This window comes from Eublepharis macularius, chromosome 7, assembly GCF_028583425.1.
Source record: "Eublepharis macularius isolate TG4126 chromosome 7, MPM_Emac_v1.0, whole genome shotgun sequence".
Classification (NCBI taxonomy): domain Eukaryota; kingdom Metazoa; phylum Chordata; class Lepidosauria; order Squamata; family Eublepharidae; genus Eublepharis; species Eublepharis macularius.
The window spans coordinates 144,176,957-144,234,562 of record NC_072796.1 but is presented as its reverse complement, the minus strand read 5'-3'; the positions used below and the strand labels follow the sequence as shown (position 1 = coordinate 144,234,562).

The window sequence follows — 57,606 nt, the reverse complement described above, 5'->3', positions numbered from 1 at the left end:
GGCCACAGACCCTTCCTAAATACTTGTGTAAGAAGTGGCCGTGTGCGGCGGGTCCAGGCCTAGCCAGGCCTTGCATGCCAAGGGGCCCCTGTGCTATCAGAGGGTTGTGACGGGGGAGCATCAGCCTGCTAGGGGCTGGGGAGTGGGAGGTGAAGCCAGCCTGGTACGGCCCCTCTCCAGGCCGAGGGGCCTTAATCCACGTTGGGCCTTCCTCCCTGCCTCCCTTTGTTGGCCTGCGAGGGCTTTTCCGCCACCATCTTCCTGCCAGTGTCAGAGGGGCTGGCTGGAAGGCGAAGCTCAGTGAGGCACAGGGCAAGGCCTCCGGGCACAAGGGCGACGAGGGGCCCGAAAGAAGAGCAAGAACCGGGCTCCCGCTTGCCTGGGTCTGTGGCTCAGAGGTCTGACTCTGCAGCAAGGGCTCCAGTCTCCTCTCCTGCTCTGACCCATGAGGGGCCTTCCTGCTGCTGGGCTAGCCCCCAGACCACTCCCTACGCATGGAGAGGGGCCACTGCAGTATGTCCCGAGCGGGTGTCCAGCCCTTGACAGCTCCTGCCGCAGCCACTGGGGTTTTCTCTGGATCTGAACAGCCATTTGAAACCGCTCTCTACCAGGACAATGCCTGAGACTTACAGCCAAGCTACAAGTGACGCCTGACACAGGTTGGACACTTGCCAGCTTCCCTCAAGTTTTGATGGGAAATGTAGGCGTCCTGGTTTTGCAGCTTGGCTCTCCATTACAGCTGCAAGACCAGGATGCCTACATTTCCCATCAAAACTTGAGGGAAGCTGACAAGTGTCCAACCTGTGTCAGGTGTCACTTGTAGCTTGGCTCTGAGCTGATAGATAGAGCAGGGATTCTTCAAGCGGAGGTCAGCCATCTGTACAGGGACTGAGCAGTTTAACTTCCCGTGATTCTTTGCCTGGTGCATTAAGGGAAGTTAGTTTTCAGTATTGTTCAGTTTTCCCCTCAGCTTTTTAAGCAACCTGTGTGTTCTGTCTGGTGTTGGAAAGACATTTAATTCGCTACTTTTTCATTTAGCATGGAAGGGACCATTGCCTCACCTCCTTCCCAGAATTGCATCCTGATACCAGCTCCATCCAGTGCCCGAATCTTTCATGACCGTAGCCATTCCAAACAGCATCAGACAAAGAGCCTCAAGATCACGGCCTAAAACATCTACCCACTCCCTTTTTTTGTCTTTTAACCCCCAGTTAATGAAGAGTGCTGGATCATTTGAGAGATTGCACACTGGGCCGGGTCCAGCCAGATTCCGCCCCCAGTCTTGCCCAATTCCCCTCCTTCTATGGCCCAGTTAAAGGGCTGGCTGGATCCAACCCAGAGCTTTGGGCCATTTTGCTTGGTCTCGGTAACATGGCTTTGTTTAGGGGTGGGGGGGTATTTAGACCAGTACGACTATCAGGAACCTCTGAAGAACACAACCCAGCTCCCCCATTCCATACCAGTGAGAGGCAATCAACGTGGGTTGGAACTGATAGCTGTTCCCCGTCTGCCATATCCAGAGGGTAGAGCTTATTTCCCAGAATTCCATGCTCTTGTCAGGAAACTAACCTAGTAGGTAAGAACTTATTTGAGAAACTAGTGAGCTGGGTGAAAGGGAAGAAAGTTGCCCCCCACCCCTAATATAGTACCTTTAGGGATGCAGATTCCTTCGCAACTCTGGCTGGGCAAGTGGAACCACTGGTTTATTTGTGTCCATCTTTAAAAAATATAGAGGCAAACAGATCTGTCAGACAGCAAACCCAACTGCAGTGCAATGGGAGAATTCTGTAAACGTTTAAAGGGTTTTTTATTGTTGTTGCTGAGTTTACCAAAGAGTCTCTGCCAAGGGGATGTGGGCAAGGCTGGCGCTTTTACCAGCCACGTAACCCAAAACGCCCTCAGAACAGAATGGAAGGAGAAACAGTTGAGCATCAGTTCCTTCACTGTGCTGGCTTATTCATTCACTGTGCAGGCTGAAGAAAGAAAGTGCAACAGAAAAAGAGGCCATGGTTTCCCTTGATTTTGCTCCTGGCAAGACCCCACAAGCTACAGTTCAAGGGCATCTGCTCGGCAAGAGGAAGTAGTGCCAATAAATAGATGGGCGTGGAAATCAAGTGTTCACTCCAGAAGCACGGTCATGTGTGTGGTACAGCGGCCAGTTCTTCCACTAGAAGGGGGGAAGTGCCTCCAGATGATCAGGGGGTGGGGCGGGCGGAGGTCACCGAAAGGGGCTGCTTTCTCTGGGTTGCTTTCAGTGCAAGTCGCCATTGCCCTGCTGAGACGTGCGGTGTCACTTTTACTAGCCTTGGGCTCCATCACACCCTCGAGTTGGAACTGAAGGCAGGAAGGCCTGCCAAGCAAGGGAGCAATGGCTGAGCAAACTTTGTCACAGACGGATAATGCGGCATAGAGGCTAAATCTTTGAAAGAAGACAGAGTCCAGTCGGAGAATGGAGAGAAAACAAGAGGGCTACAGACCAATTGTAATACAGACGCTCTCAGAAGAGACGACCAGGAAACTGCTTCCCGAATGTAAGAGAAGCCACTTCAGGATTAGGACCGAGTTATTCTGGGCTTTAATGGACGCAGGGGAAGAAGCTGCTGGTGACCGGGTCTGTGAAGACGGAGTGAGCCCCCAGGTGCCAAAGTTCCATCCTTAGGGGTGAGCCCCTTTATCTGTCCAAGATAATGCCCCCCCTTTGCTGGGGATTCTCCTCTTTACACCTGCCTTCTTGCATTCAGCGTCTTCAATCATGGTGCTGATCACGCTTACCATATCTTGGATGGGTAATGCCCCTCCTCTGTACAGCTCGAGAAGTTCTTGCCTTTGGTCCTGAGGGACGTATTTGGAGAAGAGGAGATCCAGGACACACACCTTTTGCCCCTTAAATTCTCCACTAGTCACATGGACCATTGTAGTCCTCAAAGATTTTTTCAACTGCTGCTGCTCTGCGTGGGAATCATCTCTTTTCTCTGAGACACCCAAAGCGTCTCTGCCGGGCCGTGAGGACTGATCCCAGTTATGTCTTTCAGCTTCTGTGATGATATTGGTGAGTGTGCTGATCAGTTCCTCAAGAGAGAGGATCTTCTCCTTGAATTTGGTTAGAAGCTCCTGTCTCTTGTCTTCTAAGATGTATCGGGAGAATAGAAGATCCCAGCAAGATACCATCTGCCCTTGGAAATCACCAACTGGCACCACAACACTCTCAGACCGTAAAATGTTTTCCATAGAGACAGAGAGACCGAAACAAACATTTGGACTTTTGGTTAATGATCTTGTCTCTTGATTTTGATTTGATATCCACTCAACTTTTTTTGTATTCTCCTCCTCTGTTCTGTTTACGATGCCGGTGACCACGGTTCCCATCTGGTCGATGGTGAGAATGCCAGTCCTGTACAGGTGCAGGAGCTCCTTCCTCTTCTCTGAAGGGACGTACTTGGAATGGAGCAGATCCCACACGGAGACCTTCCGCCCACGGAATTCACCAGTGGTTATTTCAACCTTCCGGGCTTTCAAGGCCTCTTCTGTTTCTCCCCCTTCTGGTTTGTCAGCATCCTTTTCTTCCTCCCCCTCCAGAGATGCCATGGCATGTGTTTCTGGAGTCCTGGGATGTGCGCTCCCACTGGTCATAGTTTCAGCGAAGAGGGACGCGAGGATTTCTGTGAGCTCCTCAAGACATAGCCCGCCATTTCGGTATTTTCTCAGAAGCTCTTCCCTTTTATATTCCGGTATATGCTGAGAGAAAAGTAGATCCCACGCGGAAGCTTCCTGGCCTTGAAACACACCTACATGTCGCAGCACCTTGTGATTCCTCAGTGGGCCTTCCCAGACATCTGAGTGCAAGACAGGCGGCGATCCAGTCTTCCTTTCCTCTCCTGTTCTTTTGCTGAGGATGGTGGTGACAATGGCTTCCAACTGATCAATTGTGAGTGTGCCAGACTTGAAGAGTTCCAAGAGATCCTTCCTTGTCTCTTCAGGGATGGATTCACAATGGCACACATCCCAAAGGGAAACCTGTGCATCAGGTAACTCATCAAAACATCCCTTTATCATCCGGGATTTTAAGGCATTCTCGATGTCAACTTGGCCCTCTGATGGAGAAGCCATTAATGTATCCAAGGACGGAGCATCTCCCCTTAGACTCTCCCCCACTGGTGAGTTTTCAGTTTGTGTAATAACAGTGGTGATGCTGCTTCTAATGCTTTCTTTAATGCTTACTGCTGGTGCACCATGTCTGTGTACTACCTCTTCTGTCCTGATATTGGAGACAAACTTAGAAAAGAAAGGATCCCACACGGAAGACTTCTGGTCTTGGATCTCACGGATAGTTACATCAATATTCTCCAGGCGTGAAGTATGTTGCAGAAGGTCATAGTATGATGACTGTATACTGTCCCCCTCTGATGAAACTGAATCATATTGGGCCCTGGAGAAAGCTTCTTCCGTTTTCTCCTCCTCTGTTCTGTTTATGATGCCGGTGACCACGGTTTCCATCTGGTCGATGGTGAGAATGCCAGTCCTGTACAGGTGCAGGAGCTCCTTCCTCTTCTCTGCGGGGATGTACTTGGAATGGAGCAGATCCCACACGGAGACCTTCCGTCCACGGAATTCACCAGTGGTTATTTCAACCTTCCGGGCCTTCAAAGCCTTTTCCATTTCTCCCCCTTCCGCTGTGTCAGCATCCCGTTCTTCCTCCTCCTCCAAAGATCCCATGGAGCGTGCATGCGTTTCTGGGGCCCTGGGATGTGCGCTCCCTCTGGTCGTGGTCTCAGCGAAGAGGGACGTGAGGATTTCTGTGAGCTTCTCCAAGGTCAGCATGCCGTTTTGGAAGCTGCTCAGAAGTTCTTCCCCTTGGCCCTCCGGGACGTACTGGGAGAAGAGGGCATCCCACAGCGATAGCTGTTGGCCTTGCAACCCGCCAGGGGAGACTTGGATGTGATGAGACCGCAAGGACGTTTCCCAGGTTTCTGGTTCTGAGGGGGAAACGCCGCGGGCTTCCTCACGTGCTTCCATCTCTTGGTCTGGGCTTCTCACTTTGATGTCAAGTTTCCTACTTGTGGCTTCTTTTTTTGTGACGAGGGTGGTGAGGACACTTATCAGCTTGTCCACCGGTAGCAACCCCCTCCTGTACAGCTCCAGCAATTCTGTCCTCTTTTCCTCAGAGATGTAATCAGAGAAGAGCAGATCCCACACAAAAACTCGCTGACCGTGGTGCTCTCCGGCAGGCATAGTGGTGGTGGTGGTCTTCAAGGTCTTCTGCCAGGCTTCCTCCGGGTGTGGATGGCTAGAATCATGCTTCAGAGATTCCCGCTTGGGTGGACTGGGAGCTCGTTGGGGAGACTCGGTGTGTCTGGTATTCCTTTCCTCGATCTCGGTGACGATGGTGATGAGTATTTTGGTGATCTCCTGCAGGGTGATTGTGCCAGCTTTGTACTGCCTTAGTAGTTCCTGTCTCTTGTGCGGAGGGATGTATCTGGAGAAGAGCAGGTCCCAGACGGAGACCTCCTGGCCCTGGAAGATCCCCACGTCAACCGTGGTCTTGGCCGACTGCAAAGACTTCCGTGTGTTCTCACTGAGGGCGAAGAATAAGGAGCCCTTTTCCATCAACGGAAGCATCAACAAGCCGGTATCCGGATCAGGAACACATCTGAGCAGAAGTTGCATATATGTGAGGTTTTCATGAGTGTTGGGATCGAAGAAGCCCTTGGTGTCATCCGTAGGATCCGAGAGGATCTGGTTCATTTCCTCATCAAAGTAGCCCCGCTTGTACGCAACCTCCACAGGGAGGCGGTGACTGTGCACGGGGTCGATGATGCCTCCTGTGGCAATCTGGGCCTCCAGCAGGCGGATGCCGTGGTCTTTGACAATGAGGCCTTTGTTCATGGCCTGGAAGAGGGAGATTTTGTTCCCTGTGTAGGGGTCATTGTACCCGGTCACGGCCCTCTCTGCGGAGAGAAGCTTCTCCTGCAGCTCGGCACCCACCAGTCCGGCTGAGACGGCGTCATCCACAGAGAGTTTCTCGTTCTTCAGCGGGTCAATGATGAAGCCGGTGGCGGCCTGTGCCTCCAGCAGCACCAAGGCAGTGCCTGGCCTCAGGATGCCCTTCCACATGGCTTCGTAGATGGTCATCTTGTGTGTCTTGGACGGGTCTGACTTGGGGGGCACAAGCACCCCGGCAATGCAGCTGGTGCCTTCCAAGTACCTCTTCACCGAATCCATTTCTGTGATCTCCTCTACAGTCTTGGTGCCCCGTGTGAGGTCAGACAACGTGTCCTGATCAATGATTTCAGAGCTGAAGAGTTCCGAGGCAGTCACTTGCCTTCTGAGTCCCAGAAACTTCAGCGTGTTGCTCTTCTCTTCTGTTTCTTCAATCAGTGTGGTGATTATTCGGATAAGCTCCTCGCTGGTCACAGCCCCTGATCGATACATCTCCAGGAGCTCTTGCCGTTTCTGTAGGGTCACATATTTGGAGAAGAGAAGATCCCAGACGGAACGCTTGCTGCCTCCGAATTCACCCACAGGCATGTCGACGGTCATCATCCGTAAGGCCTGTTCCAGCTCTCCATCCTGTGGAGCTGGGATACTTCTATCTGCCTGGGACAGAGCCGTCTCCCTGGACAGAGTGCTTGTTGCATCGTGAACATGGCTTCCCTTTCTCCCTGCGAGGGTGGAGGCCACTGTGGCGATCATATCTTGAATGCTCAGGATTCCTGACTGGTACATTGTTAAGAGCTCCTCTCTTTGGCTCTCGGAAATGTATTGAGAGAACAGGAGATCCCACAGGGAGGCTTCCTGGCCTTGGAATTCCCCGACATGCAGCTCCACGGTGTGATTCCGTAGGGATTCTTCCCAGGACGACGGAGAGTGTGAGTGGGAGGCTGCTTCTTCCGTTTTCTCCTCCTCTGTTCTGTTTATGATGCCGGTGACCACGGTTTCCATCTGGTCGATGGTGAGAATGCCAGTCCTGTACAGGTGCAGGAGCTCCTTCCTCTTCTCTGCGGGGATGTACTCGGAATGGAGCAGATCCCACACGGAGACCTTCCGTCCACGGAATTCACCAGCGGTTATTTCAACCTTCCGGGCCTTCAAAGCCTTTTCCATTTCTCCCCCTTCCGCTGTGTCAGCATCCCGTTCTTCCTCCTCCTCCAAAGATCCCATGGAACGTGCAGGCGTTTCTGGGGCCCTGGGATGTGTGCTCTCTCTGGTCGTGGTCTCAGCGAAGAGGGACGTGAGGATTTCTGTGAGCTTCTCCAAGGTCAGCGTGCCGTTTTGGAAGCTGCTCAGAAGTTCTTCCCCTTGGCCCTCTGGGACGTACTGGGAGAAGAGGGCATCCCACAGCGATAGTTGTTGGCCTTGCAACCCGCCAGGGGAGACTTGGATGTGATGAGACCGCAAGGACGTTTCCCAGGTTTCTGGTTCTGAGGGGGAAATGCCACGGGCTTCCTCAAGGGCTTCCATCTCTTGGTCTGGGCTTCTCACTTTGATGTCAAGTTTCCTACTTGTGGCTTCTTTTTTTGTGACGAGGGTGGTGAGGACACTTATCAGCTTGTCCACCGGTAGCAACCCCCTCCTGTACAGCTCCAGCAATTCTGTCCTCTTTTCCTCAGAGATGTAATCAGAGAAGAGCAGATCCCACACAAAAACTCGCTGACCGTGGTGCTCTCCGGCAGGCATAGTGGTGGTGGTGGTCTTCAAGGTCTTCTGCCAGGCTTCCTCCGGGTGTGGATGGCTAGAATCATGCTTCAGAGATTCCCGCTTGGGTGGACTGGGAGCTCGTTGGGGAGACTCGGTGTGTCTGGTATTCCTTTCCTCGATCTCGGTGACGATGGTGATGAGTATTTTGGTGATTTCCTGCAGGGTGATTGTGCCAGCTTTGTACTGCCTTAGTAGTTCCTGTCTCTTGTGCGGAGGGATGTATCTGGAGAAGAGGAGGTCCCAGACAGAGACCTCCTGGCCCTGGAAGATCCCCACGTCAACCGTGGTCTTGGCCGACTGCAAAGACTTCCGTGTGTTCTCACTGAGGGCGAAGAATAAGGAGCCCTTTTCCATCAACGGAAGCATCAACAAGCCGGTATCCGGATCAGGAACACATCTGAGCAGAAGTTGCATATATGTGAGGTTTTCATGAGTGTTGGGATCGAAGAAGCCCTTGGTGTCATCCGTAGGATCCGAGAGGATCTGGTTCATTTCCTCATCAAAGTAGCCCCGCTTGTACGCAACCTCCACAGGGAGGCGGTGACTGTGCACGGGGTCGATGATGCCTCCTGTGGCAATCTGGGCCTCCAGCAGGCGGATGCCGTGGTCTTTGACAATGAGGCCTTTGTTCATGGCCTGGAAGAGGGAGATTTGGTTCCCTGTGTAGGGGTCATTGTACCCGGTCACGGCCCTCTCTGCGGAGAGAAGCTTCTCCTGCAGCTCGGCACCCACCAGTCCGGCTGTGACGGCGTCATCCACAGAGAGTTTCTCATTCTTCAGCGGGTCAATGATGAAGCCGGTGGCGGCCTGTGCCTCCAACAGCACCAAGGCAGTGCCTGGCCTCAGGATGCCCTTCCACATGGCTTCATAGATGGTCATCTTGTGTGTCTTGGACGGGTCTGACTTGGGGGGCACAAGCACCCCGGCAATGCAGCTGGTGCCTTCCAAGTACCTCTTCACCGAATCCATTTCTGTGATCTCCTCTACAGTCTTGGTGCCCCGTGTGAGGTCAGACAACGTGTCCTGATCAATGATTTCAGAGCTGAAGAGTTCCGAGGCAGTCACTTGCCTTCTGAGTCCCGGAAACTTCAGCGTGTTGCTCTTCTCTTCTGTTTCTTCAATCAGTGTGGTGATTATTCGGATAAGCTCCTCGCTGGTCACAGCCCCTGATCGATACATCTCCAGGAGCTCTTGCCGTTTCTGTAGGGTCACATATTTGGAGAAGAGAAGCTCCCAGACGGAACGCTTGCTGCCTCCGAATTCACCCACGGGCACGTCGATGGTCATCATCCGTAAGGCCTGTTCCAGCTCTCCATCCTGTGGAGCTGGGATACTTCTATCTGCCTGGGACAGAGCCGTCTCCCTGGACAGAGTGCTTGTTGCGTCGTGAACATGGCTTCCCTTTCTCCCTGCGAGGGTGGAGGCCACTGTGGCGATCATATCTTGAATGCTCAGGATTCCTGACTGGTACATTGTTAAGAGCTCCTCTCTTTGGCTCTCGGAAATGTATTGAGAGAAGAGGAGATCCCACAGGGAGGCTTCCTGGCCTTGGAATTCCCCGACATGCAGCTCCACGGTGTGATTCCGTAGGGATTCTTCCCAGGACGACGGAGAGTGTGAGTGGGAGGCTGCTTCTTCCGTTTTCTCCTCCTCTGTTCTGTTTATGATGCCGGTGACCACGGTTTCCATCTGGTCGATGGTGAGAATGCCAGTCCTGTACAGGTGCAGGAGCTCCTTCCTCTTCTCTGCGGGGATGTACTCGGAATGGAGCAGATCCCACACGGAGACCTTCCGTCCACGGAATTCACCAGCGGTTATTTCAACCTTCCGGGCCTTCAAAGCCTTTTCCATTTCTCCCCCTTCCGCTGTGTCAGCATCCCGTTCTTCCTCCTCCTCCAAAGATCCCATGGAACGTGCAGGCGTTTCTGGGGCCCTGGGATGTGTGCTCTCTCTGGTCGTGGTCTCAGCGAAGAGGGACGTGAGGACTTCTGTGAGCTTCTCCAAGGTCAGCGTGCCATTTTGGAAGCTGCTCAGAAGTTCTTCCCCTTGGCCCTCTGGGACGTACTGGGAGAAGAGGGCATCCCACAGCGATAGTTGTTGGCCTTGCAACCCGCCAGGGGAGACTTGGATGTGATGAGACCGCAAGGACATTTCCCAGGTTTCTGGTTCTGAGGGGGAAATGCCACGGGCTTCCTCACGGGCTTCCATCTCTTGGTCTGGGCTTCTCACTTTGATGTCAAGTTTCCTACTTGTGGCTTCTTTTTTTGTGACGAGGGTGGTGAGGACACTTATCAGCTTGTCCACCGGTAGCAACCCCCTCCTGTACAGCTCCAGCAATTCTGTCCTCTTTTCCTCAGAGATGTAATCAGAGAAGAGCAGATCCCACACAAAAACTCGCTGACCGTGGTGCTCTCCGGCAGGCATAGTGGTGGTGGTGGTCTTCAAGGTCTTCTGCCAGGCTTCCTCTGGGTGTGGATGGCTAGAATCATGCTTCAGAGATTCCCGCTTGGGTGGACTGGGAGCTCGTTGGGGAGACTCGGTGTGTCTGGTATTCCTTTCCTCGATCTCGGTGACGATGGTGATGAGTATTTTGGTGATCTCCTGCAGGGTGATTGTGCCAGCTTTGTACTGCCTTAGTAGTTCCTGTCTCTTGTGCGGAGGGATGTATCTGGAGAAGAGGAGGTCCCAGACGGAGACCTCCTGGCCCTGGAAGATCCCCACGTCAACCGTGGTCTTGGCCGACTGCAAAGACTTCCGTGTGTTCTCACTGAGGGCGAAGAATAAGGAGCCCTTTTCCATCAACGGAAGCATCAACAAGCCGGTATCCGGATCAGGAACACATCTGAGCAGAAGTTGCATATATGTGAGGTTTTCATGAGTGTTGGGATCGAAGAAGCCCTTGGTGTCATCCGTAGGATCCGAGAGGATCTGGTTCATTTCCTCATCAAAGTAGCCCCGCTTGTACGCAACCTCCACAGGGAGGCGGTGACTGTGCACGGGGTCGATGATGCCTCCTGTGGCAATCTGGGCCTCCAGCAGGCGGATGCCGTGGTCTTTGACAATGAGGCCTTTGTTCATGGCCTGGAAGAGGGAGATTTGGTTCCCTGTGTAGGGGTCATTGTACCCGGTCACGGCCCTCTCTGCGGAGAGAAGCTTCTCCTGCAGCTCGGCACCCACCAGTCCGGCTGTGACGGCGTCATCCACAGAGAGTTTCTCATTCTTCAGCGGGTCAATGATGAAGCCGGTGGCGGCCTGTGCCTCCAGCAGCACCAAGGCAGTGCCTGGCCTCAGGATGCCCTTCCACATGGCTTCATAGATGGTCATCTTGTGTGTCTTGGACGGGTCTGACTTGGGGGGCACAAGCACCCCGGCAATGCAGCTGGTGCCTTCCAAGTACCTCTTCACCGAATCCATTTCTGTGATCTCCTCTACAGTCTTGGTGCCCCGTGTGAGGTCAGACAACGTGTCCTGATCAATGATTTCAGAGCTGAAGAGTTCCGAGGCAGTCACTTGCCTTCTGAGTCCCAGAAACTTCAGCGTGTTACTCTTCTCTTCTGTTTCTTCAATCAGTGTGGTGATTATTCGGATAAGCTCCTCGCTGGTCACAGCCCCTGATCGATACATCTCCAGGAGCTCTTGCCGTTTCTGTAGGGTCACATATTTGGAGAAGAGAAGATCCCAGACGGAACGCTTGCTGCCTCCGAATTCACCCACAGGCATGTCGACGGTCATCATCCGTAAGGCCTGTTCCAGCTCTCCATCCTGTGGAGCTGGGATACTTCTATCTGCCTGGGACAGAGCCGTCTCCCTGGACAGAGTGCTTGTTGCGTCGTGAACATGGCTTCCCTTTCTCCCTGCGAGGGTGGAGGCCACTGTGGCGATCATATCTTGAATGCTCAGGATTCCTGACTGGTACATTGTTAAGAGCTCCTCTCTTTGGCTCTCGGAAATGTATTGAGAGAAGAGGAGATCCCACAGGGAGGCTTCCTGGCCTTGGAATTCCCCGACATGCAGCTCCACGGTGTGATTCTGTAGGGATTCTTCCCAGGACGACGGAGAGTGTGAGTGGGAGGCTGCTTCTTCCGTTTTCTCCTCCTCTATTCTGTTTATGATGCCGGTGACCACGGTTTCCATCTGGTCGATGGTGAGAATGCCAGTCCTGTACAGGTGCAGGAGCTCCTTCCTCTTCTCTGCGGGGATGTACTTGGAATGGAGCAGATCCCACACGGAGACCTTCCGTCCACGGAATTCACCAGCGGTTATTTCAACCTTCCGGGCCTTCAAAGCCTTTTCCATTTCTCCCCCTTCCGCTGTGTCAGCATCCCGTTCTTCGTCCTCATCCAAAGATCCCATGGAACGTGCAGGCGTTTCTGGGGCCCTCGGATGTGCGCTCCCTCTGGTCGTGGTCTCAGCGAAGAGGGACGTGAGGACTTCTGTGAGCTTCTCCAAGGTCAGCGTGCCGTTTTGGAAGCTGCTCAGAAGTTCTTCCCCTTGGCCCTCCGGGACGTACTGGGAGAAGAGGGCATCCCACAGCGATAGCTGTTGGCCTTGCAACCCGCCAGGGGAGACTTGGATGTGATGAGACCGCAAGGACGTTTCCCAGGTTTCTGGTTCTGAGGGGGAAATGCCACGGGCTTCCTCACGGGCTTCCATCTCTTGGTCTGGGCTTCTCACTTTGATGTCAAGTTTCCTACTTGTGGCTTCTTTTTTTGTGATGAGGGTGGTGAGGACATTTATCAGCTTGTCCACCGGTAGCAACCCCCTCCTGTACAGCTCCAGCAATTCTGTCCTCTTTTCCTCAGAGATGTAATCAGAGAAGAGCAGATCCCACACAAAAACTCGCTGACCGTGGTGCTCTCCGACAGGCATAGTGGTGGTGGTGGTCTTCAAGGTCTTCTGCCAGGCTTCCTCCGGGTGTGGATGGCTAGAATCATGCTTCAGAGATTTCTGCTTGGGTGGACTGGGAGCTCGTTGGGGAGACTCGGTGTGTCTGGTATTCCTTTCCTCGATCTCGGTGACGATGGTGATGAGTATTTTGGTGATCTCCTGCAGGGTGATTGTGCCAGCTTTGTACTGCCTTAGTAGTTCCTGTCTCTTGTGCGGAGGGATGTATCTGGAGAAGAGCAGGTCCCAGACGGAGACCTCCTGGCCCTGGAAGATCCCCACGTCAACCGTGGTCTTGGCCGACTGCAAAGACTTCCGTGTGTTCTCACTGAGGGCGAAGAATAAGGATCCCTTTTCCATCAACGGAAGCATCAACAAGCCGGTATCCGGATCAGGAACACATCTGAGCAGAAGTTGCATATATGTGAGGTTTTCATGAGTGTTGGGATCGAAGAAGCCCTTGGTGTCATCCGTAGGATCCGAGAGGATCTGGTTCATTTCCTCATCAAAGTAGCCCCGCTTGTACGCAACCTCCACGGGAAGGCGGTGACTGTGCACGGGGTCGATGATGCCTCCTGTGGCAATCTGGGCCTCCAGCAGGCGGATGCCGTGGTCTTTGACAATGAGGCCTTTGTTCATGGCTTGGAAGAGGGAGATTTGGTTCCCTGTGTAGGGGTCATTGTACCCGGTCACGGCCCTCTCTGCGGAGAGAAGCTTCTCCTGCAGCTCGGCACCCACCAGTCCGGCTGAGACGGCGTCATCCACAGAGAGTTTCTCGTTCTTCAGCGGGTCAATGATGAAGCCGGTGGCGGCCTGTGCCTCCAGCAGCACCAAGGCAGTGCCTGGCCTCAGGATGCCCTTCCACATGGCTTCGTAGATGGTCATCTTGTGTGTCTTGGACGGGTCTGACTTGGGGGGCACAAGCACCCCGGCAATGCAGCTGGTGCCTTCCAAGTACCTCTTCACCGAATCCATTTCTGTGATCTCCTCTACAGTCTTGGTGCCCCGTGTGAGGTCAGACAATGTGTCCTGATCAATGATTTCAGAGCTGAAGAGTTCCGAGGCAGTCACTTGCCTTCTGAGTCCCGGAAACTTCAGCGTGTTGCTCTTCTCTTCTGTTTCTTCAATCAGTGTGGTGATTATTCGGATAAGCTCCTCGCTGGTCACAACCGCTGATCGATACATCTCCAGGAGCTCTTGCCGTTTCTGTAGGGTCACATATTTGGAGAAGAGAAGCTCCCAGACGGAACGCTTGCTGCCTCCGAATTCACCCACAGGCACATCGATGGTCATCATCCGTAAGGCCTGTTCCAGCTCTCCATCCTGTGGAGCTGGGATACTTCTATCTGCCTGGGACAGAGCCGTCTCCCTGGACAGAGTGCTTGTTGCGTCTTGAACATGGCTTCCCTTTCTCCCTGCGAGGGTGGAGGCCACTGTGGCGATCATATCTTGAATGCTCAGGATTCCTGACTGGTACATTGTTAAGAGCTCCTCTCTTTGGCTCTCGGAAATGTATTGAGAGAAGAGGAGATCCCACAGGGAGGCTTCCTGGCCTTGGAATTCCCCGACATGCAGCTCCACGGTGTGATTCCGTAGGGATTCTTCCCAGGACGACGGAGAGTGTGAGTGGGAGGCTGCTTCTTCCGTTTTCTCCTCCTCTGTTCTGTTTATGATGCCGGTGACCACGGTTTCCATCTGGTCGATGGTGAGAATGCCAGTCCTGTACAGGTGCAGGAGCTCCTTCCTCTTCTCTGCGGGGATGTACTTGGAATGGAGCAGATCCCACACAGAGACCTTCCGTCCACGGAATTCACCAGCGGTTATTTCAACCTTCCGGGCCTTCAACGCCTTTTCCATTTCTCCCCCTTCCGCTGTGTCAGCATCCCGTTCTTCCTCCTCCTCCAAAGATCCCATGGAACGTGCAGGCGTTTCTGGGGCCCTGGGATGTGTGCTCTCTCTGGTCGTGGTCTCAGCGAAGAGGGACGTGAGGATTTCTGTGAGCTTCTCCAAGGTCAGCGTGCCGTTTTGGAAGCTGCTCAGAAGTTCTTCCCCTTGGCCCTCTGGGACGTACTGGGAGAAGAGGGCATCCCACAGCGATAGCTGTTGGCCTTGCAACCCGCCAGGGGAGACTTGGATGTGATGAGACCGCAAGGACGTTTCCCAGGTTTCTGGTTCTGAGGGCGAAATGCCACATGCTTCCTCACGTGCTTCCATCTCTTGGTCTGGGTTTTTCACTTTGATGTCAAGTTTCCTACTTGTGGCTTCTTTTTTTGTGACGAGGGTGGTGAGGACATTTATCAGCTTGTCCACCGGTAGCAACCCCCTCCTGTACAGCTCCAGCAATTCTGTCCTCTTTTCCTCAGAGATGTAATCAGAGAAGAGCAGATCCCACACAAAAACTCGCTGACCGTGGTGCTCTCCGGCAGGCATAGTGGTGGTGGTGGTCTTCAAGGTCTTCTGCCAGGCTTCCTCCGGGTGTGGATGGCTAGAATCATGCTTCAGAGATTCCCGCTTGGGTGGACTGGGAGCTCGTTGGGGAGACTCGGTGTGTCTGGTATTCCTTTCCTCGATCTCGGTGACGATGGTGATGAGTATTTTGGTGATCTCCTGCAGGGTGATTGTGCCAACTTTGTACTGCCTTAGTAGTTCCTGTCTCTTGTGCGGAGGGATGTATTTGGAGAAGAGGAGGTCCCAGACGGAGACCTCCTGGCCCTGGAAGATCCCCATGTCAACCGTGGTCTTGGCCGACTGCAAAGACTTCCGTGTGTTCTCACTGAGGGCGAAGAATAAGGATCCCTTTTCCATCAACGGAAGCATCAACAAGCCGGTATCCGGATCAGGAACACATCTGAGCAGAAGTTGCATATATGTGAGGTTTTCATGAGTGTTGGGATCGAAGAAGCCCTTGGTGTCATCCGTAGGATCCGAGAGGATCTGGTTCATTTCCTCATCAAAGTAGCCCCGCTTGTACGCAACCTCCACAGGGAGGCGGTGACTGTGCACGGGGTCGATGATGCCTCCTGTGGCAATCTGGGCCTCCAGCAGGCGGATGCCGTGGTCTTTGACAATGAGGCCTTTGTTCATGGCCTGGAAGAGGGAGATTTTGTTCCCTGTGTAGGGGTCATTGTACCCGGTCACGGCCCTCTCTGCGGAGAGAAGCTTCTCCTGCAGCTCGGCACCCACCAGTCCGGCTGAGATGGCATCATCCACAGAGAGTTTCTCGTTCTTCAGCGGGTCAATGATGAAGCCGGTGGCGGCCTGTGCCTCCAGCAGCACCAAGGCAGTGCCTGGCCTCAGGATGCCCTTCCACATGGCTCCGTAGATGGTCATCTTGTGTGTCTTGGACGGGTCTGACTTGGGGGGCACAAGCACCCCGGCAATGCAGCTGGTGCCTTCCAGGTATCTCTTCACCAAATCCATGTTCGCCACTTCTTCAACCGTCTTCCTTCCCTCTTCCAGTTTTTTCATTGTGTCCTTACTTATTATGTCAGCTTTGAATAATTCTGATGCTGTAACATGTTGCCGCAAACCTTGGAACCAAATATCTGTTCTATTTCTTTCCTTTGTCTCTATGATACTCAGAATTTCGTTTGTTATGTGTTGCAGAATAACTGAAGAGTCCTGCTTGTATTTTTTCAGCAATTCTTTTCTCTTTTCTTCATCAATATAATCTGAACAAAGAAGCTCCCAGAGAGACAGAGTTTGCCCTGCATATTTCCCAATCTTTATATTCACTTTGGAGGAAGACAAAGTATTTTTTATTGCTTCATCTACATAGAAATATTTGCTTTTGTTGAGCATCTGTAGGTGATACATCCCTGTTCCTTTGTCTTTGATGCATCTCTGCAGGAGCTGAGCATAGGTAATCCTTTCATGTGTGTTGGGGTCCACGAATCCTTTGAAGCCGTATTCTGGATCAGAAAGCAGAAGCAGGGTGTCGTCGTCCAAACAGCCACGCTTGTAAGCTACCTCCACAGGGATGCGGTGGCCACATTCAGGGTCAATGATACCACCTGTGGCAATCTGGGCTTCCAGCAGCCTCAGAGCCTGGGCTTTCTCAACTATGTTCTTCTTCATAGCCTGGAAGAGTGGAAGCTTGTTCCCTGTGGCAGGGTCAGTGTATCCGGTAACGGCTTTCTCTGCAAAAAGAAGCTGCTCACGAATCTCATTACCCACAGTTCCAGCAGAGACTGCTTGGTCCACAGAGAACCTTTTCTTCTTCCGTGGGTCAGTGATGAAACCAGTGGCTGCCTGTGCCTCTAGTAACACGAGAGCGTGTTCTGAGGAGAGAAGCCCTGTCTTCATGGCTTCATAGAGAGTCATCTTTTCCTTTTTGGATGGCACAGAGATCCCTGCTATGCAGCCTGTTCCCTCCAGGTATCGTCTCACAGATTCATTCTGGATAAGCTGGTGAAGAGCATGAGCCCCATGATGGAGTCTGTCCAGTGTTTTCTTGTCTATTATCTCTGAATTGAAGAGGTCTGCAGCTGACACCTCCCCTCTTAGGCCCTTAAACTTTAGTTTCTGGGCTGTCTGTTCAGTTTCCTCTATTATCGTGGTGATGATGCTGATAAGATTCTCTAATGTCAGCATTTCGCACTTGTACTGTCTTACCAAGTCTTTCTTTCTCTGTTCGTGGATGTACGGGGAACAGAGGAGGTCCCAGATGGAGACAGTCTGGCCTCTGTACCTCCCTATGTGCATCTGGATCAATTGTGCTTGCAGAAATTGTTTTGTTGTCTCATCAATGTAGAAGTACCTTTCCCCCCTTTTAACTATTTGCAGCATATACAGCCCAGTTTTGGGATCTTGGATGCATCGTTCTAGTAGCTGGAGGTAAGTCAGGTTCTCGTGTGTGTTTGGGTCAAAGAAGCCCTTGGTGTCATCTGTGGGGTCTGAGAGGACTTGGTTCATCTGTTCATCAAAGTAGCCCCTCTTGTAAGCTACCTCCACAGGGATACGGTGACTGTGCACCGGGTCGATGATGCCCCCTGTGGCAATCTGGGCCTCCAGCAGGCGGATGCCGTGGCTTCTCACAATGAGCTCTTGGTTCATAGCTTCAAAAAGGGAGATCTGTTTTCTTGTGTAGGGGTCTGTGTATCCGGTCACGGCTCTTTCTGCGCTCAGCAGCTTCTCATAAATTTCTCTACCAATCAATCCTGTGGACATCCCTTCGTCTACTGAAAGTTTCTTGTTTTTCACTGGGTCAATGAGAAACCCTGTGGCAGCCTGTGCCTCCAGAAGCACCAGGGCTGTTCCTGGTCTCAGAAGGCCCCGACTCATGGCCTGGTAGATGCTCATCTTTTCGTGGGTTGGCTGTGTAAGGACTCCAGCTATGAAGTTGCAGCCCTCTAGGAACTGCCTGACTGAATCCATCTCCGTGACTTCCTGGACAGTTTTTGTTCCCTGGTGAAGCTCGTCCAGAGTCTCCTTGCTTATGAGCTCTGCCTGGAAAAGGTCGCTGGCTGACACCTGCTTGCGCAGACCCTTGAAGGTGAACCTCTTGCCTTGAGCTTCAGTGTCTCCAATGATCGTGGTGATGATCGTGACGATTTCTCGAAGTGCCTCAGCATTCTCCTTTTTGTATGCCATCAGCAGCTCTCTCCGCTTGCTCTTGGAGATGTACTCAGAGTTCAGTAGATCCCAGATAGAAACTGCTTGCCCTTTAAACCGTCCTGTGTTGATACAGATGGTTTCTGATTTCAGCACCTCTATAATTTGCTTGTCCCCATAGACAGCAGCGTCTTCTGAGAGAGGAAGCAGAAACTGACCTGTTTCGGGGTCCTGGCGGCATCTGTCCTTCAGCTGCTGGTAAGTCAGGCTCTCCTGGGTGTTGGGGTCACAGAAGACATGGGAGTCCTCAGAGGGCTGAGAAACAGCCGTGTGCATTTCTTCGTCATAGAAACCGTGCTTGTAGGCAGCATGGAGAGGAAGGTGATGGTGGTGGGTGGGATCGATGACCCCTCCCGTGGCCAGCTGAGCCTCCAGCAAGGGGATGCCAGCAGCAGCAGGGACCAGCTCCTTCTTGATGGCCTGGCCCACGGAGATGGTCCTTCCGGAATAAGGGTCTCTATAGCCAGTCAGTGCCCTCTCCGCCTGCAACAGCTGCTCTGTAAGTTCTTTACCCACAACACCAGCTTTGATGGCCTCCTCGACTCCCAGCCTCTGGTTTGATCCCAGGTCCATGATGGAACCGGTTGCTGCCTGGGCTTCCAGAAGCCTTGCCCCCATGCTTGGCAGGAGGAAGTTCTTCTGCATTGCTTGGTATATGCCCATTTTCTCTTTGGAGGCTTGAACGTAAACTCCAGCAATGCTCCCAGTACCCTGCAAATATTTCTTTACACCCTCCATCTCGGACACTTCTTCAGCCGTCTTGGTGCCCTGCACTAGCTCTGTGAATGTCTTCTCTGAAATGATGCCGTTGTCCAGGAGCCAGACAGCAGGCACTGCTCCTCTCAAGCCTCGGAAGGTGACCTGGGTTTGAACCTTCATTTCTGTTTCCTTAATGAGTCCTAAAACAAGGCTGATCAATTGCTGGAGTGATATTGCCTCCGACCTAAACTTCTCAGAGAAATCTCTTCTCTGCTCTTCGGTGAAGTAGCCGGAGTTCAGGAGCTCCCAGAGAGTCAGTCCCTTTTCCTTCACTAGGGTATCCCTGAACAGACGTTCGATTTGCTCATCTGTGTAGACAAGAGAGGCTGTTTGTGACAGAGGCAGCAAGCGGAAGCCTGACCCCTTGTCCTCTTGACACCGACCGATCAGCTGGCTGTAGGTCACGTTCTCTTGGCTGTCAAGAGTGCTAAAAGTTTTGATGTCATCACCTGAGTTTGCAAGTATGTTGCTGAGGTTCTCATCTAAGTAGCCTTTTTTCTGGGCAAATTCTACTGGGACGTAGTGGCCCCTGTGAGGATCAATTACTCCCCCAGTGGACAGCTGAGCATCTAACAGCCGCACGGCCTGCTTCTCATCCACCAGGCCCTTTTTCATGGCTTGGAAGAGTGAGATCTTCTTGCCTGTGAAAGGGTCTTTGTAGCCAGTGACAGCTTCTTCTGCACGCTGTAGCTTGTCGTAGAGCTCTGGACCAACGAGGCCACCCCTCACAGCCTCATCGAGGCAGAGTTTCTGGCTCTTCACCGGATCAACGATGAACCCAGTGGCTGCCTGCGCCTCGAGCAAGGGTAGCACCACACCTGGCAGCACAATGTTCCTCTTCATGGCTTCATAGAGGCCCACTTTCTCATTGGAGGGCTGCAGCACAATCCCCCCAATGCTGCCAGTGCCATAGAGGTATTTCCTCACGGAATCCATGCGCAGCACCTCTTCTGGGCTCACTGCTCCCTCCAGCAACCTTTCAAAAAGGTCCCGGTCAAGGATACCAGATTCCACCAGGTGATAGGCCGTGACATGGCCCCTCATGGCTGGGAATTTTATGCGGGCCCATTTCTTCATCTCCTCCTCCAGCATGAGTCGGATTTGTTCGAGGGTGACCATGTGCAGGCGGTAGTGATTGAATATTTCCCGTCTCCTTCCCTCACTGAAGTACTCGGAGTTCAGCAGATCCCAAATGGACACCCTTTGCCCTTGGAAGCGCCCGTATTTTACAAAGAGCCACGAGCTCCGAAAAGCCTGCTTGGAGGGATTGTCAATGAACTGGCGTTTTTTGCTGTTCAGTGGCAGGAGGCAGAGACCGGTGGAGCTGTCCGTGAGGCACTTCTCCTTCAGCTGCAGGTAGGTCAGGTTCTCATGGGTGTTGGGATCAAAGAAGCCCTTGGTGTCATCACTGGGGTCCGAAAGGATCAGGTTCATCTTTTTGTCAAAGTAGCCCCGCTTGTATGCAACCTCCACGGGGAGGCGGTGGCTGTTGACCGGGTCGATGATGCCCCCGGTGGCAATCTGGGCTTCCAGGAGGCGGATGCCGTGCTCCTTGACAATGAGGTCCTCCATCATGGCCTGGAAGAGGGAGATCTTGTTGCCAGTGTATGGGTCCCTGTAGCCAGTGACGGCTTTCTCAGCAACCAGGAGCTTGTCATAAACGTCTGGGCCAATGAGATTTGCACGCAGGGCCTCGTCCACTGAATATTTCTTGTTGGCGGCAGGGTCAATGACGTATCCCGTTGCGGCCTGAGCCTCGAGGAGAATGAGGGATGTTCCTGGCCGCAGAAAGCCCTTCCTCCTGGCTTGGTAGATGCTGATTCTCTCCTCTGAGTCAGGCAGGAGTAAGCCGCTGATGCTGCTGGTTCCTTCCAGGTACTTTTTGACTGTGCCCATGTTAACGACATCTTTGGCCAATGTCTCCCCCTGAGTTAGCTTCTCAAACAAATCTTGGTTGATGATTTTGGAACTCAGGAGCTGGGCAGGGGTCACCTTTTCCCGGAGACCTTCGAATGTGACCTCGGAATTGGCAGCCACTTGCTGGATGGTGTCGCGGACTGTGCCGGCCAGCTGCTGAATGGAAAGGCCCCCCGAGCGGAACTGCTGGATGAGAGATCGCCTCTGCTGGCCTGTGAAGTAGTCTGAGAAGAGGAGCTTCCAGAGGGAGGCTTGTTTCCCCTTAAACTTGCCCCCGACCCCGGGCACATCCGTGTTCTTTAGAGCCAACCGCGTGCTGTGGTCAATGAAGGAATGTGCCCCACTGGGGTCTCCAGAAAGTGGCAAGAGGAAGAGCCCTGTGTCTGGATCTGTGACACATCTGAACAGCAGTTCTGCATAGGACAAGGCCTCCTTGGAGTTGGGCTCAAAGAACCCCCGGATGCCATCTGTGGGATTGCAGAGGAGGGCATGTGTGTCCCTGTCCAGGAGGCCCCGTTGGCAGGCCACCTCCACAGGAAGCCGGTGATGTGTGTGTGGGTCGATGATGCCACCAGTTGCAAGCTGGGCATCCAGCAGGAAAATGCCAGGATCCCTGGGAACAAGGCCCTTCTGGATGGCTTGAAACAGAGAGACGCTCCCCCCAGTGTAGGGGTCTTTGTACCCTGTGACCGCTCTTTCTGCTGCAGACAATTTCTCATGAAGTTCGGGTCCGACCACTCCTGCCTGGACGGCAGCATCAGCCAAGAACTTCTCATTGCTTACCGGGTCAATCAAGGAGCCTGTTGCCGCTTGAGCCTGCAGGAGGACCACGGCTGTGCCTGGCAGGAGGAGGTGCTCCCTCAAAGCCTGGTAAAGGCCCCGACACTCGTTGGTTTCCAGCACGGCCACGCCCGCTACGCTTCCTGTTCCTGAGAGGTACTGCTGAACAGAGTCCATCTCAGCAACTTCCTCTGCTGTGATCTCCGCATTATGGAGGGCTTTGAAGAGGGCAGGATCAATGATTCCAGAATCCAGAAGCTCATGGCTGCACACAGCCCCTCTCAGGCCTGGAAAAGAGATTTTCAGGGGCAGCACGAACCAGCCAGTGGCCGGGTCTGCTATGCACCTCCTCATAAGTTCCATGTAGGTGACCTTCTCGTTGCTGTTCGGGTCCAAGAAGCCCCTGGCCGCCACATTCCCAGGGTCACAAAGGGAGCTCTTCAGTTCCTCGCTCAGGTAGCCGCGCTCACAGGCTTCTTGGAGAGAGACCCGGTGGCCACTGCTGGGCTCAATGATGCCTCCTGTGGCTACCTGGGCACCTAGGAGCTTCAAGCCCTGTTCCTTTCCAATTAGCTCTTTTTGGATGGCTTGGAAGAGCGAGATCTTCTCTTCTGTGTAGGGGTCTTCAAAGCCCGTTCTTGCCCGCTCAGCAGACAAGAGCTTTTCCTTCATCTCCAGACCTATTAGTTCCATCCTCAGTGCCTCTGCCACAGAAACCAGCTGCTTTCTCCCGTAGTCAACGATGCCACCAGTGGCCGCCTGGGCCTCCAGGAGGGCTAGTGCAAGGTCAGGCTGGAGGAGGTGCTCCTGCACGGCTTCGAAGAGACTCGTGGTCTTGGAAGAGGCCTCCACGTACACCCCTGCAATGCTCCTGGTGCCTGCGCCTGCCTTTGCTGCTGCAGGGGTCTCGAGGGGCAGGGCGGTGGGGGCAGGCTGGCCCACGGCTGCTGCTGACTGCCTTGGCTCCATCCTGGGGGGGGGGGCTCTGCTCACACGGGCAAAGGCAAAGGAAGGTCCTGCTCCCGGCACACAGAGGTCTGCAAAGAGAGCAGAAGAGGGAAACGGGGCATCACATCTCTCTTCTGGGTGAACAGAAGCCTTTATTTACGCCCTGCTTTTCTCCTCAAAGGAGACCCAAAGCAGCTCGCAATATCACCCTCCCCCATTTTATCCTCAACACAATCCCATGAGGTAGGTGAGGCTGAGCGTGTGACTGGCCAGCAAGCTTCCATGACAGAGTGGGGACGTGGAATCATAGAATCCTAGGGTTGGAAGGGACCTTCAGGGTCATCTAGTCCAGCCCCCTGCACTATGCAGAAAATTCACAACTATCCCCCCCCCCCGCGACTGCCCCAGCGACCCCTGCTCCATGCCCAGAAGACGGCAAAACACCTGGTTCTTTCGGATCCTGCTCTGACACTCCAAGCAGGGTCCTACCAGAGGCTATTTTGTGCAGCCACTCTGAACTGCTGGCCTGTCATTGCTTCCGAGGCTCAAGGGAGGGTCTGCGGAGGAACGTTCCAGCTTTTGGGATGCTGTGGGTGAAACGTGGTGCAGAGAAACAGCCCCCTCCCAAGAGCTCACCCCAATATGTCAGCCTCTGGTCGCAAACTCAGAGCTGGCAGGAAGGAGGGCATCAGGTTCCCCAGCGCAGGGTTAGCGTTAGGGCTTACATGTGCTAATGGATCTGGCTGGAGCAAGTCAGCAGGTTACTCCCTGCTAGAAAGTCACACCTGAAGGGACAGAGACGGCTAAAGGCCAAATGGCTGGATAGTAAATCCTTTCTCCTGAAAAGAATTAATGGGCATAAGTCTGACATCAGAAACCACAACATTCAAAAACCAGCGGGGGAACATTTCAGCCTTCCAGGACATTCAGTTGTTGACCTAAAAGTAGCAGTTCTCCTGCAGAGGAATTTCAAAGGGAGATTAGACAGAGAGACTGCTGAATTGCAACTGATACCGAAGCTCAAGACAATGCATCCACCTGGACTGAATCAAGACCCAGGCTTCCTGTCTCTTTATCAATGCTGATTTCTCACCCACCACCCCTCTGCATACCCCACCCAATCCAATCACTCCTGCTATTGTCGTTCACCTGCTATTGTCATTCAGCATCTGAAATCACTCCACTCTCAAAGATATAAGGGCAGATAGACTCACATTCTAGCTATATCTGAAGAAGTGAGCTGTGGCTCACGAAAGCTCCTGCCCTACCGCAAATTCTGTTTGTCTTAAAGGTGCTACTGGACTTGTGCTCTCTTCTACTGCTACAGACAGACTAACATGGCTGCCCGTTTTGACCTTTCTCCTGAAGTAGGGAAGGCTGAATGGCCGGGGGGGGGGGGGATGAAGGACTCTCCCAAGGGGAGACCCTACATTCTCCAGACACTGAGAAGAACCTCTTTAACCCAGCAGCAGGAGCCTCTCCTTCTCCAACCAAGAAGGGTGACCGACATTTTTTCCCTTCAGGATCGGCTGAGTCTATTCTGGCTCCACCCCTTATTTTTCCCGCCCTTTCTTGGCCCAGGGCAGCTGGGAGTTGTAGTCCAGGAAGAAGGGCGTCCCACACCAAGACTCCTGCAGGCCTCTCCCTGGCCCCACAGCCTGTCAAACCTCAGGGGGAACATCCCCCCCCCACTTTAAAGACAGTTTAACAGCAACTGGCACTCATTTCACCCCTGGTAACCATTTCGTTACACCCTTGCTCAGCCTGAATGCTTGAACAGACCACGCATATTCTTTTTATTCATTTATTAAACTTGCTTACATTTTGAATGCCCAAAGCCTGATCTCTGGAAACATGTCGTGCATATTTGCTCTTGCTCTGAGAAATCTGGTAACAGAGAGGGGCAGTGGGTGAGCTCATGAGAGCGTGAAGTGGGTAGCAAAGTTGCAGCAGCTGGCTAGCCTGTAGGAGCGGGGGCGGGGGGCGGGGGGCAGGGGCAGGGGAGCAGCTGAGCAGGGCCCCTGACAGCAACACAGGGCACAGAGTGCTTGACATGCCACTTGTTTAGCAGGAGGTACTCGGAGCCACTGGTGGCAGCAATTGTTAACCAGTCTGGTTTTGGTAATGCTGGGAAGCAAGGGTTTGCTTTGCCAGGCAAAGTCCTGGATCGGCTGCAGGGATTTCTGACCTCCAGGGGAACAGCCCACTGGAACGGCGCAGCTTGCAAGCCCGTCCTTCACACATGACCAGAGCCTGGGACTAGGACTGCCATTCTCCCTACATGGTGCTTCCTGGAAGCCTGTCGAGCAGGTGGGCCCTGCTGTGCCCTGTTAGGTCATCGGGGCTGGTGTGAAATCTGGTCTGGGGAGGAGCGTTCCTTTTGACTCTTCCTCAGGTCTTTGTCGGACAGCTTCTGTGGAAGTCCTCCTGAGTCAGCCCTGCAGATTCCTCCTGGTGAGCACATTCTGGGTTCCTCGGAATCCATGCAGTCACGTTTGGCTGTCGGAAAAATAATGGTCTAGGCTGGCCAACTGTGAAATTCCTGGAGGTTTGGGGGTGGGACCTGGGGAGGGAAGGGCTTGGGAAGGGATAGGGTTGCCAGCTCCCCTTATCCTACCAGCCGAAGGGGCACCCGGCGATCCCCTTCTCTTCTCTCCTTGCATATGCTCCTTGTGTGCACACCCCTGCCCCTGCGCCATGATGTCACTCCTGGGAAGTGACGTCTTCACACAGGTGCAGGACGCACAGGTGCTTGTCCACCATGGGGTCTGGGATCCCTAGGAAGGGGCCACACTGCCACAGGGTTCACCCTCCGAAGGAGCCATTTTCTCCGGGGAAACTGATTTCTGTTGCAGTTTTGGGAGAGCCCCAGGCCCCAGCTGGAGGTTGGCAAGCCTAGTGTGGAGTGTGGGGCGTGTCAGGCCTGGGCCAGGGTTCAAGCCCCACTCAGCCCCTGGGGCAGCCACTGTCTTAGCCGAGCCTGCCTAAAAGGGAAGTGCCCTGGTGCCCCGAGAACCTTGAATAAAAATACTGCCCGCCTAGGCGTGAAGAGTTTCATGCGTACGTGACAACCGTGGCTTGGTTTCCTTGCCTGTTCTACTTTCGGCCTTGGCATTGAGAGGAAGCCCCACAGGTGAGCCCGGGCACTGGGCCAGGCCAGCTTCTGCCAGGAATTGCTCCGAGGCAGCTACTTAAAGGGGGGGGGGGGAGAAGCGATGTTGTTGCACCGGCCGTGAGAGTGTTCCTCCACTTTGTTCGAGGATAGGGTTGCCAGGTCCAGGTTGGGAAATTCCTGGAGATTTGGGGGATGGAGCCTAGAGAGGGCGGGGTTTGGGAAGGGGAGGAGCCTCAGTGGGATATAATGCCATAGAATTCTCCCTTCAAAGCCGCCATTTTCTCCAGAGGAACTGATCTCTGTTGCCTGGAGATCAGTTGTAATTCCGGGAGATCTCCAGCTAGCACCTGGAGGCTGGCAACCCTATTCGGGGCCAATTTGGGGAGTGTATAGTGACCCGCAACCCTATGTTCCTTATATGTTCCTACAGACATTTCTAGACTCTATAAGGGTATCCTCGCCCTGAGCCTGTTCGTGAGGAGGGAGGGCTAAAAATCGAATTAATAAATAAAAATAAATAAATATACCTTAGTTTATGTGTTCTAATTTACAATTTACAAGAGATCATAATGTCTGTTTATTGATCAACCTCTGAAAATTTTGACCAGCAATTCCAGATAAGGAATTCACTTTTGCTGAAGTTTGTTTATCCAAATAATTGCTAACCTTTTATAGATTTTACATTTCTACAAGTCAGTGATATATTCCTTAGCTTCAGCATGTCTGTGAAGGAGAGGAACTGTTATAGCCATATCTCTTAGTCTTTCACAGCTTTGGGAGGTTTCTAGATTGGCCGTAGACTTTTCACAGACTTACTTCAGCTTTCAGGGTTCTACAGTGTCTGCCTTTCTGAAAAATAGATATCTGGGTAGCTTTTGAGGTCAAAATGTCTGTTGGTGAGAGTGGGGTTACCACCCTCCAGGTGGTGGGTGGAGATCACCCAGAATTACAGCAAATCTCCAGCAGATCAAGATCAGTTTCCCTGGAGAAAATGGCAGCTTTGCAAGGTGAACTCTATGGTATTGTACCCTGCTGAGGCCCCTCTCTTCATCAAACCCCACCCCCCTCTCCAGGTTCTACCCCCCAAATCTCCAGGAATTTCCCAACCCAGAGCTGGCAACCCTAGTGAAAGTAGGGTTGCCAGCTGCAAATTGGGAAATTCCTGGAAATCTGGGGGTTGTAATTCCGGGAGATCTCCAGCCAATACCTGGAGGCTGGCAACCCTAGTGAAAAACAAGCTTATTCTTAGAATCAAGGGCCGTTTCCAGATAGCTTACCTTCTGTCGCTCCGTGCCGCAACGTCACGGCTCGTGCCGGGGAAAACGCGAAATACGTGTTTTCTCGCGCGAGTTTTGCGCAACATCGCACAAAACTCGCGCGATATTTCGCATTCGCCCCAGGACGAGCCGTGACGTTGCGGCATGGAGCGGCAGAAGGTAAGCCATCTGGAAACGGCCGTAGAGTTAGAAGAGGCCTCCAGGGTCATCTAGTCCACCTTGCTGCACAATGCAGGAAATGCACAACTACCTCCCACCCCCCCACACCTCCCCAGTGACCCCCCTCTCCATGCCCAGAAGACGGCAAAAAACCTCCAGGATTCCCAGCCAAACTGGCCGGGGGGGAAATTGCTTCCTGGCCCCAAGGTGGCGATCTGCCTAACCCTGGGCAGGTAAGAAGGGGCCACGAGAACTAAGCACTGACGTAACCCATTCTGCCGTCCCCCTCACGATCTGCCCAGGCTCACAGAATCATCACAGCCGTCAGATGGCCATCTAGCCTCTGCTTAAAAACCTCCAAGGAAGGAGAGCCCAGCACCTCCCGAGGAAGCCTGTTCCACTGAGGGACCGCTCTCACTGTCAGGAAGTTCTTCCTAATGTTTACCTGAAAACTCTTCGGTCTTGCTGTACCAGTTGCAAGATGCAAACCCTGGAATGTCTCGAGAACATTTAGTGATTCCTGATGACAAAAGGAGGAACGAGGGAGGTGAGAGGCAGAAGGCCTAAAAATGATGCCGAAGAGACTGCTCTAACTCAGCCAAGCTTGTGCATGCCGTTCCATGGCCTCCGAGTTTATTTTTATAATATTATAAAAGGAAGCACTGCTTTGATCCCTCTTTTGATTTCTGTATGGAGACGTAATTCTCATTGAGAATTGTCCCCACTGGGTGGGCAAAAAGCTGGCTGCCTTAGGAAACTGCGTGGCTGTTACGAGACTGCCACCATAATTGGGAAGTGGCCAGGCCTCCCGGAAAGGGACGTCTGCGACAGTAATCCCAGAGTATCTGCAGCCCCAGGTGTGCAGGGCAGGCCGTTCTCGGCAGCCCTAAGCAGTCGCTCCTGGCACCTGCAAACGCCTCCGGGCTCCTCCCAGGATGCAGGAAGGTCCCTGGATGGACGCAGCCAGAGGGATCTGGGATCAAAGGCTCAGAAGGACGCACAGCAGCACACGAGGCGGGAAATTTAAAATCTGAATTTGAGAGGGAGGAAGTGACCGCTTGGGAAGGGGAGGAGTTGGAAAGCTGACCTTTGACATCACAGGATGTGTCATCATCACCACATCCCCATTCCGCCCCCAAATTCTGCCCTCCCCAGGCTCCCCACCCCCAAATCTTCTGCAACGTCACATCTCATCTGCATATAATGTCCAGATCAGGAACTGATCTGTCTTGAGATCTGTTGTGATTCCAGGAGACCTCCATGCCCCACCTTCCTGGAAGTTGGCAACTCTGCCTCCTAGCAAGAGGATCGAGGCAAGTTTCCAGCTTACCCTCCCGCTCCCACGGCTGTACTGTCTGCCCTTGAGGAGGGACTGCCCGGGCCAGGGAATGGTCGGAAGCGACGGGGGATAGCGTGGGGAGCGAGAAGGGCCGGGAGCAGCATTGCCATGGAGGGTTCTCAGCTGGGCAGGAGAAACTGCTCGTGGGTCGAGGCCTCTTCTCGGGGTGTTGGCACCCCGATGCCTGCTGATTAGAGCTCCCCCGCGGGCTGGGTGCAGTGGGTTCCCCCGGTAATTAGAGGGTGTTGCCTTCACCTGGAAACTTTAATCATCCGCCTCTGCTTGGAAGTGGGAGGATTCCCTGGCGGGGCTTCCGGCCCTCTCCTCCGGCAGCAGGCAGTGGGCCTGGCCTTGGATCTGCTGCCGTGGGAGAGCTGGCAAATGGGGATGGAACCAGCCACCCTGCTGGGCACACCTCGCTGTGCTCACACACAGGACTGCAACCACAGCTGCGAAGACACATAGTTTCCTCTCCCCCGCTCCTCCTTATTTGCACACCCAGCGTTGCACAGCAACACAGCAACAAACTTGTCCCAACCAGCACAGGCCCGGCAACTTCTCCATCTCCTGCAGGCTCACGGCGGCGTTCATTTCTGACTGCACTCCATGCCAAGGACCAGGGTGGTTACAAAGCCTCCACAAGTAAAATCCCATGAAACAGGCAAAAGTTGAACCTGCCTGAGTTAAAGCCATCCTGTAATACTCCCAAGCCTGGTTTTTGAAAGCCGGCCCAAACGTGATCGCTTCGGTGGTGGGAACTTACAGGGGGCGTCAAGGGAACAGAACGAAGCCGCAGCCCTGGGCTCACCCCTCGGCCTTCGGCACTCGGATAAGGGCCTCTTCCAAGCCCCGCCAGGACAAGAATGTCCACCCTGGGGAAGCTGCCCTGGGGGTGCCTCCTGGAGTCCATCTGGCTGCTCTCGGGAACAACTTTTGCACATCCCTGCACTCAGGTTTCCACCAAGGAATACCTGAGAGAGTTAAACGGGGTGGTGAAGGAATACCCATCCATCTAGAGGGATAAATCTGTACGGGTACATCCTGGGAACCTCAGCCAGGTTACCTAAGATGCACAGGCCTGGCCGGCCAGCATCCCCGTTGCCTTTGTAGGGGTGCCTGGCTATCGGGACTCCATCCGCAGATGCGATGCCAGCAACAAACACGGTTACTCGCAGAGCACTGCAGGCTTCCCGAGAAAACCACAGTCCCTGGACAGTCGCCCAGGAAATACCACTTTGGCTACTATGGAGGACAGGCCTGCCTCTCGCTCCCAACACCCCCCGCAAGATGGACTCCCAAGCATCAGGCACATTACCCCAGAGATGCCACCTCGGTCCTTGCTGCCAAGCTCTGCCCTCACCCACAACCGCTTCATGTTTGGCAGTCACTTGTTCCTTCCGAAGAATAGTTGGGAGTTGTGAAATAGTTGGCGATAGTTGTGAATTTCCTTTATTGTGCAGGAGTTGGACTAGATGACTCTGGAGGTCCCTTCCAACCCTAGGATTCTATGAACGGTACAGCCAGGAGCGCCCACAAGGCAAAGATTTCCACGGCCGATTTAAAGCAACATTTGCTCAGCTCCCAGCCATTGACGCCGCCCCGGTACTTGAGATTCATCAAGAACATTTTCATCATCTGGACCCATGGAAAGGAGCCTCTTGGCAGCGTCCGTCATGACTCTGAACAACGTTCACCCCACCCGCAAGCAGACTCCAGGGAGAGAGTTGCAGGTGTGTAGCCGTGTCGGCCTGCAGCGGAAGGGCAAGATTCGAGTCCAGCTGCATCTCCAAGACCCACAAGAGCTTTCGAGAGTCAGGCTCCCTTCGCAGTAGCTGACAAAGGGATTTGGAGTCCCATAGCCTGGAAATCTGGTTGGTCTTGAATGTGCAACAGGACACAAATCTTCCTCTCACACAATAGGGAGTATCTGGAGTTTTATGCTATTGGTTTTTAAATTGTAATGTCGTAATTATGTTGTCTCTTGAGCCTCAAAGAAAGGTGGCATATAAATATTTTAATAAATAAACAAACATATTTACTGAACATCATCATACAAATATATGATGTACACAAAAGCACCTCGGTATACCAGAAATGCACCGAGGGCCATACACACCTGCATGCTTCGCAAATCACCCAAAGCACACCTGACCAAACAGTCTGCTGCCTGCAGTCGGGCACTCCGAGACAAGGGCCTTTGTCCCGGCCTCTCTGGCAGGACTCTCACCTGAAGGCTTTACAACAGGCATCCTGGGGGGATTACAATGGCCGCCCAGGGAAGCCAATCAGCAAAGCCAAGTGAGTATCCCGCAGCCGCCTGCTCCGAGACAGGCCTAAAGGACATGCCCACGGAGCCCCACGTGCAATCGGTCACCTGCAGCCCCCCGCTGAACGTAGCCCAGCACAGAATCCACAACCTGCAGCCTGCCTGGGTCTTTCTCTCACAGGCCGTGGCGTGGCAGCGAGGATGGCCAGATCACCCCCCCCCCAAGAGCAGGAGACCTCCCAGCGTGCCAGCATTGTGCCGGTCAGCTGATGACACTTCTAGTTAAAACCAGAAGTGAAGTCATAGCATCTCTATGGTTTACCATGGTTTAAGCAGCCTCTATAATGGTTTGAACTCTGTTTGATGCAAGGGGAGATTTATTCTTCCCAAAGTTTTTTGTTGCCCTGGGCAAAATTAACACCACCTGCCCCACTCCATATTTTATCCCAGGCTATGCAGTAACAGTGCGCTGACCTGGATAGCCCAGGTGAGCCTGATCTCATCAGATCTCAGAAGCTAAGCAGGGTCGGCCGTGGTTAGTGATTGGATGGGAGACCTCCAACGAAGACCAGGCCTGCAGAGGCAGGCAATGGCACACCACCTCTGAAGGTCTCTTGCCTTGAAAACCCCACCAGGGGTCGCCATCAGTCAGCTATGACTTGAGGGCACTCTCCGCCACTGTGCAGTAACAGCAACAAAACACCAGCACCTTAAATTTATGTAAATATTTATGTGCCGCTTTTCTTCCCAATGGGGACCCAAAGTGGCCTGCAACGTCCTTCTCTCCTTCATTAGGATACTTCCAGCAGCAACTCTGTGAGGGGAGTTTTTCCATAGAGCTTTGGTGAATCCTAGAGTGACCCATGATGTCACATCCGGCCCAGCATTCCAGTTCCCGTGCCCAAATGGCTCCTCAGGGTTGCCGGCTGTGGCCTGGCTACCTTACAGGCAGCCCTCCTGATCTAAAACGACTCCTCACCCTACAACAACAGAGAGATGGACCCTGCAACAAACCTAGATGCCAACTTTGCCATTTGACAAACTCCACCAACACGACCCCGTCTGAGGCTCAGCCACTCGCTCGTACGCCAAGGAATATGCGCAACTCTGGGCCAGTCAAGTCCTTCCCCTTCCTACATTGCAGTCTCTCTGCAAAAGAATAAATGGCCACAATCCTGGTATTAAAAATTGCAGTCGTCAGAAATCGGGGGGGTGAAATTTTTCATATTCCAGAATGTTCGGTGGCTGAACTTAAAAGTCACTATTCTCCTATAGAAAAACTTCAACAAGTGAATGTAAAGGGCTATGCTGAATGTACAGTCATCAAAGTTGTCAAGCACGGTTGCTTCCACACAGAGATTTTGCTCTAGTTTGACACCTAAACTGGAGCAGGTTTTTCTGGAGCATTCACAAGACGTCAGCCCCTCGGCATCTACTTGCTGCAATACAACCTTTGCCAAACCGGATTAGATCTGATCTTTTCAAGAAGATGGCACTCAAAGTGCTTTGCAAGCCATGTGGGTGGGAAGTAGGGTTCCCAGGTGCCCGCCAGTGGTGGGCAAACTCCTGGGGACTTGCCCCCTCATCTGCTGATCGTGCAGCGACCAGCGGGAGCGGGTAAGCACCCAAAGGTTGCCCTCCACTGGCAGGCAGCCGGCGCAGCGATGTCACTTCCGGAAGTGACACCGTCGCGCCACCCATGGGAGTGTTTCTGCACTTCGTTTGGGGCTGATTTGGGCCCCAAACGGGCCAAATCAACCCCACATGGAGTGTGGGAGCGCTTGCACGGCTGACGTGGTGACATCATTACACCAGCTCCAGGGCACACGTGTGCAAAAAGAAGGCCTCGTGCTCAGCACAGGGCAAGTGCCAGGCACTCCACCCTCCTGACGGGAGATGACCTGGCAACCGGGGACGGGGCGCCTTTTCTCACGGTCTCACCCACATAGGTGTCAGTTGCCTTGCTGCAGCCCCTCCCCCATTCCCCCTACACCACTGAAGGGCTTTTAAAAATAACTGGCAATTGCTGTAGCACAATGATATTCTGATCTTCTGTTGCTGGAATCAACAGGTGGCGGAGAGTGCCCTAAAGTCATAGCTGTCTTATGGCGACCCCTGGTGGGGGTTTCATGTCAAGAGACTAACAGAGGTATGGTTGTTGTGGGTTTTCCGGGCTGTAACAGAGGTAGTTTGCCGTCCCCTGCCTCTGCAGCCCTGGTCTTTGTTGGAGGTCTCCCATCCAATTACTAACCAAGGCCGACCCTGGTTAGCTTTTAAGATCTGATGAGGTCAGGCTCACCTGAGCTATCCAGGCCAGGACTTTATAACTGACTAGCTCCTCTGAATTCCCAGCTTTTATTTTTTCTGCAATATGCAAGTCTCCAGGTTTTTTTTTTTTGCAGCAATATAAGAGAAAAGTTGCACTCTTTATATGGCTGCTACAAAAAGGGGTAGAGACATATTTTGTAATAGTCCAAAAGCAGGGGAAACAGAGGAGCTAGTTGACCATGGCAGGAGACGGTCAGAATGTTATTGCCCTCTAGTAACGGCCACTTCTTGGGAAAGCCGTCTGTGGTGTGCAGCCTTGGGGGCTGAGGCAAGAAAAAACCAGGGAAAATGCTGTGTGGGTGCTCTGTCACCATTGCAAATGCCTCCACATTTGCCGTGACGGCAGTAGAGAACTACAGAGAATCGGGCCCCTGTGGAAGCAACCTCTTCCCCGGTCTTAAGAGGGACTTGTCCTTTCTTACCCACCTGGGGCATCTCACACCTTACAGATGTTATTTGGTTCTGCCCCCTCTTTTCCCTTTAGATCTTGACCTCCGGACTCTCCCTGGACTAGAAATATTTAACGCTAAGCCTGCTTTGCTGCTCCTCCGAGGTTGGACGTGGCGCGATGACTCTTGCCTGGGGATTCTCCTCCACCGGCCTCTCGTTGCAACATCCCTCCTTCCCACCCCCTTTCTGTATCTGCAGCTTCTGCCCGACAGACGCACCATGTGCGCTTCTGATGAAGGGAGCTCTGACTCACAAATGCCTCGGCTGGAACAAACTTGGTTAATCTTTAGGGTGCTGCTGAATGGCTGTGGCTTCTCCTTGACTGCAGTCCTAAAAACACTCTTGGGGAGTAAGCCCCATTGAATAAAATGGGACCTGCTTCTGAGCAGGCCTGCTTGGGATCACGCTCTAAATATCCTCCGTGATGGTTTGAACTCTATGTTTGATGCAAGGGGAGATGTCTTTTGCTGCCTTGGGTGAAATACAACCCCCCTGCCCCCATTCCAAATTTTATCCCATGCTATGCAGTACAAGCAGTAAAACGTGGGCACCTTACGCTTATTTAGAAATTTATACCTCACTTTTCTTCCCAAGGGGGAACCAGATGGCTTACAACATTGTTCTCCCCCCTTCATTTTATCCTCACAGCAACAATCCTGTAGGGTAGGGTAGGCTGAGTGGGGTGGCCCGTGGTCACCCAGGGAGCTTCCGTTGCGGGGGGGGGGGGGCGGGGATTCGAACCTAGTTCTTCCTGATCCTAGTCCAACTGTCTAAGCGCCATGCCACACTAGTCCGGATGCCATTTCCCAGTTTCAATTTTATTTCGGCAGCCCACCTCCTGCCTTCAGGTGCTCAGCACCTGGACTGGATCCTAGTGGCAGACTCCTGGGCACCTCCTCTCAGCTCAGCAGCTGCCTTCCCGGCAAGCCGAGACCTCTTCTGTGCTTCCTCCGCTCCACGAGGAGGGGCTACCACGGCACCCGCATCTGGGACACAGGACAAGCTGCCCCCAAGCCCCCCACCACCCCTGCCACCCCCCCCCCGCCCAGGTGTGCCAAGGCATTTCTTCACATGGCTCAGGCCGTGCGGCCCTGGGCTGGGCTGGCTCTAGTTGGCTCTGGCAACTGTAGAGAAGGAAGGCCACGCCAAACCTGGGGGGTGGAGTTTCCAGGCAAAGTTAGGAAGGCAATCGAGTTATTTCACAACTATTCCCTGTGGCACTGGAGGAGCATTGCAGCAAGTCCAGGCTCACGGACGAGGCGGCATTGAAACTCTCCAGGTTACTGGTGCACCAGCACAGGCGCACACACATAAGAGGAAATGATACTGTGGCGAGAAGCAATTATGTGGTTTGGCAATTAGCGAGAAAATGGCTGCTAATGAAGCAATGTTTGGAGCACGGAAGGGCAGAGGGAAGCCTGGCTGGCCTGGGGTGAGGAGGCTGGGGACCCCCCTCCCCCCCAGTGAGAAGGCGGCAGATACAGCCGGGGCCCTGAAGGCAGCCACAGCTTGAACAGCAGCAGGGCAGCCCACGCGAGCTCTTGAGCCCCGGGCAGAGGAAGAAAGGCTCACGGAAAGGCCTTACGGCTCCCGGAGGCTTTGCCCCTGGGATCATGGCCCTGGCTCTCTTCCAGTCCACGGCTTGATACGCACCGGAGGAATCAGAGGGAGCCCCCGACCAGGCCAGAGGGACCCAGAAAGGCAGCCCAGGGGCAGAATACACCGGGCCGGGGGGAGGGCAAAGGAGGCTTGTTATGCGGAACCTGAAGGGATGCATTCCCTTGTTCTCTTTATTTAAACTACTTCTGTGCCCGTCTCTCTCTCCTGATCAAAGCAGGGTGCAAGGGCTGCTTCTCCTGAGATGCACCACCACAAGTGACTGATGGTGCCTTCCGCCCCGAGGCGTCCCTCTACAGCCTTCTCCGGCAAGAGAGGAGGCCCCAGGGACACAGGGAGCTGCCTGAGGCTGAATCAGGCCGCTGGTCCTTCAGAGGCAGTCCTGTCCACTCAGGCTGGCCACAGCTCTCCAGGCTTCAGGCCGAGGCCTTTGCCATCACCCGTGACTGAATATTTCTGTCTGGGGCTGCTGGGCCTTGAACCAGGACCTTTTGCCTGCTGCGCAGATGCTCTGCCCCTGAGCCACGGCCCCTCTCCACAAACCACAGGGCTGCCCTTGGGACCCTCCCCCCTTGCATGGCGTGTCCTGCATGCCTGCGCTTGAGCTGCAATCCCATGTGCGCCATTCCTCTGGCTGCACACCATGCTGGCGTCGCTACCAGAGCCAAGGTGTGGGTGCTCATTCTGCAGGCTGACTGACTCACTAAATTCCTTTCTCTAAGGCCCTCCCCCCCCTTAGCATCCCTCCTCCCCGGGACCATCTCGGCTTCTAGAGCCACTGCAAATGGCTCTTGACGTGCCCCTTGCAGCCAGAAGAGACGTGACACACAAGCACGAGTCTGGGCAGTTAGGTGGGCAGCCGTGTTGGTCTGCAATAGAACAGCAGGACTGGAGTCCGGCGGCGCCTTAGAGACCAGCCAGATTTCCACAGGATGAGCTTTTGGGAGCCGGAGCTCCCTCCTTCAGGCGCCATGTCTGCTCTGCTCTAACTCCCTCGAAAGCTCACACCCGGGAAATCCGGTTGGTCTCTAAGGCGCCACTGCAATCCTGCTGAAGCCCCAGTCTGGCCCTGCAGGTGGGAACGGTGGAGGGGCCCAGCCAGAAGTCCAACCAGAAGCTTGAATTGGGGGCAGGAATCCCTCTCACTTGAGACCAGTTCCTTGGGGTGGGTGGGGGGTGGGAGGGAATGTAGCCCAGCAAAAGAAGTGGGTTGCAATACACCTGCCCCCCCCCAAATAAAGTGGGGCACCGTATAGGAGGCCCTGACATGCTGCAATTCCTCACCCTTGAGAAACTGGAGTTTGACCAACTGTGTGACCAGGCCAGTGCCCCCCTGCCCACCCTGAGCCGCTGCCACCTTCGCCCACTGTAGAGCTCCACCCACGTTTCCATCTTGTCCCAAGACAGCCTGCACAGGAGTTGCCTCTGAAGGACACATGCACATCACAAGCAAAGAAATGTCATGCTGCCTTGAAGGGCCGTCCACAGAGGCCTCGACATCATTTACAAAGACATGCGTGCACGCATGCACACGCGTGCGCACACACACACACACACACACAGAGGTGTGTGTGGACTGGAGAGTCAGCAAAGAACAAGCAAAAAGAGTATTTAAGAAGCAGATAGTAAAACAAATTAAGACAAACAATAATCCTTCTTCAAATATATCAGGAGCAGAAAACTGGCTAGGGAAGTGGTTGGGCCGTTAGATAACCAAGGAAAATCAGGTTTTACCATAGAAAGATCGGAAGATAGCAGAGAACCAAACTAATTCTTCGTGTCTGTTTTAACTTTCGAAAACGTGGGGAATGCACCTACGCCACAGCCGCTGTTTGAGGGAAGTCTGTCTGAAAAATGGGGTCAGACGGAAGTGATCATAGAATCATAGAGTTGGAAGGGGCCATACAGACCATCTAGTCCAACCCCCTGCCCAGTGCAGGATCAGCCTAAAGCATCTCTGACAAATATTCATCCAGCCTCTTCTTGAAAACTGCCAGCGAAGGGCAGCTCACCACCTCCCTTGGCAGCTGATTCCACTTTTGAACAACTCTGACCGTGAAAAAGTTTTTCCTAATATCCAGCCGGTACCTTTGTGCATGTAGTTTTAGCCCATTGCTTCGCGTCCTACCCTCTGCTGCCAACTGGAACAGCTCTTTGCCCTCCTCCAAATGACAGCCTTTCAAATATTTAAAGAGTGCAATCATGTCCCCGCTCAACCTCCTCTTCTCCAAACTAAACATTCCCAAGGCCCTCAGCCTTTCCTCGTAGGGCTCAGTCTCCAGACCCCTGATCATCCTCGTCGCTCTCCTCTGCACCCTCTCGATTTTGTCCACATCCTTTTTGAAGTAAGGCCTCCAGAACTGCACACAATACTCCAGGTGTGGCCTGACCAAGGCAGTATAGAGAGGGGCTATGACCTCCTGCGATTTCAATGCTATGGCCCCTTTGATACAACCCAGGATTGAATTAGCCTTTTTTGCCACCGCATCACACTGACTGCTCATATTCAGTTTACAGTCCACTCTTACCCCAAGATCCCTTTGAGAAATGAAGTTTTAGGATTACTAGCCAGAGTGAAAGCCAGGAAGTCGGCAGGTCCAGACGGCTCCACCCAAGGCTTCTGAAGGAGTTCAGATAGGTATTACTGTTGATTTATCAACCAACACGTATGACTTGTCACTAGAATGGGCCTCTGTGCTGGATGACTAGCAAATAGCAAATGTCACCCCAATTTTTAAAAATGGGTCCAGAGGGGAACCAGGAAACCAAGTGCTAGTTCACTTAGTTTGTTCTAAGTGAATTAGTACAAACTGTTATTACGGATAGAATTATTACGTGCACCAAGGAACAAGGCCTGCTGCGGGAGAACCGGCTGTCTTCTGCAAAGAGAAGGCCGGCCTCAGCGATCTTTTTGAGTTTGGGGGCAGTTTGACGAACGTGGATAAGGGTGACCAGGCAGATGTTGTATACTTGGACTTCCAAAAGGCTGTTCAGAAGGTGCCTCGCCGATGATACCTGAGTAAGCTTAGCAGTCGGGGGATAAGAGGACGGATCTTCATACAGATTAAAAATTGGTTAAATGGCAGGCAGGAATAAATGCGACAGTTCTCACAACCGGGGGAGGGGGGATAAGCAGGGGGGTCCCACAAGGATCAGGATTGGCACTATTTAATTTGCTCAGACATGATCTGGAATTGGGGGTGAGCAGGAGAGTGGCCACGCTTGCAGAAGGTACCAAATTATTCCGGATGATGAAAACCAAGACAGATGGCGAAGAGCTCTGGGAGGATCTCTCGAAACAGGGTGGGTGGGCAACAACCTGGCAGAAGACGCTCAGGGTGGGTAAGTGTAAGGTGCGTAGTGGAATGAAAAATCCTAATTTTAAAAATATCTGAACTGGCCGAGACTGGGACTGAACGAGATCTTGTGGTTGCTGTGGAAAGGTCGATGAAAATACCAACTCAACATTTGGTTATAGCTAAAAAAACAAACTCCACGCTGGGGATTACTAGGAAAGGGACTGAAAATAAAATAGCTGATACTATAGTGCGCCTGTACAGCTCTACGGTGCAGCCTTATTGGGAATCCTGTGTGCCCTTCTGGTCACTGCAGAGCCTGAAAACGTCCAGCAGAGGGCAGCCAAGAGGATTCGGGGGGTGGCGCACCTTTCCTAGGAGGGGAGGCTGCAGATCCCGGGGCTAAGGGGGCGGGGGGCGGGGGGGGGTCAGGATAGAGGTTTATAAGATTATACGAGAGGGGGAGAAGGTGGACAGAGAGAACTTTTTCTCCTTCTCGTAGAATACTAGAAGTTGTCGGTACCAAATGAAGTTGCTGGGCAATGGATTTGTGACGGACCAAGGCAAATACTGCTTTGCTCAACAGTAATTAAACTGCTGCATTCATTGCCAGGGGAGGCGTGAAGGGCCACAACCACTGCTGGATTTGGGGGAAGTAAGCAGATTCCTGGAGGAGTGGTCCACCACTGGCTGAGCACAGGGGCCCTCCCCAGGGGCCAGCCACCACGTGAGGCTGGATGCTGGGCGAGAGGCACCTTCCCCGGTCTGGTCCGGCAGGGCTCCTACCCCTTCGAAACAACAGCACCCGCCAACAAAGCTCAGAAGGGCCCTGAGGACCCTGAGCCCCTGCTGGCTATGGGAGCGAGACGGCCTCAGGAGCCACTGGCCCAGCGCAGGAGACAACCGCCTCGCCTGGGCAGCAGCGGAGGGTTCCGATACGGTCCCCTTTGGGAGATGCAAGTCCCCGGCCAGAAGCTCCGAGTCTTGGCAGCTGGCGCAGCCCCAGCCCCCTCCATCGCTGCTCCGACAGGGCCCAGCAACACCCCTCCCCCCCGCACTGCTTTTCTTGCTCTTAAGGCGGGCAGCTCTCCGGCCAGATGCTTGTAAGACAAAATCCTTGGCCATCCTTGGCCAACCCACCCCAGCTGAGCTGGCACCAAGCACAGAGCCGGCAGCAAGGCCCTTGGCGATGCAGCAGGCGATTGGGCGGCCGGGAGAGTGCTTGGGAGGGAAGCCAGCCAGAGCAGCGGGCGCTCTGGGCACCACGGGCAACTGGTGGGGAGAGTTGGCGTTGTAGAGGGAGCTGCAAATGAAGGTGCAGCACTGGTGGGTACAAAACGTCACACACGGAGGAGGTGGCGGCCGTGGGCGGGCAGGCCTGTCTTTTTTGCTGCTCCATGCCAGCCCTTCCACTATCTGGGCGGAAGGAGAGAGAATTCCTCTGTGGGGGCCAGGAGGCAACTTCCCCCAGGCCAGTTTGGCCAGGGATCCTGACGGTGTTTTGCCATCTTCTGGGCATGGAGCGGGGGGTGGGAGGGGGTCACTGGGGGTGACTGTGGGGGGGGGAGGTAGTTGTGAATTTCCTGCATTGTGCAGGGTGGTGGACTAGATGCCCCTGGAGGTCCCTTCCAGCCCTCTGGTTCTATGAGTCCATTGCCCAGCAATGGGCAGAGCAATGCTCTCGGGCCTGGGGGGCACCTGGCATTGCTCAGAAGGGCCCACCCCCCCACACCCCCATTGTGAGTTCAAGGGGGCACGGGACCCTAGCAAACAGGCCAACAAGACAGCTGGTCCAAAGGTAGCCCGGCTTCCTTCTGCTAGGAAGACTCGCACACCTCCCACCACCTTCGGCCTAGAGGGATCAGCGCTGGGCTCCAGACTGCATTCCAAGCGTGCCTCTGCCGGTGCTCATCACTCCCTGGGCCGAGCAGAGGGGAACGCGCCAGTCCTCCCCCCTCCCCCCTCCTGCCCCCTGCCCTCCCCAGCCTCACCTGTACGTCCTGGGCCAGGCGGAGTGTCTGGGCCACCTGCCTCCTCCGGCTGCTGTTTCAAACTGCGCCAAGCTGGGATGGGGTTGGATTGAAACCTGCTTCGTGTCCCCGCCCCGGAATGACACACTGGCCCAGCCCTGCTGCTGCTGCAATATAAACATACACAAAAATGCACCTGGTTCCACGGCTCACACGCAGACCCGGGCACAGAGCAGGCCATGGGTCAGGCACACAGACACTTGCATGCTTGCCTTGGCTGGGCCAGGCAAACACATGCACGCACTCATCCACACGCTTTTGTTCCCTGTGCATTGCCTCTGCCTGTGCATCACCCGCTGCACCTGTGCTGCGCTGCTGCTGCAGTGGTGACTGCTGCTCTGAGCCCTGGCCATGCACCAGTGCTGGGTGCAAAGGCTGAGCTGGGAGGGCTGGGCGTGCAAGTCAGGACAGCAGCACGTGGGGGTGAGTTCCAGGAACAGAAAGGCTGTGGGCCGTGCCTGGTGCGCAGAGGTGCACATCCCAGCCAGGCTGCTGTGGGGTGCAGTCCAGGCCCCCATGGGGCAAGATGCAGGGCCTGCCCTCCCCAGTTTTAGTGCCCCCACCTCACTCTTCCCCTCCCCCCCTGGAGAAAAAGGCTGGGGGGAGCTTTCCCCAGGCGTGCTTGGGGAGGGAGCCTTCCCCCCCTCCACTCTCCTGCTACTCGGCCAGGGACGGACTTTAACAGGCAGCAGAGATGAAGCTGCACTTTGCCCTCCCGCTCAGATCAGAGCCGTTCCCCCGCCCGGCTTTTCTTTTTCCTTCATCAGCTGCAGAGCACGGCGGGGGCCCAGTCTCTCCTCAGTGGCCGCCCTCCTGCCTGCACCCCAAGCACTGGGACGTGCCCCCCATAGCTGAGGTCTTTCAGCCAGTGGTCGGGCCTGCAAAGCAGAGCAAGTGCTCACCTGCTGTGTTGGGTAGTCCTGCCCTCTCACCGCCCATGCAAAGCAGAACTCTCCAGGAAGTGAGCCAGGCCATATTTCCATGGAAGTGGCTCAAAACTGTATGCAAAGCATTTCTACCAAGGAAGCAGGGCCAGCTCACAGCCTCTCACGCACACACCCAGAGGCCCCCCTCTCCTTCTGAGAACTGCACACCCCTCTCCCGTGTCCCAGCTGTTCATTGTCTCTCTTGCTAGCGGCCGCTTCCTGCCCCATCCGCTCTCTCGGGCCATGGGCACCCAAGACGCTGAGATCACGTCTGGTGATGGCTCCTGCTGCTAGACTGACCAAGAACTGGGAAACGTGTGGGGCAGGCAATAGTCTTTGGGGAGGGGGGGCTGCCAGCCATCAGCGGTGCCAGCCTCATCAGCGGGGCCTCGTGCTTGCCTGCTGCGCCAGGTGAGCGGGCAGGGCGACTGCAGCTGGGCTGTGCCCTCTGGCCCAGGCCCATTCCTCCCACCAGGGGGCGCCATTGCCCAGCGGGGGCACTTCCCCAGGGCTGCACACACACACACACACACACAATTTCACACGCTTGTTTTTGCACGCCTGTCCTTGCCTAAGCCCCAAACAGATCCTGTCTCTCCAAGCCCTCTGCTTAAATGTTGATCCTTTCTCACTGGGACAGAGAAATGGGCACAAAATGCGTAATCTGCGTAATCCACCTAGAATCCCAGTGAGAAAGGACAGCTCTGAATAATGTAAATAAAATTAAAAATTAAACAAAAATATATCTTTGCTGATGTTTCTTCTCTTCTCCTTTTCCTGCCAACGCCTTGCCATTCAGTGTCACTGGGAACCCTTCTTCCTCTTGCCCCCTGAGAATCCACCCAAGTGAAACGCTGGATATGGGGCGGGGGGGGGGCACAAGATGGGCCCTTCCAGAAAATGCACTTTTCCCCACTGTGTCGCTGAGTTGTCTATCAAAGAATATGACTTGGGTGCTGACAGGAAAGAAACTGGGAAAGAGTCGGGGGGGGGGGGGTGGAGACCAGGAGAGCACGGGGGGGGGCAGGGAGAACGGCACCTCCTGCTTCCCAGGTGGGCGGGGTGGTGGTGGGGGGCGCAGTTCTGTAGAAAGGAGGGCCAGGCGCTCTGCCCTGGCTTGGGAGTGCTTCCTTTCCCATTTCCTCCTTCAGCGCTGCTAGTGAAACCAGACCCCACGGTTGAGTCCCGCTGAAGTCTTGGCAGAAGATAAGCCAGGCAAAGGACACCAGGGAGGGCCTGGCTGTAGCCCTCCTGAGCAGGCCCTGGCGCCTGGGACCCCCCTCATTCAGGCCGCCCCCCCCCCAACCCCACCTTCCTCCAATCACGTGCTCGCTGTTGCCTGGCTGGGAGCTCTCTCCAGGCCCACGCCTGTGCGCCCTTCTCGTGTGCTAACCCGCAGGGGCAAGGCTGCTGAGGGGCCGGGCATGCGTGAGAGCACATGAGCACGGCCCAAAGAATGACAGCAGGAAGCAAAGAAGCGCACTGGACAGGAAAGAGATGAATGGAAAGGGGCGAGGAGCTGAGAAGGGACAAGGATGTGTCACTGCTGGGGCAGGCGGAACTTCCCACAGCTGGAAGGAGGCTTATGGGTGGGGCTCCTTCTACAGAAAGCCGACCGGCATCTCCCGTGGGCTGCGCATTGTCTTGTGGGGTTGAGCTCGTCAGTAATCGGGGCGTCGTTTGTGTTTGAACTGAGTTCTCACTTCGCCAAGGCAAAGGAGTCAGGCGAGGTTTGAGTGCTCATGAGAAGCGGGGGGGGGCAGCAGTTCCAGGGCCGGGATTATGCCCCACTGGGCATGCGGCAGTTGCGGCAGCGGGCCAACCCCTCCACTCCTGCGGCATGCTCTTCTGAGAAAAGGGGACAGGGAGAAGGGACCTGCGCAGAGAACAACCGAGCAGCGGGAGGAAAACATTTCTCAGAAGTGTCCTCTGTTGCCTGTGAAATGCTGTGCCTGTCTGTGTGGCCCTGCGCCTGGGTGTGTTTGGACTGTGGAGGTGCGCAGTTTCCACACACGAGGCGGCAGGGCAGCTGCGCCACAGCCGGCCCAATCTCTCCCCTTCCCCTGCTGCTGCTTCCCCTGTTTTCCTGCTCCTGGTGGAAGCAGCACTCTGGTCGGTGGGTGCTGCTCTGCCTGCCCGCCCGCCCGCCCGCCCACCTGGGCGTCGTCTTTCCTCAGCCTTCTTGGGGGTGGTGCAGAAGGTGCCCTTGCCTGGACCAGCAGGGAAAGGGCCTCCAGCCTCCACTCGGCTGCCCAAGCTGGAAGCCATTCCGCTCCCAGGCTGAAGGGTGGGCAGCTGCCGGCCACCCACGCCTCACTCCCTCCGGGGCAGGCCGGACTCTGCCCTGGAGGAAGCCGGAGGAAGGGTCCCTTTCCTCCTCCTTGCCCAGGTTCTTGCTGGGGCGCCCCTTCCCCTAGCTGCCTGTGGGCCCCGCCCCTCCCCTCCTCTCTTCTCCTGGCCCTGGTCTGCCCCTGGATTGGGTGGGCAGAGGGGAGCCCTCCCTCCTCCCCATCCAGTCTGACTGTCCACTCTCAGGCCTGCCGGTGCTGGGGTAGGAAGAAGCCCCCTGGTGCATGCAATCCCAGCGTTTGGGCCTTGCACAGTGTTGCCCAACGTGGCTCAGGGAGAGGCGGGAGAGCCACCTGGGCTGGGCGTGATGCCTTCATAGCACTTGCCTGTGCCACCCCCCACCCCGCACACCCTGGACTTCTGAGAGGAGAAGCGGAGAGGGAAGGAAGCCCACCCCCCAACATTCACCCTGGTAGGGGAAGTGCTTGGGGAGGACTGGCTGAGGCGGGGGCATCTTTCGGTTTTAGTTGTCTTGCACTGAATGGGCACCTCTTCAAAAAAAAAAGAATGCTTTGCAGACCCCAATTTAAAACAATTTCATAAAACATAAACACATACAATCAGGCGGGGAGGGAGGAGGGCTAATAATTTATTTATTGTATTATTTATTATATTAGATTTTTAGTCCACCCTCCCTGCCAAGCGGGCTCAGGGTGGAGCACAACATTTTAATTTACATAAAAACACATAAAAACAGATAAAACATTACAATAAAATTTAAAACACTACATACAATAAAAACTTCTCCTCAGATGGATTTCAGACATGGCCCATATATCCATATCTATAGATATAGATATATAGGGGGCTGGACAGACTTTTTCAAGTCAAGTCAGGTATGGCTGGCGGGGGCCCAACCGAGCCTCCGCCGTATGCCTGGCGGAACATCTGTCTTACAGGCCCGGTGGAAGGATAATAAACCCTGCTGGGCCCTGGTTTCACCAGACAGAGAGTTCCACCAGGCTGGGGCCAGGACCGAAAAGGCCCTCACTAATAAGGGCTAGTGAGGGAGAACCAGAAGTCTTCACCCACTGGCAGAAGGCAATCGAGGGAGACGGGTGAACCTCCCTAGGGAGGGCATTCCCAAGTTCTGGCACCACCACCAAGGGTGCCAACTGCATGTGCCAGTTACACTGCTGGGGTCAGGGCTGGGGGGGGGCGACAATCTCCCTCTGCAACTGTGCTCCGGTTCTGAGTCCAGGCTCCTAGGGGCTCCTCCCCACCACCAACATCGAGTATGTGAGAGGTTTTATGGGAGTGGTGTCCTAAGGGACGTGTCCTCTCGCCCCCATGATTTGGCGAGGGATCCTGGGTTGCGGCCTCTGGGTGTGGTGACGGAGCAGGAAGTGTCTACCTAGCTGTACAGACCCTCCTGTCTGGGCTCGGCTGAGCCCCCCCACACACACACACAGGTGCATGCACGGCTTTGCACTGCCAGCCGCCCTCCTCTGACGAGGGATGGGGCGTGGCCAGGGGATTTCCCTCCTTCTCCCATCCGTTCCTGAGCAGAGAACCGGGCCCAGGTGTTTGGCTGCCTTGCCTGCAAAGAGGGAGGCAGAAGTGGGATCCCGGTTCCTGGTTCCTTATTCACACTTCCTAGTTCCTCATTTGTGAATCCAGCTAAAAATATTAATGACATTTTAAAAGCCCTATACTCCAGAATAAGCTTTGGTCTACCCCACTCATATACCCCACGCTCTGGGGCCTGTGCCCTGCAAGGGGGTGTATGTCTGACACCGTGCGCTTCTCTCCGGCATGCCCCCAGGAAACTCCTCCTGGAGAGCTACCCTGAGCAAGGAACTGGGGAAGTGCCGCGCGCCCTCTGTGCCGCCCACTGGTCCCTTGAGCCTCTGTCCTGCTGTCAGCAGTACCGAGGCCCTGGTAGGCACAAGGGATGGCCCAGCAGGTGAAGGCTGGCCGAGAAAAACCCTCCCCTCTTCCCAAGCCTTGTGGAACAGGAATGCAAGTCCAGAAGGCCCAGAGGGGTGGGGGGAGACAGGGGGTGCCCCTTCCAGGGCCATCCCGATTGCTTAGAGCAGCCAGAGGCAGAATAGAGCCCAGGGCAGGACGCGGCATCCAAGCAAGAAGAGCCCAGGGTGGAGCTGAGCCCTCCCGTAGACGGATTGGCTGACCTCTTTAGGGCTGCCTGAGGGGGCTGCTCCTGGAGACATTTGAAACAAGCCCCCAGCAGCTGCTTTGAAATGCAGGGATGTGGTGCTGGAGGAGGGGCCCTTTCCCCCTTGCCCTCCCCACTCCCACATCTGTCCTGTCTCCTCCCTGCCCGCCTAATAGCATCAGCAAAGATGTCGGGCTGGAGTCCGGCAGCACCTTATAGACTGAGTTGATTTCCAGGGCATCAGCTCGAGAGAGTCAGGCCCCCTTCCTCAATACGTCTTTACTACGTTTTAGATGGCATCAAGAGGTTCTCCCGTCGCTACAGGTGGTGCGCCTGTCAATACCTGGGGTGACATCTGGAAAGAGGAAATGCCCCAGAGCGCTCCTGGTGCCCCTCTCCTGCCCAAGAGCTCAGGCAGACCCCTGGTCTACTGGGAGGCTGCAGGTGACAGAAAAACAAGGGAGGTGACCAGAGTGACAGAAGAGAAAGACTGGGGGTGAATCTGAAAAACATGGACTAGAGAGCAGTTTTAACGCTTACTCGGTGGTGGCGACAGCAGCAAAGAAACCATATTTCTCTGCCCTCTGCCCAGGGCTGATCAAATGTTCCGGGCAGTTAGGCCTGTTGGGTTCCAGGCGACAGGAGGAGCTGGACTGCTCCACAGCCCACGGCGGTCGTTTTGCTAAGCACTTTGCAGATAAGATCTCTCCCATCCATTGGGCTCTCTATTTGCATACATTATCTGAGATTTAAGAATAACCCATACCCCACTGAAGCCTTGTTTTGTCCCTCCTGGGCAACCACGCCTCTCTTCCGCAGGTCTCGTCCCATGGGACTGTCCATTGCACACAGCCCCCTAATCCAAACCAGCCGCTCACCAGCGATAGCGGCCTGCCTCACAGAGACCGAGGCCAGATGCCCACTCTGCCCATGGCCACTCCTGCAGCACTGCGCCAGGATCGGACGGCATCGCCTCAGCCGTGCCCTCACGGCTGCTCTGAGCAATGGGCACCACTGGGTGGGAATAGCGTCTTCTGTGCTCAACCAGACTGCAAAAGCAAAGGGAAATGGCGGCATCCAGAAACCGGTCAGGGTCCTAGGACAATGTGCGCTGCTGGCAAGCCACCACAATTCAGCAAAAATATTTCTGAATGAATCTCCGAGATGAAATTGCTAGATTAGAATTTGTTGGGAAGCGTCATTACGTTTGTCCAAGTCTGGCTCAAGATGAAGGCGTTCGGGAGGAGAATTGGCTTAGCAAAACAAGGAAGTAATTACAGTAATTCCGTAATCGGCAATGACTGCCGTTGTGAATATTCACTGTGCTTATCTTGTATACATTTGAGCTTTACATAGGAATGTCACCGTCTACAGCTCTCATATTTAATTAAATTCTTGTCTGTTAACTGAAGATATACTATCCGTCTGATGATGTAAACTCTTGACAGCCACAATAAATCTGTTATTTTAAGGGGCTGTGAAAAAATGAGCAGTTGGCCATTCATCTAAGAAACACATTAAGAGTAATCCCAGGGGAAGCCCAACACCCTTGGGGCTGGGCTGGCCCCCTTGGAGCTGGCCTTCCTCCGTCCAGCTGGCAGGAGGGGGTGGGCAGGTGCCGGACAGGGCGGAAGCTGGCAGGAATGGTCAGGATGGGCAAGGGAAGAGATTGTGGCACTGGAGGGAGGACAAGGTGGGAGCGAGGCAGGGGGTCCAGGGAGGCAAAGGAAGGGCCCCTTGAGAGATGGAAGGCGAGGCTGGCTGGGGCCTTGGGAAGAGAGAGAGAGAGACACACACACACACACACACCGCTCTCAGGGAGGTGCCACAACAGTCTCAGGGGGGCCATTCCTGCCACTTGCTGCTTCCACCCCAAACTTGCCAGTCCAGATTCTACCCTTTGTGGCTGCTGCACACAAGACCACACCTGGCCCCGGGTGCCTGCAAGAGAGATGCCCTGAAGGGCTTGCTTTGCAGGGCGGGCCCATGAAGGGCCTGCTGAACACCTCCTGCTCAGAAAAGCCGACGCCTTGGCACGGCAGGCACCGGGGAGAAAGGCAGCCAAGACTTAATGGCCTGCCTGTCTCAGTGTTTGCCGTCACGGAGATTGGCCGTGAAAGCCCAAAGAGACGCATTTGCTTGCAGCTGCCCCAGGAGGGGCAGGCACAGGATGGCAGGGTATTGATGGGAGGGGTGTGTGTGTGTGGGGGGGGGGTCTGGTAGCTTCTCCCCTTCCTTCCTTCCTTCCTTCCTTGCTTCCTTCCTTCCTTCCTGTGGGAAAAGAGACGGGAACGCCCTCTGAACTGAAATGCACAAAGCATCAGGCAGCTCCTAGACTTCAGGGCTTGTGGCAGGGGGGGGGGGGTCCCTGTGACTCCACAGTGGGGGTCAGCCTCTCTCCAGGAAAGGCAGGCCATGTGCTGGAGATGGCCATTGGGGCCTGGAGACCGCCCCCCCCCCCCCAGGGCTGTCACGGGTTGCCTGGCTGAGGCTGGGTCTAAGAATCCTCTGCGGTCCCCAAGCCAGACAGCCCTCCCGGCTCTTAAGCATTCTGGGTTGCCGCTTGAGAGCAGCCCCCTTACTCACTGCCCTGCTCATGGGGTGCTTCTCGCCGGCCTTCCTTGCAGGGAGTGCTGAGCCCTCCTTTTTCAGCTGTGGGGGCCACGGGACTCTGTTCCCAGGACTTCCTGCCCACCCACCCCGGCTGAGCGATGGGAGCACTGCTGTAGTCCAGATGCAGCAGAGCTTGGCACCAGGCGAGCCCCCCCCCCCCCCGTGCCATGTGGCTCTGGTGGCCCAGCTTCCAGCCCCGGCGCCTGGGGCTGCTCTGAAGCCCCCCGGTGAAGGGGGCGTCTCCGGCTTGCAGCGAGTGCTCCCTTCAGCACCGGGGCCTCCAAAGCAGGCAGCCTCAGAGCTGGGCCTTTCCAGCCCGCAGCACAAACTGAACGGCATCTCCCCTGCAGGCACGTGTGCCCACCCCCACACACACACACTGTTTGCTGGGCAGGGCCCTGACCAAGGTGCCTCTTCCCCATCCCAGGGCCTGTGCTTAAGGAGGAGGCCTGTGGTCCAAGGAGAAACCAGGCCGCCCTTCTGACCCTTCGGAGGCCCAGTCACCTCTAAACCCGCCAGGCCAGGCCAGGCCAGGCCAGGCAGGGCTGGCTGCTGCAGGCGTAGCAAGGGCTTGGTTGCTCGCAGTTGCTGTGTGACTGCGCGGCATCTGCCCACCCTCTCTCTGCAGCCCCAGCCCACCTCCGGCATGCATCTTTCTTCAGCAGGCAGCCAACAGCACAAGGCAGTCACCTGCATAAGGAAGGAGGACTGCCCTGCCGCCCCAGGGAGGGGATGTTGGGAGCCAGCAAGGGGCGGCCGGAGTATTTCTCCCAGGGACAAAGCTCTGCTAAGAAGGGGAGGACTGAGGGAGGGAGGGAGGGAGGGAGGAACAGGGCGGTGCTTCCAGCTGGGGGCCGTGGCCCCAGCCAGGCTCTCCGCTCCAGACCAACCCTCTGCGGGAGGCTCATGCACACACCCCGCCCAAATGTCCAAGTTGCGCCTCCAGAGTCACGGGGCAGAAATAGCCCTCCTCTGCCTTTTATTCGAGCAGCCGCTTGTGTCAGGCATGGAGGGTGGTGGTGCTTTTCCCATGGGCAGTGGAGACCTCCCTAGATCCACGGCGTGCCACTTCCCGCTCACCGGAGAAACGGTCCTGGGCTGGATGGGGCCCTGGCCTTGTTCGTGATCGCAGCCAAAGCCGGCACAGCCCTTGCTGCAGAAGGCCCCCAGTCCCGTCCGGCTGTCTCCAGGTGAAAAGCTGGCTCACTGCAAGTAGTCCGTGCTGAGCTAGACGTGGCTGGCTGGCTGCACCCGGTAGGAGCCAGGAGTGTTTCCGGTGAGATCTCTGCCTTGGCAACAGCCATGGGGGCAAAGCACAGCCTCATCACCAGGGTAACGGGCCTTGGGGTGCAGATGGCGTTTCGCCAGCACTGTGGGCCGCATTCTCCCGACGAGGAGGAGCAGGAGGCGGTGGTGGGTGCTGGTGGATCCTTAGCTGCAGCCTCTGGCATGCAAGAAACCCGGCAAACCTGTCTTCTCCCAAGGGAGAAGAGCTCAGGGGCCGCAGCAATGCCTTGGCCGAGGGCTCGGAAGAAGGAGATCACGAGGAACAAAACCAGCCTGTGCTTGAGAGGGTGTTGGTTGAATCGGCCTGGAAATGTTATACCTCAAAGAGCGTCTCTTTAACCACAAGACCAGGAGGATCCGGGGCCTCCACTGTGGTGGCTGCGGAAAGAAAACCTCCAGGAAGATTTAAATGTTGGCCCAGGTGGCCTCCGGCAACATGTGTAAGAGACGCGGTCACTGTGTCTAGGCCACTACAGGACCACCGTTGGCCCCCAGTGGGCCCCTGCTCCACCCTGAGAGACCCCGTGGCGGGGGGGGGACTTTGCTTCTGACTTGGGGGTCTGCTGTCAGAGGGAGACGCGGCCACCGTTGCCCACATGTTAACATCAGAAACAGCCAGAGGGCTAAGTGGCGCGAGGTGCAAAAGCCAGGGGGTGGCTGGGGCCGGGCTACCCTCCCACCTGCCCACCCTTTGGGGAGCTTCCTTTGGGCCCCATGCCCGGGCTTCCCCATCCTGGTGTCGACAGGATAAACGGAGCACACAACTGGGGAAGGGCCCCACAGGGGAAACGCGGCGCACCAGGGCCGAGTGCGCTGCTGGATCAGGGAGCCATGCCCCACAGGTGCACAGGCCAGGCTGGCCAGCGCACACTTCTGTGTCTCACACGCTGGAGCTGCAACGCTGGCTAAGGAAACAGACAGAACTTGTGAGACTGGAAGAAACTCCCTCGAGATTTGCTGATCCAAAGGAGAAAAGCACAAGTCTGGACAACACCGGAAAGGCAGCACAACCTGTTGTCGTTTGCATTTGCCAACACACACACCAACCATGCAGGTTCAAGCCAGGGCATAATTTAAAATGGTTTTGAAACCACTTGGCCTTTTATGGGGCTTATGCGCTCCGTCTCATAAGACAACTGAGCAGCGCTTCGAAGTGGGGGCGTCCTTTCGCCTGCCTTTGCCAGCAGCGCAACCTGAGAGCAGCTCCACCTCACATCCCTTTTCCACACCGGCAGCTGAGCACCACGAGAAGGCCTGGGAGGGAGGGAGGGAGGGAGGGAGGGAGGGAGAGATTGCCTGCCTTTCTCCCCAGTGGGAACGCAAAGCAGCTTGCATCGTTCCTCCTGTTCATCCCCACAACAGCCCTGCGATGTAGGTTAAGCTGAGACGGTGTGACTGGCCCAAGGTCACCCAGTAAGCTTCCAAAGCCGAACGGGGATTTGAACCTGGTTCTCCCGGATCTCAGTCCAACCCTCTAACCACTACACCACGCTGTCTGTCTGTGACCTCTCCCTCCGCTGCTGGTTTTCCATTGAGCCCAAACCAGGGCACCCAGGGAACGGCAAGAGCGTGCACACTGCCGAGCGTCGTTTGGCCGGTCCGAGCCAAAGGTGGGGCTTGACTTTTCCGCACAGCGCTTCGGAGTTGCCTGGGTGGGTCTGGCCGTGCCATCTGCTCCAGCAGTGCAATCAGGGAAGGAAGTGTTGGCCAGGGGACTGGCCAGTGGGGAGAAACAGGCCGGCTTTAATGGCAGGGGGCTCTGAAGTGGACGAAAGCCGTCCTTTGGGATCGAGTTCAAGCAAGAAGGCTGGGATCACAGAGCTTGTCAGAGAAGGAAGGGATGTTGGGGCCAGACTGGACGGCTGAAAGGCAAAAGCCTCCGGAAGAGAATGAGAAGACAGGCAGCTACGTTTTCACTCTGGGCACAGGCAGCTCGGCAGGGCAAGACAGGCAGTGTGCCTGGAACGGGTGGACGGGGGCTCTGATTCCGAGAACCCCGAGTGCCCCCCTCCCTATGAGCTGGGCGGCCAGGGCAGGCATCACCCAGCTTGGCTCCTTTTGGAGAACAGCACTCTGGTCATTGCGGTGTGTGTGCGTGTAACATTTCCTTCATGGGCAGCTATATGAACGGAGCACACCGGAGGGGTCCTGGAGGCAGCAAATCCACTGCCCTTCCATGGGGTGGGGGGAGGGGGGGCTGTGCTGGCAAGGCCCCTCCGCCAGCTCACACTTGCCCCAGCCGGACCGCCTGCTGTTGCGCTCCTTTCCCCCAGGCTCGTACCTGCTGTTCCTTCACACACACACACACACACACACACACACACAGCTGCTCTGCCGTTCACCTTCTCCAGGTCCTTTGGGGAAGTCAAAGAGAGCGCTCCAGGAGCCATTCCAGAACAATTTGCTCCCTGGAGGAAACGGGTGTTCCTCTTGCCCAGGGCCTGGCTCCGGTATCCTCCACCGTGACTGTGAGTGGGCAGCAATCACACCGTACCCTTCCCTCCGCTCCCCGCCCAAAGGGTGGCCAATCTCCCCTCTCGTTCTAAGAGGCTTCGTCACGCCACGAAACAAGAATAAATGAACAGGATAACAAGAAATCAAGGGCTTGACACAGGACGGGATGATTCACTAACTGCTCACATGGAGAAGAGGCACCCACGTGGGACACCAAGACAGAAGGCACCGATGGCCTTTTATTCCAACCAAGCAGAACAAACTTAGGTGCCCGTCTCAGGCTCTCTGGGACGCTTCATCAGGCCAAGTGCTTACATGCGGGGGAGGGGATCCCTGGGGCCAAGATCCGTGCCTGCACATGAGCCAGTCCTCAGGCCGAGTCTGCACAGAAGACTTTGCTGACTTCAGGAGGCACAGGGCGTGGCGGGTATCGGGGCAGCCTTGGCATGCTGGGAGCAAGGAGGGAAAAACGAAAGGCAGCGCAACAGCCAAGCGTCGATCAGGGCCCCTTCAAAGGCCTCGCGCGAAAGGGGAAACGTAGCAGCAGGGCCCTGGGCAGGCGTTCCAGGTACGGCCCGGGAGCGCTCCTCCCCGGGAGGCACGCAGGTCGCTTTTCCCCCAGAGGGTTCTTATCTCTTGACTGTGGTTTGTTTGCTGGGTCTTGATATGTGGATGGGCATTTTATGAGTCTGCCTCTTGAACGGATTTTTGCGGAAGAGGCAGGAGAGACAAGTTTAAAGCATGTCCTGCAACGAGGGAAACGCTTCTTCTGAAATCCGGGGCCTGCTCCGTCAGAGGCCGGCCATTCATCTCCGAGGCTTTGTGCAGCTTGGACTGTGGGGGGACCTGCTGGCCTGAGGGCTTTGGCCTCCGGGGAGGAACGTGCGGTGCCCACAAAAGGGCTCGGCCTCCTGTCAGGTAAGGCTGCTGGGCAAGGCTGGCTCAGAGGAAAGCAGCGCCCCTGGGATGTTGGAGGGAGCAGAGGGTGGCGCCACGTTCCTCTGTGCACAGCACACCCGTAGGCGTAAGGGGGTGGCAGTGCAGCTGGCAAGGCTGGTAGGGCACTTCCTACCTTTGGTCAGCTCTGCTGCTGTCTTTGTAACCCAGAACACGACTCTTGGGGGTTTGGATTCCTTCCTTCCTTCCTTCCTTCTCGCGGACGCCTTCTCTTCCTTCTCGCGGACGCCTTCTCTTCCTGCTTCTCTTTCTAACCGCCACGAGGGCAAGGCGCGCTCTCTGCGATCCGTTCTAGCGTAAAGAGACAGACGATCCTTCCTTTCCTCTCCAGAATGGGTTTCCTTGGCAGTAAAGGACTTCTGTTTCTTTCTGAAATCAGCAAGCCTCGTGTGAACTTCATGGCAGAAATTGCATCTCCCTTTTGCTGCCCAAAGCAAGGAAGGCCCGGAGGCAGAGTCCCGGTGTGAGGCAGAGGCCTCCAGTGGGCCTGGCTTGTCTCCATCAGATGCAGGAGAGGCTTGGCTCCATGCCCCCCATCAGGCCTGAGGAGGGGGCCACAGGATGCAGGACCTTCTCCAAAGTAGCTCCGTACCTCTGGCTCCGTACCTCCGTACTCCCCACAGCGGCTCACCTGGCACGGAGTTTATTTTGCTTTAGACAACAAGCAGAGGGTTCCTTTGTGCCCCAGGCCACCCAGTGTCCTCCCTGCCCCCTTTGCCCTTGTCTGCTTGGATTATTTGTGTTGCTCCGATGGCCTTCTGGCTGATTTTCCTGTTTTGCAGGGGGAGTAGGCAACGTTTGCAAGCCGCCGTGTTCTTAGGTTCCATTAGGAACACTGTTGGCATCGTTAAGTGTTTTAGCTTATAAAGTGCCTTGAACCCGAGAGACTGGGAAGTTGAAACAGCCCTAGAGAACAAATGTGCACTCCAGATCAGCACCCCCCCCCCGCTCACCCCCCCCCCCCCCGCAACAAAGTGTTGCTTGTCTTGTGTGCTGACTCCGTGGGTGGGGCGCAATCTGCCTCGCTGCGCATATGCCTGGGTGGCTTCACAGGCATGCAGGAAAAACAGTGCCGGATACATGCAGAGATGCATGCTGCTCGAATGCTCAGAGCTGCCATATACTGAATCAGAGAACCATTGGTCTGTCACGCTCTCCCTGCGCATGTGTGCGCGTGCATGCCCAGCAGTGATGCATCTGCAGAGATAGATGAGCAGAGGGGGGGAAGGAAGGAGGTGCCGAGGGGCGTTATGCGACGTGAAATATTGGCTTCATTGTGAGATTTAGATTGGCTGATTGATAAGGAAAAGACATTATCTTTCAGGGAGGAAAGAGGCGGCTGTTCTTCTGTCTGCCAAGGGAGACAGGCGACGGCGCTACTTGAGGAGTGGCAGAGCTGGGCGGGGAGGCAGTCTGTGGCTGACCACGGATGGACACGCCTGAATCTGGTGCTGCACTGGCAGCAGGTTCAGGGTGCCCGGGCGGAGGCTGCTGCAGCAGGGCCAGATGCCCGAGAGAAGAGGGAGAGGCCCCTTGGTGCTGGGCACGAGGGAGAAGGAAGGGTGACGTTCCTTCAATGAAACTAATGAGCACCTCTGGCTTCCGTGGGGAAAGGCCTGGTCTTCCCTGCAGCAGATGGGGCGGCCAAGTAAGCAGGAAGAGCCCCCGCTTGGCAGCAGAAGGGCTGAGCACTGCAGGTCAGAACCTGGCCCCTTGGCTGGTTGCAGCCCTTTAAGGAAATACAGTGCCAAATGCAGGTCAAAGATTTAAACTGTCTCCGCCCCTCTTTTGTGGCTGTGAGAAGGGGCCCCTGCCTGGCTGTCATGGGTCTAACACAGATCTGTGGGTAGTTAGGTGGGTATCTGAGTTGGTCTGCAGTAGAACAGCAAGATTCGAGGCCCGTGGCATCTCAGAGGCAAACCAGAGTTTCCGAGTGTGAGCTTTCGAGAGTCAGAGCTCCCTTCTTCAGAACGTCACGCCACTGGACTGAAATCCTGCAGATCTGTGGGTGCGCCATGTCTAGTCTGACACTCGCGATGAGGGGAAGGGGGCAGAGTTGCTAACATTCATGAGGCATGGGGTGGAGGAACCGGAGAGAGTAGCTTTTCCTCCTCCCCCCTCCTCAAGACTAGAACTTGCAGGCAGCAGAACAGGGAGTGGACTTAAGGATCAGGGCTGGCCGCCCCGAAGGGCTGCTTCCGCACAGCCCCCTGGGAAAGCTCTGGGGCCAGGCGTGGTGATGTCTGGCTGCTTAGGTGCCGTTCATGGCAGCTAACTAGAGGGAGGGGCCCACCAGCCGCACTCTCTGCCGCAGCTCGAGAAACAGCCTGTTTGGGCAGCAGGCCTGAACGGCGGGCGAGGGCAGCCTCCCGTTTTAATAACAATAATAACATTCGCTTTATATACCGCCCTTCAGGACAACTTAATGCCCACTCAGAGCGGTTTACAAAGTATGTTATTATTATCCCCACAACAAAACACCCTGTGAGGTGGGTGGGGCTGAGAGAGCTCTGAGAGAGCTGTGACTAGCCCAAGGTCACCCAGCTGGCTCCAAGCGGAGGAGTCGGGCCCCACTGATTGGCTTCGGGGCCAGCGGTGAGCCACTGTTGGAACCCCGATGCTGGCCCACGGGGCACATCCCACTCTGCAGGCTGAACCTCAGTGGGGTTCCTCTCGTGCCGTGCCCTCTGGCGAGGGCCAAGAGGGAGCCACACTCCCGGTGGGTGGCCTCTGCAGAGGGGAGAAGGGAAAGGAGAGAAGTTCACCTTTGGAAAGGAAGAAGGGGATACTCTAGTGCACCGTTTAGTGCATGTAAAGGGAAGGACTTTTATGCTGCCTCCAGCCTGAGAGAGTCAAGAAGAGAGCGGCCAAGGGCCTGGCCATTGTTCCTCTCTGCTATCCCGGTGGTTTCAGGGGGGAGCCGTATCGGTCCGCAGTCAAACAGCAGGACCCGGGTCCAATAGCACCTTAAAGACCTTTTGCCTTTAAGGTGCAATTGGACCTAGATAACAGGGTTGCATTTACCTGTAACTGCGTCCATCGAGTATTTACGCTGGTTTAATTGCTTGCTGGCTTGTTTCATTGTCATTTTAATAAAATGGTTGTTACATTTCAAATTAAAAAGGAAAGCTAAATGTTCTTGTTTGCAGGGTGAACGCCCTGATCCTTACTTGATGGCATTTGCTGATTTAAGGACCTGAGTACGGTTCCCCACTCTGCCAGGGAAGCTGGCTGGGTGACCTTGTGCCAGTCACACCCTCTCAGCCTAGCCTACCTCACAGGGAACGTGTGCGGATAGATGGAGGAGAATGACGTCAGCTGCTTGGGTTCCCCACTGGGGAGAAAGGCCGGGTATAAATGAAGGAAATAAACGAATAAGCAGTCCTAGGCTAAGTGAAGGCATCACAGATCGCACCACAAAGATTGCTGAGCTGCTCCCTGTCCTTGAGTGGAGGCCCCGGAGAGCGCCTGCCCTCAGCAGGAGGAGGCAAGACCACCCCAGGGAGACCCGGGTGAGCCTTGGGCCTGCAGCAGCCCGAGGAAAGAGAGCAGGGCCCGGCAGCCCAGAGGCCCACAGAGAGGGTTGCCAGGTGTCTGGTATTCACTTGGACAGTCCGGCATTTGGGGGACTGCCTGGGAAAAACGTTCCCCAAATACCAGACGCCCTCCCCCCGCTTCATCGGCCTGTAGCCCAGCCTCCAGAGGCAGTGCTGTGCCGCCACCAGCCTAGAGAAGCAGCTACCCAGCCCGGGTGCCCGGCCACCTGCGCAGCACTGGTGGGAGAGGCCCGCCAGCCCAGAAGGGAGATCAGCGTGATGTCACTTCCATTAGGGATGTCATCGTACTGGCTGGGGGTGCGCACATGCCGTCTGTGCGTGACTGTTAAACAAAAAAAGTCAGCCCCCCCCCGCCCCGCTTCTCCCTAGGTTATGGCATTACTCCAAACCCCATCTGGCAACCCTACCCTCAAAAACCTGGGGCTACGCCGGCTAGCCTAAGGGTGGGCCGTGGCACCTCCAGCGTGGCGTTCAGCTTCCAATGCAGAGCGCTGTCGGGGCTGAGCCCGCCTGGCCAAGCGGCTTCATGGGAGCCCTGTGCCTTTGCCGCATGGAAGAGCCCACGTAGATCGCCTCACCCGCACGCCCTGGAAGCCCCCAAGTCCAGCACCTGGCCAGCCCGCAAGCAGCAAATGAGGTGTGCCCGTGGCCTGGCCAGGCACCTCCTGCTGCCTGCCGCAATTCCAGGCCCCTGGTGACACGGGAAGCCCCCCAGACCCTGGGGGGGGGAGAGCCGAGCGTGGTGTGCAGGGCCAGCCTCCGCAGCACTCCTGGGGCACAGCTGGGCTGCTGATTGATCTCCCAGCCCCGGGCAAGAGAGAAACGCACAGCAGAATGCAGCATGTCCGGAAACCATCACACTTTATTGTCCTTG

At 55.2% G+C, this 57,606-nt stretch overlaps 1 protein-coding gene and 1 long non-coding RNA gene across 2 annotated transcripts; one reads left to right on the top strand and one right to left on the bottom strand.

The window, feature by feature from the left end:
• Positions 1–1,690: 1,690 nt before the first annotated feature.
• On the bottom strand, positions 1,691–40,479 carry EPPK1 (epiplakin 1). Its single transcript, XM_054985198.1, has 2 exons — positions 40,435–40,479; positions 1,691–22,685 (listed from the first exon to the last, which is right to left on the bottom strand). Exon 2 carries the CDS (start codon positions 22,615–22,617, stop codon positions 2,656–2,658), a length of 19,962 nt encoding a protein of 6,653 aa, XP_054841173.1. The 5' UTR covers positions 22,618–22,685; positions 40,435–40,479; the 3' UTR covers positions 1,691–2,655.
• Positions 24,987–33,799, top strand: LOC129333497 (uncharacterized). Its single transcript, XR_008597426.1, has 3 exons — positions 24,987–25,050; positions 29,947–30,216; positions 33,565–33,799. It is a non-coding gene; the product is annotated as an uncharacterized LOC129333497 (long non-coding RNA).
• Positions 40,480–57,606: the final 17,127 nt, after the last annotated feature.

Coding starts and splice junctions, on each gene's coding strand:
- EPPK1 (XM_054985198.1), bottom strand. CDS start 22,617: ATGGAGCCAAGGCAGTCAGCAGCAGCCGTGGGCCAGCCTGCCCCCACC.